We start from the raw sequence: 56,617 nt of genomic DNA, 5'->3' as shown, positions 1-56,617 counted from the left end.
AAAATACTTGGGTGAAAAGAAGAGCCAGTGATGGGTATTTTAATAATTGTCACATACATAATCAGCTGACAGAGAATCAGAAGACCCTCTTTTTCTTTGACTAGCTTGTTTTTCTATTACCTTTGATTCTCTCTCTGTTAAGTCTATCTATATCTATGCTTTGATTTTTGAAGTTTCCTATCTTGGATTAATTGGAGATACACTCAGGAAGATGCTAGACAGAAAAAAGAAAGGCCCTGTGTGAGGGGCAGGGTAGAGAGGATCTCCCAGAGCGGAAGGCTGGAGGAAGAGGGGGAAGCTCCCAGATGAGACCTGGGAAGGTTCACTCTTCTGCATGTGGAATAACAAGAAATAATTGTGATAGCGGGCCTGGTATTTATTTATTTTCCTTCTTCTCTTCTTTATTTTTTTCTCTTGCTTATTCTTGCTTCTTTCCTATTTATCCTCTTTAGATTAGTTTGACTTTTAGTGTATTTTATGTTGAAAACTCTTAATAAAATTGACTTTTTAAAAAATGGAAGAGAGGGTGGTCTGGGCATAATTCCAAGAGCCAGACAGAGCGGCCCCCAGAGCGACATTTGTCCCCAGGCCTGAGATCACTCCACCCTATGCAAATCTATCCTTCTTTACACATGTACCTCTGATTGGGGACAATCAGGTTGTGTATCCACGGCAGTGGCCGGAGGAGTGACCGCTGAGAAGAGTGCAGAAAGAAGAAATGTCATGGTACACCTGCATCAGCACATATGTATGCCATCATCTGCCCAAGCTGCAGCAAAACATGTCTCTCGCATATCAGTCTCTACAGCCACAACAGGTGCTACAACTCCCCAGTGTTTTGACATCACTCCTGAAGGCACACTCCTCCAATTGTCTCCTGAGGCAGATGACTGCCAACCAAAATCTCTGGAATTTATAACCCGTCCCCCTTTTAATGCCCTTGATTCAATACTGAAAAAATATCCCAGGGTCCACCCAGAACTCATGCCTAGTTCCAGCTCTTCACTTGGCAGAGGTTTAGCAAAAGGTTCAGAGACTTGAAAGCCCATTACCATCTTCTCCAAAGTTGGCGTTTCCTCGTATAAGATCCTTTTCGCAGAGTAATCCCCTCCCCTATTTTTTTAATAGCTCTTAACCTGCCCTAGCTCTAAGCCACCCCTAGGGTCTGTCCATGTAATGCTTTTGCTACTTAGATGACTTCACAGCTGCACCACGAGAGCTTCAGCTTTTCAGCTGCCCACATGCCGCACTGAACCACTGGGAACTCTTGGTCCCATCTGAATCTTCAACCAAGAGTCTCCTGGCAATTAGACCATCTGCGTTCAAGGTTCAAGCAGACAGGGCACGCATACAGAAGCATTCTCAGCACCTGCCTCACAAACTATGGAATTCACCCTGGAGATTTTCCAAAGCCAGTGTTACAGAATGTCTCAAAGCATGTAACAAGTTTCATGAATTTTGGGCTTCACAATCCCCACCCCCGAATTTGGAAATAAATTCCATTAGAGTCAGTGGGGATTATTTCCTGTTCTGCATATACATGGCTAAAAAAAAGGCTATAAATCTATTTTACATTATCATAAAACTTCTTTTTTAAACTAATTTGAGCCATTACTTTTGTTATTTTAGCCTGCCATTTAACGCATATAGCCATACTTTGGGAATATGCATCTTCTTGATTGTTAATTATCACAAAGGGGCATTTGCATATGTCACATTAGGCTGGTGTCACCTGGCAGAGGAAGTAAAGATTCAGAATTTATGGCCTGGATGACTAAAGTCAGATTCTCAACTTCTTGACTCTTCTAGTTAACGCTGCTAATTAGTGTCTGTGTTCTTTAATGCCTGGCATTTCAAACTGAAACGGCGAGAATAAAACAGCTCTTAGCAGTGATAAAGTATAGCTGGAGTTTGTCATGTCCTTAATTCCACACCAAAAAGTTTATAGGAGGAAATGGGTGAACAGAAAATGGTGTGGTTTAGGTAGAAATACAGAAGCGGCTTTTCTTACACATCAACCACCAATTTTAACTAACCCATAGGGACCTTCCCCATACCTCAGCATCTGCTACAGAGGCCCTATACTGGGTGCCTCTGACACATGAAGTGGGTCACCAGCAGGGAGACATTGGTGAGATTTAGATTTTATTAATAGTGTTTTTATGTGTGTGTGTGTTTTTAAAAATGTTTAATCATTTTTTCAATACAAACATCAACCGCAAAAGACACATACAACATAAACCATAATAACAATAACACAATTTTACAATTCAGATTTGAATACACTGATATACCTACAACTACACCTTTTTAAACAATATTTTCCCACCTCTCTCTCTCCTCCCCCTACTTCTCACCACTATCCACCTTATTGGTTAAATATTCGTTCCAGATTGCTTCATATTTATCCATTGTTATTTTGCGTCGACATGCATTTCATTCGTATATAGCTAATCTGTCCATGTTATCAATCCATATGCTCAATGGAATCTTTTCAGCTCTTCCAATTCATCAAAACAAGTTTTTTTGCTTCTAATATAGCATGGTACATCCATTTATTTATTTTTTGACCCCTTGAAATCTCCCATGTTTGGGGTTTTTGTCATTTACTTTAATCCAGTCTTTATGTTATGGGGTGGCACAGAAATGTAATATATAAGGGAGCGGGAATTAAATTATGAAATTATGCGCTTTCAATTCTGGCTGAACAGTGCAAGAAATAAGAACATGTGGTTTTTAAAGATATCCTAAAGAACTGTCATTCTACATCTGAATGTCTTTAGGTATCATAAAAGCTAGCCCAGTTCCTAGGTTACATTTTTCCCCATCCATGACGTTTGGTGTTATTTGCATGGTCACATTCACAAACATATCATTAGAATGCATCATTCATGCAATTCGTGCAAAGATTATCATGGTAGTCAAGGTTAGGTTTCTAAAATAATTGAGTCACAGGCTCATCAATGAATAAGTTGCCCGAATAACACAGACAGCTAAATGCTTTTTTAAAACATGTGTGCAGTGTACACACACAGATTAATCCAAAAGCAATTCCATGCATGCATTACATTGGAAACTGACCTTGAAAGGTGTTGTGTAAAAGACAAAAGAGGCTATTCAAGCCAATGGCAATCTGCTAAAAATTGTAGAAAATGTATTGGCACCAGTGGGCCAGAATTCTGGAACAAGGGCAATTCTAATAAACTGCAGCGGACAAGAAAGAAAAGCAATAGAAATTGTTGCATAGTGTGTTGCCTGGTAACAAGGGAATAGCTGTGATGCTTTTGAAATGTTTGTTTGCTCAGTGGGAGACTGTCCCCATCCCTTTAAAAAATATGTATTCTGTGAATGAAACCACCAACATTTGTGGGAAACTGGGAGCCCAATGCATCAAGTGACGGTTGGGGCAGATTCATCCACAGAATTCTTCGATTGGGAAAAATGAACTTTCAGAGTACAAAAAGGTGAAATAGTAAGCTGTTGCTGCGGACAGAAATCTGGCATAGTAAAGGGGCTAGAAACTTAAAATGCACATTTCTGCATTGTATTTGGCTGCCCCTGTCTGAGTACAATAACTAATGCAAGAACTGTTTATAGGATGTTAAAAGAATTATATACAATTCAGCCAATACAATCCAAATTTGGTTCATCAACAGACACTATTTACAGGACCGGCCCAGAAGGGAGCTGATGTACTTAAACTCGTTGAAGTGTCTGCTATGAATTTTTAAAAATAAAATCTAGTTTTTGACATTAGATCTGAAGAAACATGCTCAAATGCCTTGTAAATGTTGAACATTTTATAAGACATCCGTATCTTATAAAGAATGAAAATTAGTAGAATGTGCTGCCTTTTGTAAACGCTCTTCAAATCAAGGTGAAAATTATGCTACTGGCACATTTGTGATTCTACTGCTAGCATGCAGCCAAAGCCAAGTTATAAATGGCAGACAGGTAGCTCTTTCAGATGGTAAGAGTTTTTCCAGCACAGCATTCCACATTTTCTTTCTCATTTCCAATGCATTGCTCTTTAAATAAACACCGCTGTTGGTTGGTTTGCTGTGTAGTGTTCATGAAACATGGTCACACTGATTTTCTGGTTAGTTCCGAATTCTCCAAACACAAGACCTGTTTTGTATATATATTGTGTAAAGGTTCACTGAACGCTCCCCCCTGCCCATGTCCACCAATGTACCCAACGTACACTACTGAGGGGAATGGAACCGACTGCATGGAATCAGCGTGGGGGGTGCAGGGGGGGCTGGCCGCACCGGGCGCAACATCTGGGGGTTAGGGTTAGGGGGCGCAAATCCACGGGTTAGGGGGCACAAATTACTTGCCTTGCCCCGGGTGCTGACAACCCACGCTACGCCACTGCCCAAGCCTAAGGAAAGTGAGCATAGCAAAGTTCCATCCCACTTACACTAAAAGAAAAGGAGGGAAAGGAGGGGTATACTGTCTGACCAATCACACTGGTTCTCCCCCCCCCCCAGTCCTATTCTCAGTAACGGGAGGGGGGACAGGGAACATTGGGCAACAGGGGGGATCGCAGAGCGGAGCTGGTGGGGAAGGCTGTAGGGTGGTAGGGCCTCCCCTCCCTGGTAAATGTACATAGGCTAGCATAAAAAACGACCTTAGGTGTTATGTACAGTACTGAGTTGAATAGGATCCAAAAGGCAGCGGTCTGATTGGTCCTAGAACAATAGGATTCAGAATGCAGCAGTCTGATTGGTCCTCAGGAGCCACCCAATCCAGCTCCAGGTGGAAGTGAATCCGCAACCAGATTGGCCTACAGGTGAATCCCGGAATTAGCCAATCAGCTGGGGCCTATTGTGTAAATAATGTATATAAAGCAGACATTTTGGGGCACCTTTTATTCCTCCTCACCACTATGAGGTGAATAAAGAGCAAGAAATCCACTCTCGACTCCGAGTATATTTCATTAGGTGAAGCCAGACCCTCGCTCCACGTAGCTCAGTGTTGTTTACCTGGCTGTGGCTCTCCGGGATTTCGGAGGGGGCCCTGCTGCCAACCCCACGTAAACAGGTGGTGGCATGAACCAGGGAGTGGACCTTCCTCCGGAAAACAGCCGCCCTTCCTACAGTCCACCCTGCGCGGCGCAAGACACCCGCGCTCCTATACTTGGCAAGGGGTCCCCTCCGCGTTCAAGCACCACCTTTGCGCACGGCGGGACTTGCTTGGGAGGAGACCTGCTGTTCAGCCTCTACCTCTGAAGCCCCGCGCTCCTTTTTTACACGGGAGCAAGCTCTACTCGGCGGCGCAGAGAGCCGCGGCTCCGGGCCTCCTCTTCCTCCACCTTGCCCTTCCCCCGGTCCCAGGACGTAACGCGCCCAGCAGCGGCGGCCGCCAAGCGAGCGGCGGTGTCCATAGCAACCCGTCGGGCTGCCAGGCCCGCCCCTTGCCGGCCGAGAGAGGCGAGGAAGGAAGGGCAGAGGGAGGGACGGACGGAAGCCGCCGGGCTCGGGCCGCCGGTGGCCCTCTGGGCTAGGAGGAGCCTGGCGGGCCGGGCCAAGAGGATGGGAGTGAGCTTGGAGGGCGGCGGCAGCAGGAGGAGGAGCCCAGGTAGAGAAGCGGGGACGAGCCGGAGAGCGGGGGGGGGAGGTCCGCCGGCATGTCTTGCGGATGGGAGGGCGGCGAGACCTGGAGGAAGAGGCTGGGGGCGCTCCCCGCCTCCCTTTCCGTGCCCCTTTCTTCTGGCGCCTACCAGGACACATTCGCACTTTCCGCAGCTGGTAGAAGCGGTCGCTAATCCTGCCCCGTCCGCCCTTCACCTGCCTCCTCCCCCCCCCCGCCATATAGCCAAATAAATCCCTCTCGCCAGAGACTGCAGGCATTTCCGTGCGCAAGAGCAGACAGACAATAAACAAGCCCTTCCCCCTCGCGCGCGCGCCCCCCTCTCTTCTCCTCTCCAGCCATGACTATGACGACATCGCCAAATGCGCGCAGGGAACCCCCCGCAGCGCGCGCCGCCCCAGTCGCGAGGCTTCTCTTTTGGAGTTCCGCGAGGGTTCCAGAACGCCCCGCTCCGATCCCACGGCTGAGAAAGGGCTCCAGAACGCGCTGGGGGGAAAGGATGAGGAGCGTGGGAGTTTCCCAGCATGCACCCCTCCTCCCCCACTGTGTTGTCCTGGTTCCCAGCCTCCCTTGCACACAGGTGCTTCTGTGGAGATCTGCCATTCTGGGCAAGCTGGATGAAACAGAAATCGCCGCCCCCTCCAGTACAAAGTGCTTTTTAAAGACGGCAGCCCCATATAATAAATTGGCCTGGGAGAAAGGCCTACTGAGCTGGATGGGGTTTGCTTCTGAGTAGACACGTGCAGGGTTTGTGGTGTGCTGGTTCGTTTATACATGCCTAAGCTTCTGTCCAGCCAATAAGCCTGGCCTTATGGCCTTTTGTTTTCTTGTGCAGTTTTTCAGCATGTGCAGTAAATGATTGTGAGCGTTTGAAAGGAGGAGCCAAGGTTCTTTCCAAGTGTCACCTAGACTTTGAGAGAAGTAATGGACCCTCGTTATTTTTAAAGAACCAATAGCTCATGGTTTTGTTGTGGGGGGGGGTTGGAGGGGGGCCTGGTGGCAGTGCCGGATTTACATATAAACTAAACAAGCTCCACTCTCTTGGGGGCCCCAAAAAAATTAAAGGAAAAAATAAGCTGGATGTACATTTGCAAAATATAAGATAAAAAACAAATAAAATGAAACCTACATACAGCAACAGTATTTTGTGTTGTGTAGGCTCCTGTGATGTAAGTAATGGCCCCCGCCTGCTAGGCTGCTCCCTAAAATATCACTAGTTTGCTCATTTCTATATACAGTCGTACCTCCGGTTAAGTACTTAATTCATTCCAGAGATCTGTTCTTAACCTGAAACTGTTCTTAACCTGAAGCACCACTTTAGCTAATGGGGCCTCCCGCTGCTGCTACACCGCCGGAGCACAATTTCTGTTCTCATCCTGAAGCAAAGTTCTTAACCTGAGGTACTATTTCTGGGTTAGCAGAGTCTGTAACCTGAAGCGTATGTAACCCGAGGTACCACTGTATAGGATGCCTACATTCTGCATGGACTGGTCCATAAATTACCATATAACATATATTCAACACAAAAACAGCAACAATTTGTTGTTGACAAAGGACAGCTGGACATATAAAGGGCCCCATTACCTTCAGCAGCTTAGGGCTTCATCAAACCTAAATCCGGCCCTGCCTGGTGGCCCAACATTTTCTCCTTTTTATATTGCACTGTTGCTCTCTGGTCCTGCTTGCTGGCTTCGCAAAGGAATCATGTCAACCAGGAAGAATGCTGGACCAGAAAGGCCTGTGGTCTGATCCACAGCATGGCTTTTTAATGTTTACATGGGTTCTTGTTACGTGCCGGGGGGGGGGTATTTATATTGAAAGAGAGTTTTGAAATGATTTAGATAAATATCCCCACGCTGTAGGGTATTAATTCAACCGAAGTATTTATGCAGTCATAATTGATTTTAGTTGGAAGACATGACACTCATAAACCCTTACTTTGTTGTTTCAATTGGGGTGATTTTTCTCCACAAATGTTCTCCATCTTCTTCCGTCTTCTCATTGAGGAATCCCTTTTTCAGCTTTCAAGGCTTACTGGTACAAAGCTTAAAATCCATTGGGTTAAGACAGACAGACAACTCAGTTGGAACATATCTAAGGATTCCAGTCTTAGGAACAAAGTTGCTGAAGTGTACTTAAGTTAATTTTTCCCTGGGATCAGTTTAACTTATGCAGCAATCAAAAGAGTTCACCACTGAAAGAAGCACTAACATTTTTTGCATTATTGACAGACCAGTGTTATTTATAACTAGACATTAATGCAACAGCTCTAAAACAGCTTTATTATTCAAAGCTGGTGGTTTGCACTGAGCTGTTTATCTCCCATTGCCTTTGCTTGCCAAAGGTTGAAGCAGTAATAAAATAACATTTGTAACACAGAAACGTGATTTTACTTGTGGCAAGTAAGACGTAATTTACTTACAGGCTGGTTAGTGAGATATTTATGTTGTTTGAATAGGAGCTATGTGTGTTGTTCAATTGTAAAAGAAAAAAAGTGAAATATTTAGATTAGTTTTTAAACGTACTGGCCATTTTTTCAATAACATACTGCTCAAAAAAAGACGTGTGATGATAAAACAACAATAAAACTACTGTTAAAAACAAACATACTATTACAAATTACCAGGTCACAGCCAAGCAAACCAAACCAATAAAATTAAATCCTGTTGCCAACATAAATAAAGATGTATTTATGAGGCAACTAAAGAACATAGGAAGCTGGATTAGACAGAGTCAAACCATTGGTTCATCTAGGTCAGTATCTCAACACCAGGGGGTGGAATCTTTTTTCATCCAAGGGCTGCATTCCCTTATGGGCAACCAGTGGGGGCCACGTGCCAATACTTATCAGGGCCAGAAGCAAAAGTGGATGGAGCAATGTAATTTTTATTTTTGCATAACAGTCTAGTTTCTGCACAGACTTGCACAGACCTCTCTCTTCTCCATTCATGTACACAGGAGCCATTATCAGTGTGAGGAATCTGATATAGTCTGGAGAGGGCACTAGGCTGGTCCAAATGAACTTTTTTGACTTTTCCTTTAACCACTTCCTTCTCATTTGCCTCCCTGGTTTGCTTCCTACTCTATTCTACAGCTTGTTCAGCCCAGCGGTCTTCTTTCATCTTATGGACTGCATTAATGGCTTTGGCTCCTTGCCTGTACTGTCAGCTCAATTCCTGCCACCTCTGCTCAGACCACCTAAAGCCTTCTGAACTACCCTAATCTAGTGCCTCAAGGACTCAGGATCATATATTTCCATTTTGCAAAATGTTGTCAAAATTGTCTTGCAAGGTACCCAAGAGTGGCAGAATAGAGAAGCAGCCTCTGTTGAGAACTAACATCTGTGTTGACTTTCATCCAGATCCTCATAGACTATGTGCTACCAAAGCCTGCATCAGTTTAGCCCTCTGAGTGTCCGACTGCCCAGTTGCATCGTTAATTCCACCTCGCGTTCAGTGGAGACTGCTCTGCGCTGAAGAACAAGCATGCACTCCGTGACCATTAGCAAATTCATTTAATTGAAGCTAATAAAACCGTCTCCAGAGCAGTAGACTACTAGATGAACTTTGCTGTATCTGCCCGCTCTACAATTCCCAAGCAGTTAAAAGTTAAGAGACTTAATTCTAACAGAGACTGTGTTACTGGCTACTGGACTTCTCTAGGTGTTAAATGGATGTACCCCACCCCACCAGCTTAGCATGGAGATTCAGTAGTGGAGTTTTTTCTTAGCCAACTTGGGGGGCGGCAGCTGTACGACTCCATATAATCTATATAGATTAACATGTTCAGCAAGTCCAACTAAGACAAAATAATGAAATGATGGTGGTCGCTCCAATGCAGAGTTCTAGGGACTCTAGAACTCCCCAAAGCCTGGAGTGGGGTGGGGGAGCAGGTAGGCAGTGCCAGTTTCAGACTCCAGGAGCCCTTAGCACATTCCCAGCAATGGGCCTCCCACCCAACTAGAGCAGGGCCCAGTGCTGTTTGTGGTAGCCGCAGTAGAACATTCATTATATCTAACCAATAGATGGGAGCTGAGCTTGGCTCCTGTACAAAAGCAGCATGGCCACCTGCCTCTTCATATCCCTATTTGCAACCCCTCCCTAAGGTCAGTGATAAGCTCGCTTGTTTTTGGCACCGATGGTCAGGAACCAGTTTGTGGTAGAGAGACAGAAAAGGAGGCCCAGCTCACACTCTGAGTTTTGTTTTTTGTTTTTAAACCACTCTTCTTACTAAAGCAAGAAATAACATTTGTGAATATTTTTCGAAAGCTCACATATTTCAGCAATCCGTTAGAATTCAATAATAATAAGATGACAATGATAGCTGAAATAGTTTTTAGAACTGTACTGCAAATGGCTCGCTTCATATTTTATGTCAGTTTGCTGCTTCAGAGGAACGGGAGAACATGTAATCCTCCATAATAAAATGTATTAGTCGTCTTTATCTATTTAATGGATTATGATAAAAAATCCACAGCACATGTGGCAGAAACAGATACCTACCACAATTAAGCAGACACTTTCACAGTACAGTATTCTAGCTTTAACAGTTCCGCTCGTTAATTATACATATGCAAGGGTTCATTTTGAATATAGTAATATAATTGTTTTGAATGTAGTACAGTCGGCGAATGGAGTTTCATGGTATGCAAGAAGTACGTGGAAGCTAGCCATTGCATATGATTTTTTTTATTTTTTAAATGCACCAAAATATCACCCTATACATAGTTTACCATGAAACTGTATGTGGAGAAAGCAGTACCCCACAAGTTAAATGCTGCATCCTTTTAGCACAGCAAACTTGAAACTTGTGATTCATACTACCAATTGAAACTTGTAATTCTACTAATTCCCTCTCCCTCTTCCTTCTTTTCCATTTGTACTTGTGGAGATCAGCAGAGCCCCTACTTGTAGGTTTTAGGAATGCCAAATAATATGGAAACACTTTCAGTCACGACAAAAGACATTTGCTTTACTGACCCCAGAATTTGACCCCAGTTTATTTTATGATCAGTTACGTATTTCAGTTTCTGTAGCTTTAAGAGGAGTGGGATTGAAGAAATCCAGAATAGCAACCACAAGCACACTAAGTGCCCAGGTTGCAAAGATAATTATATGTTTAATTTTTAATGTGGAAAAGCAGGGTGTAAAAGGGAAGGGAGAGGTAATTTCATACTTCATATCTGACATGACATGCACATATTTTGTACTTGTTTACTGCAGCTGAGTACTAAAAATGTAGTACAAGGCAACCCTTTCTCTTTTTGCTTTAGAATCAATAATCCATTTTGATGGGATACATGTGGTCCTACTAATTATGTTAATGACTTGGAGCAGGAAATATTTCACAAAAAGCAAAAAATATGTCTTTGGTACAGAAATAAACTACACAGCTATGATTCTAGAATGGAATCTCACCCAGGACTCCATCCGAAACCTCTGGGTATAGGGTGGTATATAAATTCAATAAATAATAATAATAATAATAATAATAATATTTCATGCCAACTCTCAGCCAAAGAAACTCGCAACACACTCTCAAAAATGGGGGTTCCAGGAACCTCCTGATGCCTTGTTACTCTCTAGGCTTTCTATTATGGGTAAGCACCAAGTTTGGCAGAGCTATATTTTTTAGATGTGTTTATTAAGGTTTTTTTTAAAAAAACAAAAACAACAAAAAACCACATACAAACAAGACAAAAACAAACAAAGAACAAGGACTGGGTGTAGACATTATTGCAGTTAAAATAAAATAAACAGAAGGTTCTGTTCACTTTCGCAGACAACATAATAAAATAGATTCAACAAAGGGACATTTGGGATAACATAGAACTTGCCACGTAGAGGCATATATTGCTGGGGGCCTATGCAGCACACTATTTTTATTTGTAAAGGATGTCAATAGAGAACCCTCGTGTGATGAGTTCAATGATCAGACAAGGCAGCGCTCATACCTTCTCAAACCATCTGTCACTAGAGGGACCCAATGCAGACTTCTAATATTTGGCAATTTAACTCGCCCAAAAAAAACCTTCCCCCCCCCCCCCCAAAGGTTGATAGAGCTTTGTGAGGCTGCCTCCCCACAGCTGGTTCCTGTTTAGCACTCAATCAGCTGCATTTGCATACACCCAATTCCAGGCTATAGCAGATTTATTGGGTGAGTTTCCCATATGGTCCAAAGGATAGCAAAATAGGACACTTGCCCACTCACAGTTCTTTCTCTGGCACCTGCACGCCTCTCTTCTTCTGGCTGCTAATTCCAAATATAGTTTGGACTGATGTACTTGCCTTCCCTTGCGTCCTCTCTTACCACTTTTGATTTTCCTGCAAACCATAGTTTGGTATTACCTCTATAACTGCTACGAACCAAGGTTTACCCAGTTTGTATGTCATGCGAAATCAAATCTGGGAGAGAATCGGAGTTTGCGATGATAGGAGGAAGCCAGTGAGCCCTAGGATTGTTCATATTAAACCAAGCAATTGTCTGTTCAGGATTCGGATGTCATCAGACCTTTCCATGTTTTTGATGTCCCTCCCGCCTCTGCAAAATAAAGAAAGTGCCATGGAAGATCCGGTAGTTCAAGACAGAACTACTGTTACTGGGATTTTGTATTTTACCAGAACTCAGGGTGCAACGTTTTGTTTCTCAGAAAATGGACATCTTCCAGTGAATTGTCCGTTGCGACCATGATGTTTCAGCTCCAAAACTATGATCTTAGATAGCTCGAAACTCAAAAGTATAGTTACTATAATTATGGTAAAATGAATAGACACTGTATATTCATTTCAAGATGAAAGGAAAAAATATATGACTTCATTTTCAGTCCAATCATAGGCAGAGTTAAATCCGCCTAAGTACATTGATATATAGGCTTATGCATTACTTTAATGTATGGTTGCACAGTTGATTTAATCAGTGATTTACTACTATTAATGAGATTTTTTTCCTCTTCAGTTGATGTAATATTAAAGTAAGTTCACCTCATGTATTTTGATGACTTTCCTACAAACTCATGTTTTTCACAATAGTTCATTATAATGAACATACTGCCTTTTAAGAGTTTTTTAAAATTCTCTATGCTGAAAGCTATACTTCCACCCTAATTTCTTTGTTTCTTTTTTATATCAGTGCTTGAATACCAAGCCATTCCTCGATATGGACCAGCAAGCCCATTCAGGGGACATTTAAGTACTAAAAGTAATGGTAAGTAATTTGCATAATGGGGCAAACAGCAACATTTTTTAAGTATAGCTTTGCATCGAATTCTTGTTGTGTGGACTCTTAAAATATTTTACATTAAAGCATTGTGGTGAGAACTTAGTTTGGCTGAGACTATACTAATGAGTAAAATATGTCATTCTTCAGTGCACATATATGGAGTGGGGGAGGCTTCGGGGGGGGGAGAAGAGAAAGGGGAAGTCTTTTTTTGGTTGATCAGAACTGTTAAACAGAAACTGAATGCTGATACTCAATGCAAGAATATCAGCTGACCCAAAGTTTTTAGTCTTTGCATTGTCTTGGTTTTAACCAATTCAATAAATAATACATCTCAGTGTAGAAGACTGTTGCTGAAGCTTGGCTTAGATATCGGGGGAAAACACAAATATATTTATTTCAGAGGTAGTTAATTTTTGGTGGGCGGGGGAGGGTTTAGGGCAAGGGCCACATTGATCCTTGGTCAGTCCTTGTCAGAATTGGCATGGCCAAAATAAGGAAACATTTTAGGATTCTTGGGCATCACCAAAAACTTTTGACATCACAGTGGGGTACCTATGGAAACAATCAGGGGGGTGAAAATAAAAAGAATTTTAAATTTAAATAATTCTGATGGGGGGGGCTTGGGAGGCCACAAAAATCTTTTGGCACCATGGCAATACATTGGGGGACTCATCGGAGCAGGAAAAACAAAGTTTTAAACGGCCTTTTAAGGGTATCTTGGGGGGACACAAAATCCTCTTAGAGGATGTATTTATTCCACAGCAACCCCTTATTTCAAGTAATGGATACAATTTAAGTACAACACTACCTCAAACATGGAGCCATTTTTCTTAAGAGCTTGTGCTGTTTAAAACCCAGTTAGAATCTACATACTTGTTTTATGTATAATTTGTTATTTGCCTCACCAGATAGTTGATCAGTCCTTTCAGTCCTGATAGGCATGAAGTCTGCTGCCAGGGCCTTCAGGCTGCAGTCCTTAAACTACTTGCTCCAAAGTAGTCATGTTGACTTCATAATGGGGCTATTCTGGAGTAGCTGTTTTTGAGGATCTCATCCTAGTTTCATATGCAGGGATATGTTTTGCTGCTTTGGCTGTTAAACGGTAAACCTTACATCTCAGAAGCATCACTGAAATGGCTCTGTGGTGAGTGATTTGCTTGTTCATGGCTTCATAACTGAAGACAGGCATTCTGATGTAAGTGTTGATTTTACCCTTAGCTTTTCAGTATGTCCATGTGTAAGCCATTTGAGTACAAAGTGTCCTCCTGCAATTTGCCACAGCAAGACATGGGACCTTATTGTCAGCAAATAAAAAGAAAACAAAGGTTGTAAGGGGTCCGAAAGCGGGTGGAAACTGCAGAGATGGAAGCCACGAGGTTTGGTGGCATTTGAGTGTGCCTGTTGCTAGTTCCACAAACAGTGAGGAAGAACCGATTGTCAGTAGATGTGCACTTACTTACCACTTGGAATCTGAGGTCCAAATAAGTGCAGCTCTGGCTGCCATGTGCAAAAAATATATATAAAAGAGCGCTGAGAGGAGTGTCACTCTGTTGAAGCCCATAGTAAGGAATTCATGTGTTGAAGAGTTTGGCTAATTAAGGCTTGTTATGTTCAGAGCCCTAAAAACAGCTTTGATTTATTTAAATACTCCGTTAATTAAAGCAGGAATATTAACTGAATGAGATATTTAAAATATTGCTTTAGCATGGGGCTTCTTGTCCCTACCAGATATCCAATCTCTCTCACAGCCGCCTCTAATACTACAGCATGTGATGTGATCATGCTAGATGGAATATTGCATTAATCTTGGGAAGAATTCCCTACTTAATACCAGAATACCACAGGGGCCACCTCCTGCTTCATGAGTCTCCCCATTCTTTTAAACACCACTGAGAAATCAGTGAGTCCCATGTGCTGTTCAACTGCAGCTGCCATCATCCCTGGCTGATGGCCACACTAGTTAGGGCTGATGAAGTCTAATAACATCTGGAGGGCCACAGGTTCCATATCCCTGACTTAGAACATCTGGGGAGGCCCTCATGCATATCCCATTGCAATCTGAAGTTTGTTTGGCATGGTCTTTTTCCATTGTCATGCCTAGGCTCTCTGTTCCAGGAGATCCATCTAGCTTCCTCCCTGATGATTTTTTTGGAACAAAGTAAAATGGAACAGGAGCATTCCATACTGCAGCATTTTGTTGCAGATTCCAATTCACCCTGCTCTTCATGAGTTTTTCTCTTTTTTTAAAAAAAAATTATTGATACAGCAAAAAAATAAGAAAATGAGAAAACACAGATACAGAATTACACACAGGAATAACAATAAACACAAAAATTTCTTAACAAATAATAAAACATAAGTTGGTCTTAACACTATAGACCCACCTCCCGTCTATTCCTTATTTCAGTCTCATATTACTTATTGCCAATACAGACTTTTATCATCATTTAACTTTTTCTTGATATAGCTTACCTCTTATGGCTAACTTGCAACTATTACTGAAGTTCCTCGAATGCTGCAACAGAGTTTAAACTACTATATTTATATTTCAAGTATTCTTTGAAGACCTCCCATTTTGACACAAATTCCTGTTTTGATTTGTTCTTTATTTTTTCTGATAGACCATCTAATTTGGCATATTCTGTCAGCTTTTGGATCCATTCAGGCATAGAGGGAATTTCGATACTCTTCCATTTTGCCGCGATAAGAACTCTTGCTGCCGCCGTGGCGTATAAAAAGATACCCTTCATTTTTTGCAGAATATCCAAATCTGTAACTCCCAGGAGATAGGCCTCTGGTTTTTTATTTAAAAAGATCTTTAGCATTTTTTGCAATTCTGAATGAATACTCTCCCAGAATACCTGTATTTTCTTGCATAACCACCACATGTGGTAGAAAGTTCCTGAATTATCTCTGCATCTCTAGCAATTACTTGACACATTTTTTTACACTTTCGAAAGTTTCCAGGGTGTTAAGTACCATCAGTGTTGCATTTTTAGAAAGTTCTCTCTAATCGTTTAACACTTTGTGAATTTCCAATTATTCTTCCACAAGTTTTCCCATTGGGCCATGGTTATTGAGTGGCCAAAGTCTTGTGACTACCTCACCATGGCCACTATTCCAAGTTTTGGAAAGAGTTTTTCTCAATGACCTGTTTCCATCTGTGTGTTCCTGCTTTGAACTTATATTTCTGCAATTGCTGGTGAAGACTACTGGCACTTTCCACAATAACGATCAAATGTGCTTTACGTTTGTAGCCTTCTGCATTGACGACTCCTCCCGCAGACTAAGCAACCAGTACCTGATCAGGGATCACATGGCAGTCCATTACAATAAAATACTTTCAGCTAAAGGTAAGCATATACAAGTCATTCACCTCTCCTTGAATGGAGTAATTATTTAGTAATACATTTTCCCTGTTATCTGTCGCTTAGGGGGGAAAAGAAAAATCACTCACATTTAAAGCCTGCCATTTTAGAATTAAAAGAAAAATGCCAACTCCTAACCTTGCCAACATTTAACTGAGTGTTTGAAATGCTAAATTTAATCAGAAGCTCTAGTGTTTATGCATTCTGAAAAGATATTATTTTCCCACTGAAATTACATCAAGAATATATGCACTAGACTGAATACAGCTTGTGCCAATATGTCTGTCTAAAGATTTTCTATCATTAGGGTACATCATTTGCTATTTCTTGGATCGGTGAGCAGATAGTCATTCTCCAAAGTCAGTGCTATGTGCTAATTAATATTTGGCACAAACTTGAGCATTAATTAATCCTCCTTTATTTCTCATTGCATGGCATTGCCTCAACACACTTCCATTTTCACCCTCTATAAAATCACAGTATGTGGTTCAATATTAAAAAACAAACATATTTTTAATCTCTTATGTTTCAATTGTCAATCCCATAAATAGGAGCAAGATTAAAATAAGAGCACAATTGTATGCATGCCTCCTATGAAGTACTGTATATCGCATTGGGTTTGGTGGCACTGTGGTCTAAACCACTGAGTCTCTTTGGCTTGCCAATCAGTTCAAATCCCCACAGTTCAAATCCCCACAATGGGGTGAGCTCCTGTTGCTTGGTCCCAGCTCCTGCCAACCTAGAAGTTTGAAAGCACACCAGTGCAAGTAAATAAATAGGTACTGCTGCAGCGGGAAGGCAAACGACATTTCCGTGCGCTCTGGTTTCCGTCATGTGTTCCATTATGCCAGAAGTGGTTTAGTCATGCTGGCCACATGACCTGGAAAGCTGTCTGTGGACAAATGCCAGCTCCCTCGGCCTGAAAGCGAGATGCGCACCGCAACCCCATAGTCACCTTTGACTAGACTTAACCATCCAGGGGGTCCTTTACCTTTTTTTACCTTACTCCCAGGCACATGGGTATAGGGATGCAGCCTGCCTTAAGCCTTGCAGAAGTTTAAGATGCATAGTCAATAAACAACCTTTCTTTTAAATGATCATTAATTTCAAATGTTGTGTGTTCAGACACACACAAAATGGTTTCCAACTATGATCTGCATTGTTCTGTCTGCAGATACCTAGGGGGTAATACTAAAATTGACTGCTGGGCTGAATTGAGCCTTGCTGCACACAGAAACAGGGGTGGAAAGTGGGGCAGGCAGATCGCTGTGCCAGCCTGGAGCTGATGCCACTGTTGAGCCCAGATGGAGTCCAGTGTTGTCATGTGATGGTAGCAAGGCTGGCTTGGACCCTCCCAGTTCTCAGAATGCCCTGTTTCAGGGCTTTCCCATTGGCAGCTGGTGAGCATCCCAGTGGCTGTCTCTTCGGTGGGTGGAAGGGAGAGGTCCATACAGGCACAACTGGGAAGAGTCCAGTGAAAGTGACATGGCTGAGAGGAGGGACCGGTGTAGAAGGGTTTGTACTGGGATTCTGGCTGTCTTAACTTAGTTGGGTTTTAACTCATGTACATCATTCTCCCCATCAGAAGCCAATGAGTCTCAAACTCTTGATGAGCTAGGGACTTTTCCCTGTATGCAAAGACAGGCTATGGCAGATTGAGTGGACGAGAACCATAGTAGGTCCAACGGTCAAGTAGGCTGTATCTGCACGTGCTGTAGAGGGAAGTGAGGGGCTGATGGGGCTCATCAACCTGGGAAGGTAGCCCATCTAGGAGAAGGAAAACTCCTAAACCTCTTCTCCCTTGCGGGAGAAGAAAAGGCTAAGGAGTAAACCCTATACAAATCCCGAGTGGAGCCCCTAAGACAGTAGGATGGGGCCTTATATGCTTCCTTCCAGCAACTCCTGCTGCCAAGCCAGTGCCAGACGTATTGCTCTGCTTTCCTTTGGAGCACATGAGCAAGGCTGAGAAGGGGGGGGGGGGTCTTGTCTTCTGGGAAGTCCAGGACCTCCGTATACACTTGTGCCCCAGGGAGATCACTTCAGTGTTGCTAATGCAGAGGTTTGACTTCACCCCAGGAGGCGCAATCCATTGTCTCTCAAGACAGACAGATGCCAACAACAACAAAATCATTCTGATTTTAATATTTAATACCTTTTTAGATGGGGTTACTCACACATCTGCCTTATGTATTTTCAGATTTGTAGTAATTCCATTCAGGTTCCTGGGTTTGCAATGCAATTGTATGCATGTTTACCCAAAAAAAGAAAGGCCCCTTGTGTTCAATTACTCCTTATTACACCTGCCATCCTAGATACATTTCACCTAGAAATAAGTCCTATTGAACTAAGTAGGCCTTTATTCTCACTAGACATATATAGACTTGCACTATGTGTTTAAGAGTTCAGCCTCAGCCAGTCAAATCAAACTAGTCTCCACATAAATTACATATAACAACTTTTTAGTCATCTTGCAGAAAACATTCAACCTGTTACTAAATGAAATCATTTACGTATATTAGTCGCTTTAAAAAAATGAACTCAATGTGACTTAGAAAAACAAATCCATACCAAACTATTGTATCCATTTTGTATTTTTAAAATGTCAACCATAATTGCAAATACTGGGTTAAAGGTAAACAGTACAAAAGACCTTAATAGATGGTTCTAAAAAATATTTTCCATAAAGGTGCAATTTATAGGGCCAGGTATTTTACAGTCTCTGAGCTATGTATCCTCACTACAAGCCCCTTGACATGTTATCCCCATTTTGCAAACATAGAATAGAAGCTGAGAACCCAAAGCTGTCCAGAATGTTCACCCTTGGTGTGAATTTGAACCCAGTTCTCCTGCACCCAAATCTAACAAGCTGCCCAACACCTACCTGCTTTATGAAGAAAACTGTACAGTTCAGTGAACATCACTGTGAAATAAATCAGCCAATATTTTTGTTGAAGTGCACCTCCTCCAATTGCATGCTTCATTGCACAAAATTAATTCCCAGCTCCTGAGCTCATAAGCATTGTCTGCCCAGGGTGTAAACTGGTACTATCAGTTTCATGTCACTTTTTAAAAAATAAATAAATCCATAACTTTCTAGCCGTTGTGATCTGTGTGTATCATCAGATATTCAGAAAATAAGAAAAATAAACCACTACTAGGGATGTAAGAAGGGCAGCGCTACTTGTTTTCCTGCATCGAGTGTAGCTGTTCTTGGGGAAGCAGTCAAGGTGCAATGGCAGGGGGCAGGGGAACAGTAACTAACCACAGCTGTTTGTCCTGAAAAGAGAGCAGGAGAGGGCCAAAAGATATGGGTGTTTTCTGTCTGACCAAGATCATGCCACTTTTGACATGCCCTGAGTCCCTTCCGGCAAAGCCTATTGCCCCAAGGAATACCAGCTGACACATACGCACCTTCCACTTGCCAGATTAGAGGCAAGACAGATGTGGATATCTGTGCAAAAAGAAGTTGGTTGAGATGCTGGCCCTCACTTGCGTCTCAAAGTGACCCTCTCCAAGGGAAACAGCTGCTGCTGCTGAGGAGTCCAAAAGGTGCAGAAGGTAGCATACATTATGAATGTGCAAATTAGACGCACTAAATTAACATATCTCATTTGTGCCCTGTGCAGCAGGTCATTTATCTCTGTAATTGTGCCTGGAGGGGGAGGGGAGTTCTCTTGTTTAGGTAATTCATATTTCTAAGGCGCTACTTTGGGCAGCAATTGATGGAGGGGATGAGAAGACAGTTGGCCAGTGGAGGGGAGAGGAGTGGAGGGAGAGAAAGAGGGAGGAGGAAAGAAGAATGGGAATGGAGCCTAATAGTCAATAGTAGGAGACTATCTCCTTGATTTGCTGCAAAAATATCCTTATAGCCCTCCCTCCGACCCCCTGGGCTTGATCTGTGTTTCCCTTCACTTGGTTCTCCCTGTGCTTGTAAAACTCAAGCTTTCTTGGATGCCATGCTATTTGCTTTTTTAGATACTGCATTTCTGTCATGGCACCCAAAGTGGCATATAGTTTATGATGAAAGGGTATAAGAAGGAAAAATCAGGAGGGAAGAGGAAAAGAAGCAAGCTCAAAGCACCGACCTTTTCATGGGAAGACAACGGAATAGCGTGAGACAGTTCTGGGGACGGAGGAGTCCAATGGCAGTTGGCCCTAGCCAGGCTGATGGAAGAAGGCTTGTTCATCTCTTCTGCTGCTGATGGAGACATCTCTGACAGAGGAGTGAGCCAAACGGTGACTGATCCCTTCACTTGAGGCCACAGAATGGGGCTTGCTAAGCTTATTTCTCCCTCTGGAGCAACCAAGAGGAACGTCGGCAGATGGAGCCAGTTCTGGCAGGGAAAGAACCAATTGGCAGTTGTCCCGGCTGTTGTTGACAACTGTTTCAGCCTCTCATGCATCCAGGTGACTGGGAAGCTTTGTCCCCAGTCCTAGATATTCAGGGAACGGCTGGAGTTTCTCAGTAGTGAAGCCTCAGCACTCTGCACATGGTCAGATATAATCTTGGTTACTATTGCTACTTCTCCAAAGCTGAGGCCTCTGGAAAGACCTGGGTCAAATTAAACCCAGAAAGCCTTGATTTATCATTCCAACCAGCACCTGTTGCTGTTGGAGCTGACAGCCAACAGCTCAATACAGTGCATGTGTTTCTATCATGAACAGCCTTCCCCCATCTTCCAGCCTTCGCAGTGTGCTGGACAGTCATGCAGGTAACGTCACTGCTATAAAATACAACCACAGTAAGTGGAAGAGTCTTGCTCCCTTCCCCTCACAGGCTAACTCGGGGGATAGAATTGCTGTTGGCAGCTTTTCTGGCTTGTCAATCCGACTTGAGGCCTTTCGCTTAAGACAGAAGGAGAGCGCTTCTTTGTTAAATGAACATCATGGTAGAACCTGTGCATTTTCTCGCTTGAGTTTTTCTCTCTGTGAAAACTGTGAGGGTTGAACTTCACTGGTGTTGTTTTGTTTTAATGGAAGCTTAGAATATGCAGCGGAATATGTACTAGTTGGAGTGCTTGATGAAAATCTTGAAGTCCAGATAATTCCCCAAATTCAAGATGGAATGCCAAACAGAGGACCAAGCGTTGTCCTCTTGAAAATATAGGAAGTAGCAGAGTGAAAAGAGGACTGCCCTGTATTAAGGGGATGGGGAGAGGACAAGTGCCCACCCTACAGCAAAGCTTAAGGAAACCACAGCTCCTTGGTTCTCGTCCAGAGGCAGTGCCTTAGCATTGCACCGGGTGCCTGCCTCCTTCCCTTTTCAGAGCCACCCACAGTGCAGTGTTACGTTTGCATAATTTTACCACATTAACCATGTGGTTAGCCAGAATCCGCAAACCTGCATCTCACCCTGGTTACCATGGCTACAGATGGTGTGGATGCAATGCTGCGCTATAGATAGCTTTGTAACAGGGAAGGGGCATTTGTGGGCAGAAGAGAGGAAAGAAAGAAGAGGAGTTAGACTACAGGGTGCCCCCAGTTTCCTGACACACCCACCCAGTGCACACTGGACCTGTGACTCCCAGCCACCCCACAGATCCCTTTGCTTCTTACTAGCACCCCTGTACCCAACAGAATTCTACTTTTACCTCACAGAAGGAGGTGAGGAGGGAAATTAACTTCTGATCGAACAAGCGCAGTCTACTGTGCATGTACACACACACATGTACTTACAGTAGCAGCCTGTGTAGTGGAATGGTGTCAGTGCTGGCGGAACCGCAGCTGACCTGGATGTGAGGTTAGGTCACATCAGTGGCAAGGTTGGGGCTGTGTGGGCGCACCAGGGAGAACATTGGGTTGGCTCCATCCATGTGCCCTTGCTGCCCTGAGCTGGCAGTTCTGCCTTGCCCAATCCCATGTGACTCCGTGGCACCACCTCATCACTCAGACCACTTTTGGTTTTTGACTTAGTGCATTTGTATCCCATCCTTTCCCCATCATGATTCTCTCAGGGGGCGGTAGGCTTCCTTTCGCTAGGGTGCCAGGAGTCAAAGTCAGAAGAAGCTCAGCCATAAAACACCTGGTGTCAGTGAAATTAACTCTTTTTTTCAAAGAAACCAAAACGGTGCAGGCTTAGTGATCACAACAACTCTTCCCAATCAGTCTTGCCCCAGTTAGGCAGTTGCAAGGACTTCTCATCGCTCTCTAAGATTCCTCCCCCAGGTCCTTCCCCAACAACCTAGACTCCTTCATCTTGTCTCTCTCTGCTCTGCCCTTTTCTGGGAGACCAGGGAGGGAGGAAGATGCTCACAGCAGGAGAGAGAGACTCCCTGGCTTCGCCAACAAGCCTGCCCCACTCCTCTCCAGCCTCCGCTTCTGCCTATGATTCTGGACTGCCCTCTGCCTCTTCCTTCTTACCAATGTTACCTCTTCAGCTTCTGACACCTCCTCCTCCCAGTTTCCTCCCTCTTCATCCTTGGACCACTCCTCACCATTCCACCACCAGTCCCCTGGCCCTGAGCCTTCTTCCCTTGGTGGTTCGCCAGGTGGAGCCTCCCACTACTCTGTATCCAGCCAATCCACGACATCGAGACATCTAAGCAGAGACCGGGCAGCCATCTCTCAGGGATGCTGTAGTTGCGCCTCTGCACTGAAAAAGGGTGGAGGAGTTGGTCTGGATGAGCTCTGAGGTTCCTTCCAGCTCTAGAATTCCATGACTGCAACTCAAGGTGGCATAGAGTTCTCAAGTGCAACAGTGCAATGGCATTCTCTCTCCCTGGTGCCGCTGTGAAATCCGCAATGGAGAATGAATTATGAGCGACGGTGGGCTTTTCTTTTGGGAAAACAGGTTGCAAACAAACTTTATTATAACAGATGTAAACAAGGAGTTTTATTCCTTCTTCTTCCACAGCAATGCAACAAACAGTGCTGTAGCTTTTTATTAAAACGTATACTGTTTCAAGTTATAGGCTGTATGCTGTTTAAGCTTATGGGTACTTTCTTTTATACATCTTTCATAGATCAGATTTCTCCACTCACACTTCAGAAACTTAGGATTTTAACTGGACTGTTTCCCTTACAGACCCCCAAATCCTCCTTGGCCTCAAAATCAATACTGCCCTTTCCTGTCAGAGTATTCCTTCAGAGGACCCTTTTTCCTGTAAACACCATGTGGGACTGTGTCTTTTCTATTTTAACTGTGTTCTGCGATTCAGAACTTTAGAGCATATACTGAGAGTTCTGGCTCTCCTCAGCTCTACCACCTGTCAGAACGAACTCTCCTGACAGAATCTGACCCCATGAATCTCTCACACCACCTCTCACTCCACTCCAACTGCCTCCCTTGGAACTCTGGCCAATTAGAAGCTGTTGCTGGTTAACTGTTTGCTGGCGGGGCACTCAGGTGACTCAACCTGCTCAGTAAACAAACCTTTCCATCACATGGTCTCCCATCCACGCGCTGCTAAGCCTCAGCAAGGGCTAAGAAGGGCTATAGCATCTCTATTAGAGCATCTGCTTTGCATGCATAATAATAATAATAATAATAATAATAATAATAATAATAATAATAATAATAATAATAATATATTTATTTATTCATTCATTCATTCATTCATTTATTCATTCCCCACCCATCTGGTTGGGCTTCCCCAGCCACTCTGGGTGGCTTCCAAAAAAATATTAAAATACTGTAATACATCAAACATTAAAAGCTTCCCTAAACAGGGCTGCCTTCAGATGTCTTCTAAAAGTCTGGTAGTTGTTGTTCTCTTTGACATCTGGTGGGAGGGCGTTCCACAGAGCGGGAACCTCAGTGTCCGGGTAGAATGATGGGGGTGGAGACGCTCCTTCAGATATACTGGACCGAGGCTGTTTAGGCGCTTAAAGGTCAGCACCAACACTTTGAATTGTGCTCGGAAACATACTGGGAGCCAATGTAGGTCTTTCAAGACCGGTGTTATATGGTCTCGGCGGCCGCTCCCAGTCACCAGTCTGGCTGCCGCGTTCTGGATTAGTTGTAGTTTCCGGGTCACCTTCAAAGGTAGCCCCACGTAGAGCGCATTCCAGTAGTTCAAGCGGGAGATAACCAAAGCATGCACCACTCTGGTGAGACAGTCTGCAGGCAGATAGGGTCTCAGCCTACGTACCAAATGGAGCTGGTAAACAGCTGCCCTGGATACAGATTTGACCTGTGCCTCCATGGACAGCTGTGAGTCCAAAATGACTTCCAGGCTGCGCACCTGGTCCTTCGGGGGCACAGTTACCCCCATCACCTTCAGGTAGGACTGGGAGAGACCCCTGTTTGAAACACTGGCTAACCACTACCAGTCATTGCAGACAATTCAGAGCCAAATGGATCAATGGTCTGACACTAAGACCACTTGCTGCGATTCAGTGCCCAGTCAGGCCATGCCTTGGTCTTGAAATCAGTGGGCATCAGCTCTTTACTTGATTATGGCTATAAAAACTCCTAATTGGCAGTGCAAATTTTAAACACTGCTTTGGGTGCCCCAAACATTTAATTATACTGTGATCCATACTTTAGCATCTTGCTTGATAAATAGACTGTAAAAGTACCTCTTTTTTCAGATGGGGCTGATTCGTAGGACTAACAGTATCGGAAACTAGATGCTCTGTATGTATCTGAGTGCGGCCTTGAATAAATATACCATTAGAATATGCTGATGTGGTCATTCAGATGTTGCTGGTTTTCCATGCACCACTGACCACATTCTCTGCGGTCGCTTCATGGGCACAAATACTCAAGTTCCATACCCATTAAAGCCTTGGACAGGAACAAACATTCTTTATTAAGTAATACTGTGTCAGGGAACAGTACGTATCCACAGCTACAGTTACAGGCCTTACCGTTCTGTAATAAGAGTTCAAAGATGTTGAAGTACAGCACGGAATCCTCATTACGACGCCCGTCTTCTGCAAAAGCTGGTCACAAGCTTTCTATTTCATTCTTTAACACAGCTAACTGGATTCATTAAAACCAAAAGGCTAGTTAAATGAGTAAAAACATGTAAAATGTAGACTGGCCATTATGTTTCAGCCATAGCTTTGGCGAAAATACATCCCACCAATAAGCTGACGTTAAACAAAGTCTGTTTATTGCAAATCTTCAAAGAGAATGTTGATTCACTCACTTTAATGGTATGTTGTTTGTTTTTCAGCTGCTGTAGACTGCTCAGTACCAAAAAGCAGGTTAAACAGCATCAAACGTACGTATTTCCGAGGCATTCATCTTCTAAAAACTTTTCTGAAGGCATACTATGGTATTTTCTCTTTTTAAAATACATTGTCCTTTCATAGATGACCCTTGGGGTCCCTTCCAACTCTATGATTCTATGTTTGTCATCTCCATTAATTTCAATGGGTTTGCTCTGTGTAGGACTAACATTGAAAATATCCCATCAATCCTTTCAGGTTGCTACCTAATTTGGCTTGGGGGGGGGGGGAATTCTCCACAGATCTCAAATAAGGTCAGACTCTGAGGGTGAGCCAATCCCACTCGGATGATTTCATTGCTGTTAAACACTCCATAATAACATAGAAGAGAGTAGGAATATTTTACTCTTTCTCTTTAATACCTGCCTGCCAGGCTGTGGTAGAAAACCTGTCATCTTTCTTCAGAGCCTTCCTGCTTTGCTTGCTTATTCATTCATTCATTCATTCATTCATTCATTCATTCATTGGACTTATAGCCAATATGTGACAGAAAATGTCATGTCAGGTGTTGGCTGATCTGAAATTACCATTTTTAGACCAGCTGTCTGCATGTCTCCCGCATTCCCTGTGCGAACACAATAAAGGAATATACTTTTACAGTTGAAGCATATGCAACTTTTGGAGTAATGATTTGAAAAATTATGAGCTTGCCGGGCACCAAACTGTATCACTCAAAGGTGGGGGGAGGGGAACCCATCTGCTTGTCAAATTAAAAAATATATCCCTCCTGTAATTCCACTGTATCTACTCTCAAGCTACAGACTCATTATTTTTCTAGCTATTTCTGTGCATTCATTAGGTGATGTATGCATGCATCGTTTTGCAGTGCTACGTGACAGTTGGAGCCATTTTCTTATCCATGGGCAGAACATAGAATTTACTGAGCCAAACCATTGGTCTATCCAGTTCAGTATTGGTTACAGGGACTGGCAGCAGCTCCACAGCAATGTCCTGGCTGTACCTGAAGATGCCAGGGATTGAACCAGCAACCTTCTGCATACGAGGCTGGTGCTCTCTGACTGTTGGCCAGTGTCATAATTTGCTGGTTTCCTGAAAAGAAAACAGTATATCTTTGGAACATACGTTTGGTTCTGCTAGAAAATTGCGTATCAAAATTGTACCTGGAATTTTTAAATAGCAGCACTGAGTGCTTTGCTTTAATACTTTAAATAAACCCCACCTGTGAAATCAATAATACCTTTCCTTCTTTATACTCCCATCTTACATCTTTTGGGGTAGGAAAGCTTTCAACAGGAAAGCTTCCTGCACAAAGGAATTTGTAGCATTGCACAACTGTTCATTGTTAGAAGGTCTGCCTTAGAGAACGTGTGGTGGTTTATGCTCATTGTCTTTAAAAGGGGGTTAGGTAAATTCATGATGGAAAAGGCTATCAGCATCTGTTAGTCATGTGGTTATCTGTAACCGTGAGGATCAGAGGTAGGTAGCATGCCTCTGAATGCTGGTTGCTGGGGACATGAGTGGGAGTGGACAGTTGTGGGCTTCCTTGCATCATCTGGTTGGCCACTGTGCAAGCAAGAGGTAGGCCTTTGGTTTGATCCAGTAAGGCTTCTCTGCTGTTCTAATGGGTTTGAAGAAATTGGCTTGGTTTTGTTTGTATTTGATAAGCGTTATGTTGTAAGAAAATGCCAAGCTGACATAAATAAATTTTATCCACTGGCTCAAAAGTTTCACCTCTTACTTTCCTCTTTGATCATTTATGGATGAAAACTTTTAAAATATTCCTTTCTAACCAAGCCTTTGGTTGATTTGATTGACAGCCCTTTTAAAATGTGGGGGGGGGGATGTTTGGAGGAGAGGGTTATTGGGTTGTTGTTTTTATTTTGATTATATCTTTTGTGGTTTTATATTTTGATTTTGTCCTGTGAACTGCCCTGAGATCTTCAGGTATAGGGTGGTATATAAATTCTAATAACAACACAACAACAATAACAACTACTACTACTACTACGCATGTGCAATCCAAAGCACACTTGAATTACTGTACAATCATTTTAAATATAAAACATATTGACCCAAACCCAGGGGAAACTTGCAATGTTTCAATTTACATAGAGATCACTATGACAAACTTGTTGTAACTCATTTCAATCCTACTAAGTTCAATGGAACATTCAGGTTACTAACTTTCTTTGGATTTGAGCCAAAGTTTTAGCTATAACAAATTGATGTGTGGATTTATGCAGCCACTCACCGCGTTTTCTTCCATATGCAGTCATATAAAAGATAGTGTGTCTGATTGTATGAGCAGCCAGAAGAAATGAAGCCAGAAGGGTTCCTATCATTTTAATTAACAGATATCTATTGTGTCATCCATAAAGATGATTCACAGATCACTTCACAGAAGTATGGCCTCATTGACTTTGTATACTTTGTGCCACACTGAATTACTCACTTCCGCAGAATGTTTCAGATCCTGTGTTTATTTTAAAGGAATGTCTATTTATTTTTCGGGGGACGCAGGTGGCCCTGTGGGTTAAACCACAGAGCCTAGGAGTTACCAATCAGAAGGTCGGCGGTTCGAATCCCCACAATGGGGTGAGCTCCCCTTGCTCGGTCCCTGCTCCTGCCAACCTAGCAGTTTGAAAGCACGTCAAAGTGCAAGTAGATAAATAGGTACCGCTCCGGCAGGAAGGTAAACGGTGTTTCTGTGCACTGCTCTGGTTCGCCAGAAGTGGCTTAATCATGCTGGCCACATGACCTGGAAGCTGTATGCCGGCTCCCTCAGCCAATAAAGCGAGATGAGAGCCGCAACCCCAGAGTCGGTCACGATTGGACCTAATGGTCAGGAGTCCCTTTACCTTTACCTTACTCATTTTTCAGAAACCACAAGTTGTCCACCTAGTTGCCCTTTATCTGAAAGCTGAAATAACTGTTAACAATTTAGAGGAAAAATTAAGTCCAAGCTTCTTGGATTACATTTGACTCAAATTGATTATGAGAGTGAAATATAACTTTAGCTGCCAACCTGTGTATTTAATATGTTCTTAATGAAGCCCCACTGATACTTATTCATTTGGTTTGATTCCTTGCCCAGCCTATGGCATTAGCTGCCAGTTTGGGTTACAACAACATGAATAATCCAATTTAAAAGCAAACAAAACCACCAACCGAAAACTGTCATACATTAATTAATAATTTCCAGGTAGGCTGTATTGTTAAAAGTTTAGCTGTCAAAAGGCCAGAGGGGCGTCTTCAGCATATATATGACACATATGTGACATTGCCAAGTAAATATTATTTGTCTCATTTCTGTTAACCACAACAAAATAATAGTTCATCTTAGTACTGTCGAAGTACAAATGAAATTCTAATTGACTTTAAGGAAGCAACAGTTTTATTTATTTATTTGTATTCGATTATTCCAGTTCTGGGGAACCTTTCACCCTCCAGATGTTGCTGGCCTTCAACTCCCATCAATTTCAGCAATCATGGCCAGGGATGAGGAGAAATGCAGTTGTTACACATAACTGTTTGTGTGGTAGTAGACCCAGATGGGTGATGATAACACATGTGATACATAATTAAACTGAGCAGCATACATTTTTGGACTATATCTCAAAACTTTCAATTTCCTCAATCTATCATAACACATAATATCTCAGTAATTTAATTACTAAAAGGAGCCTTAATATGAATCCCTCTGTTTTTAACTCTGATTCATTTTTCCTTACCTTAAGTTTCAGACCAGCAGCGAAGAGAGAAACTCAAGAAAGAAGTCGAAAAATGTGAAAAGGAGATGATTTCGTCTAAAAATGGGTCCCGATCTAGTTCCAGGGAGAGTAGAAGACCACTGTCAGCCACCTATAGAAAAGTAGGTATAATGATTTTTATTTTTAAATTAGCCTTTGATTCCACTCCTGTCAGAGAAGGATTCATTCTAATTGCTTTCATTGTTGTGTTGAATAATAGCACATCAAATTACTACTTCTCGTAAACTTTTGGTTTCATAGCTACACTTGTTGACTAGCACTGGGTAGAATTATGCTAGCCAGGAGAGGAATCTTTTTGTAAGACAAACACTTGGAAGAATAATGTTGTTTTCATAGCAATGAGAGCAGGAGAAACAATTGACGGGATTCATTTTCGGTTTAAAATATGCACCGGGGTGTATTTTGCATCCAGCTGCTGCATAATGCTGGCCATTAGCTGGTTGGTTCTTGCATGACTATTTGGTATCTGACAATGTGAGTGATGACATTATTAGGTTTCTGGAAAATAATTGTGCTTTGGAATATTGTTGGTGCTGGAGATGCAATATGCACAGTAGTTACTTCTGTTTTCTGTTTTGAAGAAGAAGAGAGGAATGTCAGATAAAATATGTGACCTTTCATCTTTTAGTCACTGTTATTTTCTTGCAACAAGGATGTTGTTATGTCTTTCTTAGCCCATGGATGAAGATACTTCTATAACCTTGAGATGCTCTGCAGCACTTGCTAGCAAACTACTGCTTTGACCGTGTTTATGTGGGGTTTGCAATAATGCAGGTGTCTTACAAGACATATGTGAGACTTGAAAAATAAGTGCTCTTTCTACCAGTGAGATAGGAAGAAGTAGACTATGACATTTTAAATGCATTTATTTAGAATACTTCAGTCTCATTTTATAGCCCCGAGAAGCTCCCGAAATAGCTTGTGAACGATGCTCAAAATAAAATTGCAATCAAGTCCACTACAGGAACTGAAATTGCATGGTGTCCGTATAGAACTAGGTTTATCCAGGCAATGTTTCCTGTCCTCATTCTTTGTTCTTCTCTGCTTTCATGCAAGGCAGAAGCTCTTCCACCAAAATCCTCTGGGGTAAGGAGTGGGGCTGAGCAGCTGGGAGTCAGCCATAATTCAGACAGGTCTACTTTTGCTTGCACACACATTGCTTTTAGGCAAGTACGCATTGTGTGGGTTACTGGGCTGCCTCTGAACACCACTGAAAATGGCATTCCTGCATATTCAACACTCCTCATCGTTTCCCTTTAACATGCAGAATAACAGGCCTCATTCTGTGACATCAACATGCTGTGCGTTTCTTCGCCTTCCTCATGTGGAAGAGCTTTGTGATGGTGCACTTAGGGCCCTCATGTACGTCAAACATGCAGGAAGAGGAGGAGTGTTGTCGGCGGGCACAATCTCACTTCTTCCTTAACACATGACCACCCCTAGTGCCATTTCATTGTGATACAGTGGTAACTGACCCAGGACTTTGCGTTGATGAAGCCGTGTGGGTCAATATTCATCAACACTGATAACAACTGATAAAGCCTTAAACGGCTCAGGACCGCAATGCCTCTCAAGGATTGCCTCTTTCCATATGAACCTACGTGGACCCTGAGATCATCTTCTGAGGCCCTTCTTCATGTGCTGTCTCCTCAAGAGGTCCAGAGGGTGCCTTAAGGCGCCAGGCAAAAACGTTCCTTTTTAACCAGGCCTTTGCCTGACCTGATCTACATCCTATACCATTTTTAAAATGTTTTTTGGGTGCGGGGGGCTAGTGGGTTGTTGTTTTAATTTTTATTATATATTTTGTGGTTTTATATCTTGATTTTAATCTGTGAACCGCCCTGAGACCCCCATGTATAGGGGGGTATATAAATTCAATAAATAATAATAAAATAATAATAATAAACAACCTCTCTTGCCAAATACAGCATATGAGCAACTGGAAAAGCAGGGTTGGTGGCACCTTCCACCCTGAAGCACCTTTGGCTGCCTTAAATGCAGCTGTTTCATTCATTCATTTATGTACTGCTTAGATGCTAAAATGGCTTATTCTGTGCCACTGCAATACCATCTGTCTAAAAAGCGTAAACCTAGAACCTACTCATTTTCATGCTGTGCAGTTAGTGTTTTGGAAGAGGGAGTTGGGTTGAGAAATGAGATCCTCCACTTGTACCACAGGTGCTAAGGGGTGGGTTGGGGGCCCAAGTTGTGGGTCTGTTGCGATGAGCCCCAGATCTGGGCAGACTGCAAAGCACAGTGCTGGTGAGATCCCAGCCATTCGCCATCTTAATGCCTAGAGTCATCTATGCATATAAATTGGCAATATTTTTGTAATAGGTCTACAAGCCGATGGATCCCCTGTTCATCTGTTTTACTTCTGCGTAGACATGATTAGGATCAAGCTGCAAATCTAAGATATCTGTAGAAGCAAAAGTGTAGGGAGTGGTTTATGCAATTCTTACTTATAGCAGGCACCCAGTGTGTGGCAAGCAGAGCAACCTGTCTCAGTGTTACATCCCAGCAACAAGCAGGGTGTGTGGAGATTCTGCTCACCTGTTTTATCTTTAAATTCCATCAGTTTAACTGGGATCTGCTTCGATTGCTGCAAGAGATTACATATTAGATGACATTCATGTTCTAAATCAGGCTGTTCATAATTTCTCAGCTATTGGGGGTCAGGAAAGTAAATTATAATGAATCTTAATATTCAGACAACAGAATGAAAAGTCATTAAATAATTACACTATATGAATTTGTACTGTCTAAGCACTTTGTGGTATTATGAGCAGTCAGTGATGGATGAATAGAAATTTCTGAGGTTTTACTCCATCTAAGTATAATAAATACACTTTCCTGGATAACCAACAAAATCAATGTCCAAACAAATTAGCCCGTCTTAGCATTGATTATCCACCTGACTTTCTGTTCTATTCTGCTTTTTTTTTTAAGTGGTATTCATTTGCATTCTCTTCTCATTAATAGTGATGAGCGCTGGCATCTAATCTTCCATGCATCAGCGAGTTTGCATTTATTAGCTTTAGCATTAGTATTTAGTGTTGCAGTTGCATCTACCTGCTGCAGACATAAGGCTACATGTGATCCCAGTTTTTCCATTCAGAATCCCTGCACTCAGAGAGATCACCAGCTGCTTTTTGCAATAGTTGCCCATGTGAAAGAGTAAATGAAGCATCTTATAAACTGGATAGGCACATTGCTCGATTGTTATTTAAGATATCCTAATATGATATAGTAGAATTTTCTGGCCTGTATGAAAAATTGTTCATGTAAACGGAAAGCCTCATCTATAACTAGTTTTGTTGTCCAATAAAATTGAATAAACAAACCTTAGAGCTTGAAAAGCCCCTGGGAATGCTGGATCTATGCCAGATTTGGGATTTAAAATACATCTGCTCTGTTCTGATGTAACACTAAACCATGGATCCCAGGGATGGGGAACCTGTGATCCTCCAGGGGTTTTTGGACTACATTTCCCATCAGCCTTGACCGTTGGCTTTTTTGGTTGGGACTGGTGAGAGTTGGAGTTGAAGAATATCTAGACAGCGATAGGTTCTTTATCCCTGGTTTAGCATTATGAGAATCAGCTTTGGAGAACTAAATGTCCCATCCCCAATCCTTCTCCTATCTCCTAGGGCAAAGCTACAAGGAAGAGGTCAGAAGAATTTGCTTCTATTTTTGATTAAGCACATGTTTTCCCAACCCTAAACTGTGGAGTCAGAATTTAGGATTTGAACAACATGCTAAACTGCAGTTACTTTAAAACAGAAGGAAAAATAGTTTAACATAACATCAGAACCCTAAACTGGGATTAATCTTAACTATAATTATGAAACTATAATTACAAAATTACAAAAAAACTATAATTACAAAACTATGGTTTGAAGTTGGTTTTTCTGCTAACCAAAGTTAAGATTAACCACAGTTTCTGTGGGTTAAGGCGGCATGGCAAACTATGGTTTGGAATACAGAAGTGAAAACTTCCAATTTTCCTTGTGTCCAAGGAGAAGGGAACACAGAAGTTTGGGGGCTCCTGCAGTGCATTCTCAGAACGTTGCAGTACAGTGGTACCTCAGGTTAAGAACTTAATTCGTTCTGGAAGTCCGTTCTTAACCTGAAACTGTTCTTAACCTGAGGTACCACTTTAGCTAATGGGCCTCCCGCTGCTGCCATGCTGCCGTGCAATTTCTGTTCTCATCCTGAAGCAAAGTTATTAACCCAAGGTACTATTTCTGGGTTAGCGGAGTCTGTAACCTGAAATGTCTGTAACCTGAAGTGTCTGTAACCCGAGGTACCACTGTATAGTTTAGCATTAAGTCTGATTCAGCCCAATGTTTTGAGTCAAAATACTATGTTACAAACTGGCAAATGGTGTGTACCATACACTTTGAGCTATCTCCAAATCAGTCTTTTTACTTCTTCCCGTGTAATGCAGAAATTCTTAAAGCAACCTACGTTCACTGAAAAAATGACAGCCGTGTCCTTGACGTGTTGCAATTCATCAGGTTGAGCAAGTGTTACAGAGTTCTCCTGTTCAATAAAACATATCCTATTTGTGCAGATCGCAGTATTTTTTAAGACTGGGTCTGGGTGGCTGGGCAGAGAGGCAAAACTAGGAAGCTTTGTGGTTTGTTTTGTGCTGTCAGGGTTATTCAATAGTGCTTCTACCACTCAGTGGGATCTGTGTGAAAGATATATATGTTTTGCTGAAGGTTAGCTGTATCTTTCTTCTGGTTTCATGCTTCAGTATGGAATCGAAGCCATGGGAAGAGTCCCCTAGGAACAGGATGTGTCTGTCGCCTGTTCAGATTCATGGTTTTCTGTAAATCTTGAATGACTTTCTGCAGTTCAAAGTCAGACAAAGCCTTCAGGAGTGCTGACTCCCTAGTTTTATCTGCAACCCAACTTTTCTAATTCCTTCTCATTGTACAGGGCTCTCTTCTGCAGGTGTATTTGTGGAAATTGACCCACTGAAGGTCAGGCAGCTAAGGAGCACTTCATAATTCTTTCATTTGGAAACACTTTCTTTTGTTCTTGCCCCATTGTTGCGATTTTGATGTCTCATATCTTTGTTATTTGAGCGGTGACTGATCTGTTGCAGGGGTTCCCAAACTGTGGTCCATGGATCACCATTGGCCCATGGGCTTCATTCAGGTGTTCCTCAGTGGCAGGTCTATGCTGAACAATGAGAGAAGCAGCTATGAATGGTGGGCAGAGTGCATTAATTGTTCTTGTTGATTTTAAATTGTATTTTTATTCCTTCTTTTTGTTTTATTATTTATTATCATGTTTTATATTGCATTCTATGGAATTCAAATTGCAGTACAATAAAAAAAAACAAAAGCTAAGAAAATACAATTAGAAATTCTACAGCGTCTAGCAGAGACCCACCAAGTGTCCCTATTTTCCAGGGACAGTCCCAGATTTACAGAAGCCATCCTGGATTCTGATTTGATCCCACAATGTCCCGCTTTTCCTTAGGACATCCCTAATTTCATGGGATAAATCTTGGAGGCAGCACAGCACATTATATTCTGCTTTGACAGGCGGAAGATAAAACCAGTAAGTGGTTCACTTAGACCCTCAGCAATTTTCAAGTGATCCATGGGGACAACATTTTGGGAACTCCCGATCTTTTGGATTTTATCAAATTTTTGTTGTATAGTTTATTGTATTAATAATATTTAGCACATCAAAATAACATAACAAGAAGGACAAGATATCCTATGCCTCTAAAAACAATCTGTTTTTGTATAACACAGTAGCAGGATGGTTATCACTGGTGTTTGAATGTAACTAAGAGACTCTATGATAAAAAAAGAGAGATTTTGCATGTTCTTTTGTAATTCAAGAAAATCTTTAATCAAAATTATTTCCAAAACCAAACAACACTCAGGAATTCCTTTGGTGTGGAGTGGTGTGGAGAGGAATATAGCTGAGATGATAACCGCTAAGTTTCAGTTGTGTAATTTATGCTCTGTTTGTTGGCAATGAGGTGACAGAAACAACAATAGAGCAATTGTTGGTCTTATCAGCTGTCCACAGCTGGCCAAAAGCTTCTCCTCTAAAAATGCACATCTATCTGTACTGAGCTTTTATTTGGCTCTGAGCATCCTCAAATGTGTGGCTCATTCTGTTTCATACTTCAAGGCAATTGTTCTTCTTTTTTGCTATCATTCACATTATTATTCCTTAGTCTGGTCCATTATCTAGAGTTTCCAGCATTACAAGACTGTCTGCATCTCTCTCCCCTCCCCAAAATAATGTCCAGGGGTAGCCAAAATGGTGCCCTCAAAATATCGTTAGACTCCAACTCCCATCAGTTCTAGCCAACATGGCCAGTTGGCAGGAATGATGGGTGTTGTATCCCAACAACATCAGCAGGGCACCATTTTGGCTACTCTTGTACTATTCTTTTTCATTCTTCTTACCAACCAGCAACTCTGTTTTAGATGTTTTGTAAGTTTGCTTCATAACATACATCATTGTAGCACTCCTAGCCTGTATCTCACTCAGCTGTTACTTGAGAGCAAGTCCCATTGAAATCAACAGGCTAGGAGTGTTATGGAGCAAACTGCCAAAACACTTGTTGCAATAGGACGTAATAGGGATTTGGAGGGATGCTTACATGGCAGAATTGGCAAGTAGGAAGGAAGTGTACACAAGCCCATGTCTGCTAATTCTCTAAAGCAAATTCCATACTTCTCCCCACCAGGGTGCTGTTCCCTCTTCTGGTTTTGGAGACAGCAGTAGAGAGGAAATCCATTAAAAATGGCAGGAGGGGTTTTCAGGGGAGATTTTGTGGACAGGAAAAGGATTATAAACCCTCTCCCAATTCTTCTTCTAAAGTTGACAAGCCATATTTCCCTTTTGTCTAGTTCCACTGTAGGTATAGATTTCTATTAAAGGGACACAGGTGGCTCTGTGGTCTAAACCACTGAGCCTCTTGGGCTTGCCGATCAAAAGGTTGGCAGTTCGAATTCCCACAATGGGGTGAGCTTCTGTTGCTCTGTCCCAGCTCCTGCCAACCTAACAGTTCAAAAGCACACTATTCCAAGTAGATAAATAGGTACCGCTGGGGTGGGAAGGTAAACAGCGTTTCTGTGTGCTCTGGTTTTCGTCATGGTGTACTGCTGCGCGAAAAGCGGTTTAGTCATGCTGGCCACATAACCCGGAAAGCTGTCTGTGGACAAACGCCGGCTCCCTCGGCCAGTAAAGCAAGATGAGCGCCTTTGACGGGATTTAACCATCCGGGGTCCTTTACCTTAGACTTGTATTGCTATCTTTTAATGGATTATTTCCACATTCTACTTGTCTCCTACTTTTATGTCTTCTCTGCATTCCTCTTTTTTCAAGCCCATTAAAATAAGTGTCATATCAGAGGGAAATGTGATCATATTCAGACCAAGCAGGCTACCCTTAAGAGACAGTGAAAAATAAATCACAGCTTTCAAAGGCACTGCAAAGTAGCTTTCTCAGATGAAGCTAGCTAGAAGTTCCAGTACACTAGAAAACTGCAGCATCTGCGTTTTGATGGTGTGTCTTTCAGGCTAACTTTGTATCTCACTAAATAAAAAACACCTGAAGACCAGAAGCAGGAATAAATGGAGTTGAAAGAAGACACTAAAGAGGACACATAGTAATGAGGCCTGTATTCTTGGTACCCTATTATGAAGTGATAGGAAGTGGTCTGATTTGGAATCCCGTTCCAAATACCACCTTCAGCATCCGTCTGTTGTTTCTTTTTAAAAAGGGGATCAATGAGTACAATTTTGGTTTAAGACAAAGATGTGTCCTAGGTTAGCTCTCACAACTTTCCTAGATTTCCTTTAGGGCTTGGTCTCACCATGGCAAATCCCCATTGCCACCAGCATTTTATCTAGTTACTGTAAACCTGTCTGTACACTGAGGTCATCAAATGAGGCACTGCTCTGGAAGCCCCGTCCTTGGGACTAAGGAACAGTGATGCCTCTGCTGTGGTACCCTAAATCTGCAGTGCCCTCCCTCCTCAGACATCATTTGCCTGTGCTTACTCTGTTATATTTTAGTCACCATGACAAACTTTGTTTTTCCAACCTTGGAGCAGTGTATAACCTCAGGTTGTTGCTGGTTGTGTTGCCGGCTTTCATTGCCATTAGATTTTTAGCTGGTTTTTATGTTAATCGTTTTTATTTCATTTGCATTCTTTTCCAGACTGTTTGTAAGCCACCTTAGAAGTTACGTGTAGAAAGGCCAAGCAAAATCCACAAACAAACAAACAAATAATAGTTGGTTTCCCTGCCAACAAACGGCACTGATGCCAATTGTGAGTGGGTAAACATTCGGGAGATGGGAAACACATTGCGGGGATACTAATTCCAGTGGGAGGGGAAGCTGCAAGAGAAGGTTTCTTCACAGTTTTTTTAAAAATTTGAACGGGCGTCCCAGAATGTGCTGTTTTGGTTCCTTTTGCTGGCCACGAAAAGGAGGTGCCGCCACAGCCCCAAAGGCTTGGCCCAAGCACAGCTCGCCTCTCCGTGGCTCTGGAGGGTGGCAGGCACGTGACCTTGGTGAGGGAGCCTGTTGTAGATGTGCTGGGTTGCACTCCCTCAGAATTTTGCACCCGGGGCCATTCCTACCCACCCACGCTACAGCACTCCACAAGACACTGGTGTGCTTTCCACCTAAGAGTCCTTAATAAGAAGTGGGCACATAGGACACAAGACTTCCAACTAATAGGAATCATGATGAATCTATGAAGAAAGATGAAAGGAAGCAAGTAGCACTCCTGGTGTTTTCTTTGAAGCATTCAGTTTTCAGATGCCTTAAATCTACAGTGTGATTTATTTAGGTATTTTATCCACACTTCATTGATAATATTAGTATGTGTGGCAGTAGTGCATGTGCTGCATTTTATTTTTTAATGTTCTTTTTCAGTGGGAACTGGTTTGCTCTCTCTCTCTCAAAAAAAAATGCTGTCTGGCCTTGGGGCCTAGTGCTTTCAAGAACCTGGTCCTCCTAATTTTTTTGCTGCTGGAGCTTCTTCTCTAGCAGTATCACAATCCCAGAAATCTAAAGGGATGATATTAAGTTGCAAGCTCTTTCATTTATTGTTCAGTTTAATAACTTGCCTGTTCATGTACCATACTCAAGGTGGCTAACAAAGAATAAATACATAGTGAACAATAAAAGTGTGAAAAAAATCATATAAATAATAGAATTGTAGAGTTGGAAGAGGGAAGCGGGTGGTGCTGTGGGTTAAACCACAGAGCCTAGGACTTGCCGATCAGAAGGTCAGTAGTTCGAATCCCCGCTATGGGGTGAGCTCCCATTGTTCGGTCCTGCTCCTGTCAGCCTAGCAGTTTGAAAGCATGTCAAAGTGCAAGTAGATAAATAGGTACCGCTCCGGCGGGAAGATAAACGGCATTTCCGTGCGCTGCTCTGGTTCACCAGAAGCGGCTTAGTCATGCTGGCCACATGACCTGGAAGCTGTACGCCGGCTCTCTCGGCCAATAAAGCGAGATGAGCACCACAACCCCAGAGTCGGTCACGACTGGACCTAATGGTCAGGGGTCCCTTTACCTTTTAGAGTTGGAAGGGACCCTCAGGGTCAAGTAGTCGAACCCCCTACAATGCAGAAATCTCAAGTAAAGATAGCTGTAGAACTCTGCTTAAAAATGTCCAAGTAAGGAGACTCTGAAGGAGAATTTACCACTTTCCAAGGGAGTCCATTCTACTGTCTGAAAGTACTTTCTGATGTTGAGTCGGAATCTCCTTTTTTGTAACTCGAATCTATTGGTTCAGATTCTAGCCTCTGTCGGTGCTGGAGAAAACAAGCTTGCTCCATCTTCCACATGGCAGCCATTTAGATATTTGAAGATGGCTATCATATCTGCTTTCAGTTTCCTTGTTTCCAGGCTAAACACACCCAACTCCCTCAAACTGTTCCTCATAAGGCTTGGTTTCCAGACCCTTTATTATTTTGACTGCCCTCTGCACACATTAAAGCTGGAAAAAAAAGACTGTACTTTTTAATGAAATAAAGCAGAAGGAGCCTTACTCTTTGTGTATGTATTTTTTAATCCCTGCTAGGATACCTTGGAAGCAGAAGACAACGTTGGGCTACCCTCGTGTACACCTAGTGAACAAAGGTGTGTGTTGGGCCCCCAGGCAACTCCAGAGAGGCAAAATACAGCCCTTCCGAATGCTGCAAATCCTGCCAGGAAAGATGCTCCAAAAGCCTCCAACATCTCAGACCCAACCTCATGTGTCAGTACATCGAGTCTCCAGAGGTTGCACTCCAAAATTTCATCCAACTCTTCTTCCGACAGCATTGCAAACAAGCATCCTCACAAGGCCCCGAACCCTGAACCCAAAGTGTGCAGCGGGGATCTCCTTGACAAGCACTCTGAACGTTTCACCAATGGTCGGCAGCCATTCACTCCACGCACTTTGAAATCGGATGCTAAGTCCTTCCTTTCGCAGTACCGATATTATAAGCCAGCAAGGCAGAAAATAAACAATGTCACCAAGCAGGTGGAAGCAGAAACACAGACCGACATAAGCAGGTGAAAAAACCTTCGTAAGCAGGCTGTGCTCAGTCATGCCACAAACTTTCTTATAATGAACGCTGCATCTAGCTACTGCATCTAGCTACCGGTTCGTGTCTAATCTCAGCTATGGAAAACTATTCATGTCGTGGGGCAGTGGACCTGCATGCTTCCCTGCCACCCACGACTTAATATTTGTAGCCAGTGTACCAGATGCAAACTTCCCCCTCCCTTTCCTCTGTCCACATACACCTCCATACCCTAGAGCAGCCTCTCTCAACCTGTGGATCCCCAGATGTTGTTGAACTACAACTCCCATCACCCCTAGCTAGCAAGGCCAGAGCTCAGGGATGATGGGAGTTGTAGTCCAAGAACATCTGGGGACCCACAGGTTGAGAACCATTGCCCTAGAGGGTTCTCTCAACCCTCAGGAGCAGATTTGGGGAGGGTGCCAGGCATGCACAAAGACCGGAGGGGGGATTTCCATTTCACAAGTGGGAATCCTTGCACTAACAGAATGAGTGCATTGGACACTGGCCTTAATCATAACTAATTTGTCCCATTAATTTCACTAGGTCCTAAATTCAACTAACTGATTTAATGTATTTATTGAAATTTATTTTCGGCTCACTTTTCATCCACTGATGCTTAGAAAAAAGCAGGCTGATGCCAGGAGAGGTGCTCCTTCAGATACTCATGTTCCAACCCATTTTGGACCAGTGTTAAGCTATGAATTGGACTCAGAAGCAAACAGGAAGTTAGTCTGGCTCTAAGCCATAGAATTCAATATTAATGTTCCAAAGCTCTGAATACTGAAATGTATTCACATTGTGATAAATGGACTACACAAGTTTTAGAAGACATCTGAAGGCAGCCCTGTATCAGGAAGTTTTTAATGTTTGATGCTTTTTATGCTTTTATGTGTGTTGGAAGCTGCTCAGAGTGGCTGTGGTTTTAATAATAATAATAATAATAATAATAATAATAATAATAATAATAGCATTAGCAAATGGTGACCTCTGTTCCAGAGTTGAAATGAGAAAAGAGAGGTTGCCATATGCAATGTCTGATCATGTCAACAGATAAGTTGGTTAGACTAAAACTAGGATACTGTGACTTGCCCAAGATCACGTTGTGACTTAATTCTTTAAAGATTCAAGGCCAACATCCTAACTTGAGAACCACCGTGACTTACATTGGCATACAAACCTAATGCCATTGATTGAAACCACAACAATTCCCTTGGATTTACACTGATATAAGCAAGGTAAAAAAAACAGAAGTTTTGATCCTCAATCCCTTTCATAGATTTGGCATTGTGGGTACGGTAAGTGTATTGGACAATGATCAAATTATTTGGTATGCATGTGTTTTCTTCTGCGCTGAAGTGTTATATACATTCATGGAATTGTTTCAATCAATAATAAATACACTAAGCACTGCTACTGCATATCCTCCATGTAATTTTAATTCTTTAATTTCCCCCCAAAATAATGGAAGATAAGCAGCAACAGTGTTGTAGGAAATATATCCAATTATTGAGAAGTATGTGTGATACACAGTGGACACCCTTTTCGCCAAAGCACACGTTCTCCCAGTCTAATGTTGTCAAATCTTCCCATTCTGAGGGGTTGCTGAATGCCATCAGGGCCATGAATATCTATTGTGTAGCTTGTTATTCATAGGACTGAGGATGTGCCCAAGCTGAGCAACCGTAGCTATTAATATCATCTGGCTTCCTCATCTATGTTGCAATTGCCTTCAATACTAAAATGCAGTGATACCTAAGTAGATGGATTTGCACTTTTCACCCATCAGTGCCTTCATCACTCAAGCAAGAGCATAAGAGATTGTCCCAGGTATCTAAAAGCATTACAATTTCCATTAGGTTTTTGTTTGTTTGTTGGAAGTTGGATGTTCTGACACACAGAAGAAGAAGAAAAAAAACGGTGTACTGTTTAAAGGTAACTTCAAGATCTGCCTAATATATCATATTACATTTTGCAGTTTTCAGGTGGCGTCTGAAGGGTCAGAAAAAAGTAATATGGCTGACTTTCAGAAGATGATAAAGGAGGTAATTCAAGTGATCTATTTAAACGTATTTCAGTCAACAAGCCATTCCAAGTGGTAATAACGTTGAAATGGGTCACTATTTACTTATTTTAATTTTTTTCGTTAGAGCATTTATTAATTTTCCAATAAAAAAATCCAATTAACATATCAAATCACAATCCAATAAAAAAATAAAAAAAACCTTTAAAGCCCTAAACGACCTCGACCCCGTATACCTGAAGGAGCGTCTCCACCTCCATCATTCAGCCTGGACACTGAGGTCCAGCTCCAAGAGCCTTCTGGTGGGTCTCTCACTGCAAGAAGTGAAGTTACAGGGAACCAGGCAGAGGGCCTTCTCGGTAGTGGCGCCTGCCCTGTTGAGTGCCCTCACAGCAGATGTCAAGGAAATAAACAACTACCTGACTTTTAGAAGACATCTGAAGGCAGCCCAGTTTAAGGAAGTTTCTAATGTTTGATTATGTTTTAATATTCTGTTAGGAGCCACCCAGAGTGGCTGGGGAAACCTAGCCAGATGGGCGGGGTATGAATTATTATTATTATTATTATTATTATTATTATTATTATTATTTATTAATGTAACAGCCCTTGAGATGTTTGCAGATGGCCATCATATTTTGTGAGAGTAGCTTGTGGTCCTGGGGGGTTGAAGAGGAATAGGTTGCTGCACAACTGTAGGGCATAGAAACATAGAATTGTACAGTTGGAAGGGATCCCAAGAGTTATCTTAGTTGAGGAATCTCAACTAAAATATGAAACGCTGGCAGGCCTCATGTTCTCATAATAAGCCGTCTGGGCTATTCAGCTCACTATTGTGTACACTGTCTGGCAGTGGCTCTGACGAGAGTCATTCGCTAGCTCTTTCTGGAAATGCCAGAGATTGAATCTGGAGCTTCTGCTTGCAAATGTTCTACTGCTGAGGTATGGCCCTTTCCCATACCTGAAAAGTCCAGGCGCATTGCGTTGTTCCTGGTATGGTGGCAGAGCACATGTATGTTGAGGAGGGGACAGGTTCGGTTCCACATGTTAACAGACTACAGTTCCTTCCTCTCACTTTTCATTTCTTTTGCACCAATAACACAGATGCTTTCTCTGGGTTGTAGGTGGATGACAATGAAGATGATAAGGCTGATGAAATGAAGTCTTTCCCCCAGTTCTCACCAAGGTACATGGCATTTGGGGGTGGCAATATTCATACTCAATATTCATGCCGTTCTGCTGATGCTGGGCTTATGACCATGTCTGTGAAATCCAGAAAAGGCACCTTTTTTGAGATTAAGGCTATTATATATGCTTTCTTTGCAGACCTATTTACATATTCCTTCAAACAAAATTTCAGCAGCAAAACTAGTAAGAGGGAAAGCATGTTTGAAAGGAAGGGGCAATTTTGTTTTGAGAGAACATCTCTCTCTCTCTCTCTCTCTCTCTCTCTCTCTCTACCAATAAATGGAGAGAATGCCATAAAACAAAATGGTTATTGGAAGTAACTCTGGGCCCAGGGTGGTACACCAGGAAATATTTTGGGCAAGTTGTTGGTAACAAAAGATGGAAAGGAGGTTCAAGTTCATTTGGGTGTGGCCCAAATACTTGATGCCTTCATGTTTAATAAAAAGTATAATAACAAACAAGACCAGGCTAAGGGGTGGGAGTGGAAGGGCTATGAATATTAATACATATGAAGAAATTTAAATGGGGCTTGTGTGTCAAATAATCTTCATTTAGTCATATTAAAAAGTGAGCATGTGAAGTAGCTGTCTCATGTGGCTGCTAGACTAACATCCCCTCTCAGGATCTGATTCTCATATCACCAGGCAGAGTCAGGGTTAAGGGCCTAGTGAGGAAACACGTGACCTGCCAGATTAGCCAGCCCCTGTACAGCTCTGCCTCTTGAGGGCTTTGAGTCAATTTTTGCCCTGTTCTTATGCTCCAGCACCAATATGGCTGTGACATCAGATATACCATTTAAAAACTCCAAATTCCTTCTTCAAAGAAAGTCGCAGTTCTTTTCACTGGCTTTTACCATAGATGAAATGCCTTTTTGTCCTGCCCCTCCCCGACACACAAACATAAACCCCTCAAAACTGAGCTGCACAAGGATTCACACTTGTGCAATGCATCTCCCCCCCCCCAATCTGTTATAGGGGTTCCCCCAACTCTCCAAAGCAGATGTGTCGAGGGTGCAGGACACACGTGGAAGGGGAGAAGAGAAAGACAAATTTGTGCATTGATGTGACAGTTTAGTTGGATACCACGCATTGGACTGTACCCAGCTAAGTTCTACTCAAGTGTAGACCCTTTGGAATTGATGGACATAAGTTAGTTGTGTCCATTCATTTTAATGGATCTGCTTCTGTATGAGTAACATTGAATACAACCCAGTCAACAAAGCTGCCCTGGTAATGCAAGCATAATTCCCGCCCCCCACATTCCCCCAAATCTACTCCGGAAGGTTGGAGGAGCCTCCATGACTGATTTTGGGGAGAAGGGAAGTTCTTTTCCACAGATGGAAGACGGCTTCATTAGATAGAGCGCAATTGTGTTTTGTTTTGATTTTCCTGATAAACCTCTTGGGTTTACAGCCAAACTCAAGCCTACTCATATTCTTGATGACTCACCTGTGCTGAGGCACAGAGGCCCCCCAAATAAAAAGGTGCAGCAGGTATTTGTGCATTCTGTGCACTCTCCATCTGCATCGAGGACAAAAGCACTGAAATAAAATAGATTTAGTGGGTGGCATATTTGGCAACATGAGAGCTCTGTGATAGGCATGCTGTAAAATCACTGAATCAAAGACCTACTTAAGGAGCATTTCCCTTTAGGAAACGAGATATTGTAAATTCAGAAGCTTATAAAAGTCAATGTACTTTTCTTGAGCTGAAAAGCAGCATTGTCAGAAGTGATTTTTCAAACTACCTTTTGTTGTGATCACGAAGGCATTAGTATGTAGAACACACCAACAGGGCCATTCATTGGATAAATTCCTCATGGTAAAAAAAATTCAGTCTAAATAGTATGCAGGTCACATACTTTGAGGCCCATCAGAAGTGGCATTCCTTGGCTTGTAAGAGATCCCTGGGCATCTTCCTTAAAAGATGGTTTTATGTGAAGGTCATTTCAGAAAGAGTTGCCAGAATTTGATGAATGCAAGAGAATGAAGCCAGTCTCTAGAATATTGCTTAGCCTTATTTTCACCACGTGTATGTTACATTTTGAAACCAGGTTAATGGTGATACCCCTCTTCACAAGGAATCCTGGGAAATGTAGTTACGTTAGGAGGGCTAGGAATCACTAACAAAATTCTCTGCATTCTTCCCAAGCCATCAATACCCAGGATTATTTAGTGAAGCAATAACAGCTAGACAAAAACCCTTTACACATGTTCCTCTCCACATGTAGACTAAACACATGGTATTCAGCCCACCCTCTGACAATAGGAGCCTCCCCCTCCACATTTAGTCTATTCATTGTGGTATATATGAGCATGAATGCATGACGGCTTTGTGGTAGTGCGTTGCCTTCAGTGTCTGACTTCTGCTGCCCTCTCTCCCAACCGCTTGTGGCTCAGGGTGACGTCACCGTCTTCTGCGCAGTCCCCAACGATGAAAAGAATCCAAGCTGAGTAAGTGCCGTTTTCATTTCAGCATTGCGAAAATTCTGAACGTTCAGAATTGTTAATAATAAAGCTGAACCAATAATGAGGGAGCACCTTCTGAGCTGGTCCCTTTATGCCAGGGAAGAGGAGTCTGTGGCCTGCCAGCTGCAGTAGGACTCCAGATCCCGTCAGCCCAAGGGCGGCAAAAGCCTCTCGTTGGCAAATCATTCCTTTGTTCCAGGCGCTCTTTCTTTCCTTTTTCTCTTCTTCTTCCCTCCACCTTTTATACCTGAACAAGGCACATAGTGACAGGAGAGAACCAATTGTAACCAGATCAGCACATGATGGTTCCTTATCTGATTGATTGGTTTAAACAGTGTCTACCACTGCTATGGGACGCGGGTGGCGCTGTGGGTTAAACCACAGTGCCTAGGACTTGCTTATCAGAAGGTCGGTGGTTTGAATCCCTGCGACGGGGTAAGCTCCCGTTGCTCGGTCCCTGCTCCTGCCCACCTAGCAGTTCGAAAGCACGTCAAAGTACAAGTAGATAAATAGGTACCAGTCTGGCTGGAAGGTAAACAGCGTTTCTGTGTGCTGCTCTGGTTCACCAGAAGCGGCTTAGTTATGCTGGCCACATGACCCAGAAGCTGTACACCGGCTCCCTTGGCCAGTAAAGCGAGATGAGCGCCGCAACCCCAGAGTTGGCCACGACTGGACCTAATGATCAGGGATCCCTTTACCATTACCTTTACCACTGCTATGAATAAAAATTAAAAGAAACCCTGTCCTCCTTATTCCCTCCCGTGCTTTTTAGGAGCAAAGATGCATCACACACAGTGAGAAAAACACAAGTAAGTGTCGAAAACGCTCCTGCGGGGACCCCCAGTACCTCCGAGCATCTCCCAGTAGGCACATCTCTGGAATGGCATGTCCACAGTGCCCATCTGTGGCACTTCTCTTATGAAAAGTGCACACAAGTCTTCTGGCATCACACAGCAAGAAGATAGAGACATCCGTAGATCTAAACTACATTTTATTCACAGTATATACAGAGAATCCATAATCCCGTCTGTGTTCTCCAAACTCTGGCAGAAAACAGAAAACAGAAAGCATACAGCAAAAGCGAAAGTATAGTCCAATAACACTCTCAGACGGAAGAGATAAGATATTCTTCTGTTCCCACACTCTTCTCAGACATCTCATGTGATTTATACTAATCACACTAACCAACATCGGTTACGTAAAATCCTAACATCCACCCCCATTTTAGGTAATCAATGCTGCATAAGCAAGGGCAGCATTAAGTGACTTAAACAGTTGTCATACACATAGTATACATCTGTTGTACCAGTTCCACCTTTGGAACTCCCTGCAATTGGACTGACCAGTTCACACCTCTGATTACCTTTCTTCCATGGGATTAGAGCTCTTGTTTTTCCTTGGTCTGAGGAAACAGTGTTGACTCTTGCAACCTTCAGGCATGGTTTCTTGCCCTTTGAGGACAAACCCTGTACTCTGTTCAAGATCTCAGGTTCTGTAACCTGGTCTGGAATGCAAGCCACAGCTATATTTGCAACAGCTGTGTTGGCAAATTCCTACGTGTATTGGGTGGTTTACCCTTCGTAGCTCTCTCTACCTGCGTATCAGGCACTGATACTGACCACCTCCTTTTTGGGAGAACTGCGACCTACAGTGAACAGTGTTTCCTCTTCTTCCAGTTCAGACTCTAACGATGGTCTGGACAATATACGTGTACTTCTAGCAATAACTGTGTCACCTGTATCAGAACTCTGAGTGGTGCTTTCACTGTCACTATCAATATCAATGTCAAACTCTACATCTGAAGTGGCAAAAATGGGATAACTGTGGAGAATATCTTTCTCCTTTCTAGCAGTGTGTTCTACTTCCCTAGTGAGAATCACTGTATCAGTGTCAGGCAATAAAACTCTGTATTGTACTTTCTCATAACCCATAAAATTGCCATGTGTACCACGTGTACTCTGCGGTGTCTCTACCCAAATGTCAGTCCCCCAAACGCTAAAGTGTTTGACAAAAGGTTCTCTCTGGAACAGTTTCTCATAGGGCATACCTTTTACATCTTTGGAATATTTTCTATTCCCAGTATAAACATTCAGCAGTTCAACCCAAAACTCTTGTGGCAAACCTGCACTTAGCAGTTGTGCTTTCATGCCCTTTTGTAACTATGTTCACCTTCACACACACATCATTGTTCCATGAAGACTCCTGGACAGCAGTCTTGTGCTTTATCCCTTGTTCACCTAGGAAATGTTCAAATTCCTGTGAAACAAAAACCTTCTTTTCACCAGTGAAAAGACATTCAATTTTCGCATCATGAACAAATTGCACCCTATCACAAAATTCTCTGAACTTTGTTAAAGCCTGACGTCTTTCTAGCATATAGCTCCATGAATACTGAGAAAAACAATCAACCATAATCAGGTAATACTTGGCTTTGCCTCTAGAAGGTGATAGAGGACCAATCACGTCAGCATGCACTCACTGGAAAGCTCTTGTAACTAGCTTACCAGGCTTCTTGCCTTTTGGCTTTGTACCTGTAACACAAAATGCATCATCACATTTCTTACAGTCATTACTGTCAAAAGAAAGTAAATAAAGTCCATCTTCTTGGTAGGCATACAGGAGATCTCTTCCATCTCTGGCGATCACGCATCTCTCCCTGTTGAAAGAAACACTAAAGCCTTGCTCAGTAAGTTGAGACACACTCAACAAATTGGAAGACAGTCCTGGAACATAATGGACATTGTTAATCGTGGTTTGGATGCTCTCCAAATACACAGTTCCAATCCCTGTAGCTCTGAAAGATTGACCGTCCGCTTGCTTGATGGTATTCCGCAACTCCTTGAAGGTTGTGAACAAACCTTTCTGCCCAGACATGTGGACTGTGGCTCTTGTGTACACTACAAAGGCACTCTGTGTGGACGATGAGGTGTCTGGTGTAAGTGCTTGTGTAGGACGGGGCTTAGCACGCTCTCTGCCACCGGCCCCTCCCATTCCAGAGCTCCTTGTCGCTTCTTTGGGCTTTTGGCCCTTCCTGCAATTGCGTTGAAGGTGTCCGATGGCCCCGCACTTGTAACACCGTCTGGCCTTAAGAGCAACCGCTCCCTCCTCCCTTTGAGCAACCAGAGGGGGGGCTTTCGAAGCTCCATTCTCCCCCTCACTTGCCCCAAATGCTGCTTGTCTATCAGCCTCTGACAGCAGCATAGAACAAATCCTCGTCACGGTGAGGTCTGCAACTGGCAGAGCTACAAGCTGTGACACAACAGTTGCGTACCTCCCATCTAGGCTGTGGATAATCAGGAGACAGAAAACAGGTTCCGAAAAATCCAAGTTCCTCTGCATCAGCTGACCACGCAGATACTTCAACTGCGTGAGGTGCTTTTGGAGGCAATCTCCAGCTTTCAACTTCAAATTAAAAAGCCGTTGGAAAAGCAAGAAAGCACTCCCTGCTTTGAGATGAACATCTCGTAAAGCCTGCCACATCTCTTGTGCGGTGGCTAAATCCAGGATATGAATCAACTGATCATCAGACACAGACAGGGTGATCAGTGCTTTCGCCTGCATGTTCTGGTCACGCCATGCTCTATCCGGCTGCAGTGGGATGGGGTCTTCAATCACATGGAACAGCCGCTGCCTTACAAGAACGGCCTCCATTTTCTGTGACCATGCAGCATAATTGTCGTCCGATAATGGTGGACACGACAGCAAACCGACTCCTTGCTTGGAATCCATTTTGGCCTTTTACTTGCAGCCAAAAGGTCCCTCAACAACTTCTACAGCAGCAAACAGTCTCCAGCAAGCTGGGGCAAACTCCCGGCAATTAAGGCTTGCTTATCTCTCTGAAGTTTATTGCCCTCATAAATCAAAGGGTACTCACACAGTCCCGCAGCACACAGCCAACTTCACTCTTCTCTGGCAGGAATGCAGCCTCGACACTATAGGCACCCCTGGAACGAAGACTCGCTGTCGTTACTCCAGAGTAGCAGAGGGCACTGGATCATCAAACCATCCTTCTACCATTTGTGGAAATGCTTCTGGGGGGACGGCAGACCCCCAATACCTCCGAGCGTTTCCTGGTAGGCACGTCTCTGGAATGGAATGTCCCTTCACTCCAGAGTGCCCATCTGCAACACTTCTCTTATGAAAAATGCAGACAAGTCTTCAGCAAGAAGATAGAAACATCCGTAGATCTAAACTCCTTTAGAATCCATAATCCCGTCTGTGTTCTCCAAACTCTGGCAGAAAACAGAAAGCATACAGCAAAAGCGAAAGTATAGTCCAATAACACTCTCAGACGGAAGAGATAAGACAGTCTTCCGTTCCCACACTCTTCTCAGACATCTCATGTGATTTATACTAATCACACTAACCCTAACAGTAAAATGCTGTGCGAGATGGTGGGAAAAATACTCAGGCACTTGAATCTAAGCTTTGTACACATGAGGGGAAAGGTGTGGGAGTGAACATTCAGCTCTGCATGCCAGCACTTTGTTGCATAAGAGAATTGTGTACTTTTAACACAGGCTCACACACCTCCCTTTCTTTGAGGAATAAGAACGACAAGCATCACAGCATAATTAGACATTGATGTGGATCACCCAGCTCACACAGCATCATCTGCTTCATGGTGGAGATGTGATGGTATGCCCACTCCTTCACCATAAAGAAAGGCATGCCACCACAGGATAAAGCAGCTTTCTCCAACCTAGGGTCCCCAGATGTCGGACTACAACTCCCATCATCCCATGCTCATTGGGCTAGGGATAATGGGATTTGTAGTCCAGCTGAATCTGGGAACCCAAGATGGAAAAGCTGTCTGATTCTTTCCCTGCCCAAACAAAGCTTTGGGCCGAGCCAGGGAAATGGTGTTAAGAAGTCTCCCCTATCCCAGCTTTGCCACTGATTTTGGGGAGGCTGTTTGCATTCTCTTTCTGTCTTTCAAAGACATCTGGGCTGCAAGACACAATATTGAAAGGCGTTCTAGTATTTCTTGGAAGGCACTGCAGGAATGTAGTATTATAAGCATCAATGTGGGGTCTGATCAGAATGCCAAGTAGCTGGAAACTTTCCAACCTCTATATGATTTACGGCGGGTGCAAAGGAGCCTGTGCCAGAGCCATTCAAGGTGTTCACGATGCTCAGCACCCTTCACTCAGGCAACAACTCCTTTACAGATGCTATTTCTGTTTATGGAAGGAAATTTAGCAGCTCCTATCAACAGATTTGCATACTGATGGTTGATTACTTCTATTAAGTGTTTGCGTCTCCCCAACGTTCGTTTGCATCTGTTTGCTTACTATTTAGACATCTGAGCAATTAAATTACGTTCCTGTGACTTGAAATGTTTTGTCTTGTTTTATTAAACACGTTTGTTAAAGGGGGGGGGAGGAGATATAATAACATTATAAGAGAAGGCTGAGTGGGAACAAGGGAGGGAACAGCCTTGAGGTTACCTGCTTCTAATGTGTGGGGAATTGCAGACGTTAAAGCGTTCCCATTTGCTAGTAGGTTAATCTGTTAATTCCTGAGTATAGAAGGTTTAGAAGAGTGGCTCCTGTTGTGATCTAATCTGTTAGGAGGCCGGGTTAAGAATGAAGGCAGATGCCTGATAACAGAAATCTGGCCCAATTAATCATACACATTTTTGTTGATTAATTGATTCACATTTGTGTATGGGGGGAATGTTCTGAAGCCATAAAAAGAATTCAAAGGTGAAAGCAAATAAAATAAAAAGAACATTCCTTGTTTTTAGCTGACGAGAGTGTGTCTTAGAATAGGCGCCATCTCAGAATAGGCGTTCCCTCTTGTGTGAAGGGAAAAACAGAACACCTCTTTTACAATACAGCTTGCCATCTTTAGGGTGTATTTTTATTTTTATTTTTACAGTTTAGTACTTTTATTAAAGAACTTCTTTAAAAAATCTGCTGCCCAATTAATTGGTGCATCTTTTGTCATTCAATAAGTTCATTAATCTAACCCATTTACAGCACACTTCTACTCATGTCTGACAAGGCCTGTTGAATTAAATGAGAGCTACTCCCAGGTAAAGTGGATTAGGATTGCAGCCCATTATGGAAGCAGAGGGTGGTATTCAACTGATGTAGAGCAGACCCACTGAAATTAACGGGCCCAATTTAGTCATGTTCATTAATTTCATTCCCTAAAACTTGGTTGAGTATTACCCATCTAACTCCAGCAGCTTATCAAGTTCAAATTACTAATTTTAACCTTGATAGTTTTATATGGCTGCATTTTGAAACTACATGCAGGTAATTTGTTCACATAACAATTCCACAATTTCCATTGATTCCCATAGGAACATTTCTAATCCATGATTTCTCCAATCTCTCTCTCTCTCTCACTCACTCTCTCCCTCCCTCCCTCCCTCCCTCCCCACCTATTTCTTTCTGAAATGGCTGCAGCCAACCAGCAAAGAGATAAAGGGGAAACTGATTTGCCTGATCTCTCCTGCTCTCTGATTTGTCTGATACAGCTGTTTGGATATCTGATTCCTTGCAGGGTTTATAGGGAGGTTTGAGCATAATTTTTACATAGTGAGCAGGCAGGACCTGCATGTGTTGGGCATCCTTTGCTTCTAATGATCTCCAGCCTAAGTTTATCGATAGCTATATTTACATCTATATAATCTACTGCTTAAGAGAGAGACACATATCGGCTTTCTTTTTTCCTCTGCAGAGAAGAAGAACTTCTGTATTTAAATTTCATCCAGGACATAACAGATGAGATTCTTAAGCTCGGATTGTTTTCCAACAGGTTTGGATATATTTGAGGTTATTTTAATTTTTTTGAAAAAAATATAAAAAGTTTTTCAGCGATGCTGTGAAAAGCATTATATAAGTGATTGGGAGCTGAAGTGAAGAGGTCTGGTCAGGCATCTGACAGACAAGAGGAAACCAAAAACAGTTCTATAAGAAGGATCCAGAAAAACTGCCTACTGTATTCTCTTCCCAAGGAGGAAGAAGAAACCGGGAATCACCAATAATTGCTTGCCCCTTGCTTTTCAGTCATTTCAGCCTCCACTGGATCAAAGAGTGTTGTATTAGTAAAGGGAAATAATTGGACATGACCCTTTCCTCTCTCTTTTTAGCCATTTATATCCTGTCCTTCCTTCAAAAGGAGCCCTGGGCAGTAAACATATCGGCAATAAAAATACAGTTAAAAAAATAAAAACAAAAACATATTCAAACATTCAAAGGGTGTTAAAAACATCTAAAAGCAGTTAAGGACAATTAAGTATGTAAGGTGTCGTGTATCTGAATCACCTACCCCCAAAACAGAAGCATTTTAAGCAGGCGACAGAAAGAATACATGGCATATGCCTAATGTCAATGGGCAGGGAGTTCCAAAGGACATTTTCTGCCACCCTAAGGCCTGACTCCTGATGAATGCAGTATAGAAACTGCAGGGCACTTGTAGAAGTGCAAGTTCTGCCGGTGCAAGTGACCGAGTCAATTATTAACTTTGTTAATAACTTTTTAAACTTTTTCTTAATAGCGTTTTATTTTATTGAGAAATATTCCTGGCAAAGAATAAATAAGAGAATCTTAGCTGCTGCTGCTTCTTTTGCTTTTTTCTAGAAAACACTTGTAAATGTTGGTGTTTAGACACCTTTAGCAATTTTTAAAAATGGTTTCCTTCTGAAAAATGACCAGCACCTTCATTGCAAAATGTTTCTTCTTTTTTAAAAAAGGGCTCTGGAAAGGTTATTTGAGCGTCACATAGAACAAAATAAGAACCACCTGGATGAGGTATGTCCTGTGTATACAAGGCCATTTGATAAGGCCACATAAGATTAACACAAATGCTGTTGTTATCCTGTTCACTGAGCTCTTCCCTGGGAATGACCAGGCAAACAAACCACAAAGAGCGCGATGACCCAGCCTGAGATTATTTTGCCCTAACAAACCTTTATCGCTAAGTCAGCAAGAAACCGTGGCTTAAGGCTGGATGGCAATTGTGGGTTATTACGCCAAAACAAACAGGTTAGGTGCACATGGAGCATTCGTGAATAAGCGTGACTTATTAACTAAACCATAGTTTTTGGCTTTGCATTAAATGCATAGGCAGCTACTGACTGACATAAGCACTTGTCTCTGTGAATCTGTTTTTTCTTCTTCTGTATAGTAGAAAACACACACACACGTGTACGTAGAGAGTTCCTTATTTCATATACATGTTATATAGACCCATTTAAGAATTTGTACTGAACTGTTCATTCTTGGATCTGTTATCTTCTTCTTTCTTTGGCGATCACTCGTAGCCGAGTAAGATTGTCTTCCATGAACACGGTTTTAACAGTGAGTGTGGAGGCCAATTCTGGATCCACACATCCTTCCACAGTGGGGACATAGGTTTCCAGGGAGGAGTTGATCACGGTGAGGGTTTGCCAAACATGCCTTCCTCTTAGCACGTTTCTCCCTTTCGTCCTGAGCCATCAAAGCTCATGACACCTTTGGTAAAGGCTGTTCTCCAACTGGAGCGCTCGCAGGCCAGTGTTTCCCATTTGTCAGTGTTTATACTACATTTTTTAAGATTTGCCTTGAGAGAGTCTTTGAAACTCTTTTGTTGACCACCAGCATTACGCTTACCATTTTTAAGCTTGGAATAAAGTAGTTGCTTTGGAAGATGATAATCGCACTTTGAAGCAAATGCATTATAACAGGGAATAAGCAGATTTTTAAATTATATATTTCAGTTACCTAGAAAAGCCTGGGTTGAAAATGACCTATTTGATTATCTTTCTGATAGTTAAAAACAAAACCATCGTACCATATATATATATATATATATATATATATATATATATATATATATATAAATTGTTTTTCCGAACTCTCGTATTATTTCCTCCTTGAAATCTTAGACCAAAATGCGCCACCTGCTGGAGATTCTGAAAGTAGACTTGGGCTGCAGCAAAGAGGAAAAGCCGGCAGGAGGCTTGGACATGTTTGGTCTGCGCAGGCCTGAGCCAGCTGAGCACCGCCAACATCGCAGCAAAGCGCAAAGACAAAACAAGCCAGCAAAATGCGAGCTGCTGCTAAAAGCAGTGGATTTAAATGGAAACGATCCCTCTGTATCTCCCGTACGCAGGGATGACTCTGAGAAGGTGGAGGGCAAGGCTGGCTTTTCCCCAAATCTGAGCGAACCAGTGAGTGTGGGGCTGGATCCTTCCTCCTTTGTGGTCACCGATGAAACTGCAGATACCTCGTGCACGTTGCCGCCGGCGCTCAGCTCAACCACCTGTGACGCTGACTTTGAAACAAGCGACTCTTTGAGGGAAGTCGACGAGCTCAAAGAAAGCTTTGCAGAATCCCTCCCCATCTCCACCGACAACGCGCAGTAGAACGAGCAGCAAAGCACCAAGCCAGCCAGCGGTGCAGATATCTGAACTTTGCAAACAAAATAAAATGATAGCAAATGATCCCCCCTTTAAAAACCTTCTCTTTTGGATGCACTTGTAAAAAAAAGGGCCCGAGTATTTTACGAATCAGGCTGTAGCGAACTGAGTCCTCTCACACACACGGTAGTGGGCAGCTGATATGTAATGTAACACAATGAGATTATCTGCTGAAAACTCTTGAATGTAGAACTTTTCTATATATTTTAAAGGCAGGTGTGATTTATTTATAAGATTTATTTATAATAAATGAATATAACATTTGCAACGGTAAAATACAGTCTTTGAATTGATGTGCCTACACTATGTAGCCATTTGTTTTAACACATATGCCCTGGCTCAGTGATTTCTTATGGCTGTATGCATTCCAGTGCAGAGTTTTCTGAACCAGGGTTGTCGCGTTCATTTCGGTGGCTGCAATGCAGTGCCCAAAGAAACAGATGTGTGGTACCGTCAGCTCTGAAAGCATGGATCAGCTGATTATAGGGTCTGAGTCTCAGCACTCCACCTGACAGCAGGTGATCGGCATGACGACAAATGTTGCCCATCTTTTGGTGGGACCTATCCTTTCAGGCAGTAGCAGGACAGCTCACTGCTGCACATGTGACAAGGCCATCAACATACCGCTAATGCGGATTTGTGCAATATGCTTCCAGACTGATCCCAGCTCCAACCAGCCCAGGGTCTGATAAATATTTTCTACAGCAGAAATTTTCGTACCTATCACGAAGTATTCCGGCTCTGACATGAGGCTGCCACTGAGAGCTTTGTAGTCACAGAACATGTGGGGCATTCGTAGCATTGAGAGGATAAAGGGGTGATGGGACTAATTTTGCTAGGTCTTCCCATCTCTGTCCAGAGCCGCAAATAAGCATGCACAACTAGTTGAGGGTACCTAGTGCTGGATCAAGGCCATCTGTTTAGAAGAGAAAGTCAAGAGGGCGAGGTTCTTCAATGCCTGCATGCAATTCTGATTCCTTTTTCTTCTGATGCATGCAAAGTCATAATAGAGGTAAGGGGGAAATTAGCCATTTCATTAGTCTCCGAATATCAGCAAGAGTTTGTTCAGCTTGCATTTATATGTGTGTGTGTGTGTGTGTGTGTGTGTATATATATATATATATATATTTGCTTTCGTAGATTTTCACGGGTACAGGAATGCAGGTTTTGGTGTCCTCGGGTGTCTTCCCGTGTAAAAGTTGGGGTGTCTAGGCGACGTTTCGACGAGGTCTCACTCGTCATCTTCAGGCTGGTGCTTTCGGCTGGTGCTTTCCAGTAACAAGAAGCCGAAAGCACCAGCCTGAAGATGACGAGTGAGACCTCGTCGAAACGTCGCCTAGACACCCCAACTTTTACACGGGAAGACACCCGAGGACACCAAAACCTGCATATATATATATATATATATATATATATATATATATATATATATGCAGGTTTTGGTGTCCTCGGGTGTCTTCCCGTGTAAAAGTTGGGGTGTCTAGGCGACGTTTCGACGAGGTCTCACTCGTCATCTTCAGGCTGGTGCATTCGGCTTCTTGTTACTGGAACAGAGCGGGATCTCAATGTTTGAGTTCCTATAAATACTGTAGAGGGGGTGTGGTGTCTAGCCTCCAATGTTCTGGGCAGAGAGGAAGTTCCCAGGCTAGTGTGCCTTTTCTTCTTTTGTTCCTTAATTACTTGAGAGATACCTTGAGTGATTTCTTGAGTGATATCCTGAGTACCACTTAGGTGGGTCATTAGGTGTGGATTAGTTGCTAAAGTCTTTGTGTCTTGACCTCTTGAACTTTGTGAAGAGTTTTCCTGAGAAGATGGCTGTATATATATATATATATATATATATATATATATGTATATTTATATGT

At 42.7% G+C, this 56,617-nt stretch overlaps 1 protein-coding gene and 1 long non-coding RNA gene across 3 annotated transcripts; one reads left to right on the top strand and one right to left on the bottom strand.

Moving 5' to 3' along the window:
• Positions 1–5,202: 5,202 nt before the first annotated feature.
• On the top strand, positions 5,203–54,776 carry SPATA7 (spermatogenesis associated 7). 2 transcript variants are annotated; one of them, XM_083734936.1, is made up of 12 exons: positions 5,203–5,583; positions 12,724–12,798; positions 16,071–16,166; positions 25,304–25,351; positions 29,057–29,190; positions 39,176–39,651; positions 41,641–41,707; positions 42,807–42,868; positions 45,269–45,322; positions 52,031–52,108; positions 53,046–53,103; positions 54,219–54,776. In XM_083734936.1, exons 1-12 carry the CDS (start codon positions 5,538–5,540, stop codon positions 54,696–54,698), a joined length of 1,674 nt encoding a protein of 557 aa, XP_083591062.1. In that variant the 5' UTR covers positions 5,203–5,537; the 3' UTR covers positions 54,699–54,776. The 2 variants fall into 2 exon arrangements, with proteins under 2 accessions (XP_083591062.1, XP_083591063.1); XM_083734937.1 differs by lacking the exons at positions 5,203–5,583; positions 12,724–12,798 and adding an exon at positions 13,861–13,957.
• LOC310844806 lies at positions 11,212–13,843 on the bottom strand. Its single transcript, XR_014564332.1, has 2 exons — positions 13,719–13,843; positions 11,212–11,918 (listed from the first exon to the last, which is right to left on the bottom strand). It is a non-coding gene; the product is annotated as an uncharacterized lncRNA (long non-coding RNA).
• Positions 54,777–56,617: the final 1,841 nt, after the last annotated feature.

This window comes from Podarcis gaigeae (assembly GCF_964106915.1).
Source record: "Podarcis gaigeae genome assembly, chromosome: 1".
Classification (NCBI taxonomy): Eukaryota; Metazoa; Chordata; class Lepidosauria; order Squamata; family Lacertidae; genus Podarcis; species Podarcis gaigeae.
Note: the sequence above shows the minus strand (reverse complement) of the source record. Positions and strands in the feature narration are given on the sequence as shown.

Excerpts from the sequence above, each read along its gene's own strand:
- SPATA7 (XM_083734936.1), top strand. The coding sequence starts at position 5,538 with ATGGGAGTGAGCTTGGAGGGCGGCGGCAGCAGGAGGAGGAGCCCAG. Across the intron at positions 52,109-53,045 it reads CTCGGATTGTTTTCCAACAG|GGCTCTGGAAAGGTTATTTG; the intron begins GTTTGGATATAT and ends TTTTTAAAAAAG. Across the intron at positions 53,104-54,218 it reads ATAAGAACCACCTGGATGAG|ACCAAAATGCGCCACCTGCT; the intron begins GTATGTCCTGTG and ends TTGAAATCTTAG.